The sequence below is a fragment of the Pristis pectinata genome, chromosome 14, assembly GCF_009764475.1.
Source record: "Pristis pectinata isolate sPriPec2 chromosome 14, sPriPec2.1.pri, whole genome shotgun sequence".
In the NCBI taxonomy this organism is placed as follows: domain Eukaryota; kingdom Metazoa; phylum Chordata; class Chondrichthyes; order Rhinopristiformes; family Pristidae; genus Pristis; species Pristis pectinata.
In genome coordinates, this window is record NC_067418.1 from 11,911,548 (window position 1) to 11,983,636 (window position 72,089).

Here is a 72,089-nt window from a genome sequence, read left to right on the forward strand (position 1 = left end):
TTCTGTAACTTACTTTCAAAGCTCATACCTGGATGGTATCCATGGTAGCCTGATGGTCAAACTCCTGTGGATCCAGGGACTCAAGCACATAATTATAGCTGCAGTCCAAGTGCAGTGCTGCCAACTATCAGAGGTAACAGTTGTTGAGATCAGGGTTTAAACCAAAGTTCCCTCTGCCTTCTTAGGGGATTCAGAAAACGGGGAAAAAAAATTACACCTGGTGAACTGAAGATGCTAAACAACCAATAGTCAACCCATCCTATTGATCAAATCTCTTAGAGGTGGCTCTACTGCAGTAATTGTGATGCTTGAGTAATAGCATGGATGAATTAGTTCTTTATTAATAATACTAGAGGATTATGCTGGTGTTTTACAAAATTAGATGCTGCACCATTCAGTACATAGCATGGAATGGGTAGTATTGTGCGTTATATGTAAGACATATGGGTAGACTTATTCCGCAAACTTCAATAGACCAGAGCCTGGTTATTGTAAGGAAATTGTTTCATTTCCTGATTACTCCAAAGCCTTCCACTCTCTGTGAGGCACAAGCAAGGAATGTATGGCCATCAGTTGCCCGCCTTTTTTTAATTGTTAGTTACAGGACTGGGTGTCACTGGTTTAGGATGGCTTTTTGTTCATCTCTAACCATCTGGGATTTCATAACTATCTGCTAATTTCATGGCCACCACTGATGCCAGTTCTTCATTCAGATTTATTTAATTACTTAAATTTAAATCCCACGTTGATGGGATTTGAACTCATGTCGTTGGATCTACAGCCCTGGCCTCTGAATATTAGTCCAATAATTTAACCACAATGCTATTGTATCCAGTAGCACTCATGAAGCTTGACATCTGCAGACTGCCTGCTTTGCACTGTATCCACCATCCTAGATATTCAGTCCCTACACCATAAGTCGACCACAATGCACTGCAATAACTTGCCAAGGCTTTTGAACAACACCTCCTAAATATCTACCATCTTGATGAAGAAAGACAGTTGACACTTGGAAGCACCTCCAGGTTCCCCTCTAAATTGCTTACCATCCTGATTTAGAGGTATATCGTTGTTCCTTGATCACTGGGTCTAAATCCTGGACATTCCCTCCCAACAGCACGTGGAAGTTACTTCACCAGAAATACTGCTGTGGTTCAAGAAGGCAGCACACTGTTATATTTTCAAGGATAGTCAGGGACAAAAATTAATGCAATATTGCTATTGATGTCCACCACCCACAAATAAATAAACAAGTGCTTAAAGGGCTAAAGAAATTAGTTTACTTTGATCCACAAAATCGTTGCCTTTGGGAGTATATTTAATATCAATTGCATACTTCTTTTACAAGTTTTACCTGCCATACTTTGGTTCAATTCATATTGAACATTGGTTATGTCGAATGCTGCTTACAACATGGCAACAAACAATGTGCTGGAAGAACTCAGCCGGTCGAGCAGCATCTGTGGGAGGAAAGAAATTACCGACGTTTCGGGTCGAAACCCTGCATCAGGACTGACCCAAAATATCAACAATTTCTTTCCCCCCACAGATGCTGCTCGACCCGCTGAGTTCCTCCAGCAGATTGTTTTCTGCTCCAGATTCCAGTATCTGTAGTCCCTTGTGTCTCCTTATAAGGTGGCAGTTTTGAATTCATGTTGGTTTACTTGGACACTCTCTCCCTGACTTCACCATTGCTTGTTTCCTGACACTTCCACAGGATTTGATCCACAGTTTCCTTTAAGCCAGAAGTTCACTTTTTTTTTGGCTCAATGTTTGCAATCTGCTGCTACCACAAAGAGTTTTCAAAGCCAACTGGTCCTCAAAGTGAGTTTATCCAGTAAATAGCAGGCCCATACAAAAGGGAGCATCCCTGATTTGATCCTCGGAATGCGCTGACTTTGTTTATTGCCTTTCATTGTAATCCTGCACCAACCCCCTGAGGTTTCTGTGTTACTCCAGCCCTGGCCTCATCAGCATCACCAATTTTAACTGCTCCATCGCTGTGGAGCAGTTCCTTCAGCTGCCCAGGTTCCAAGCTCTGGGATTCCCTCTACAATCCTTAAGTCAAAGAATGATGGATATGAATTAAATAAATTTGAATTTAAAATACCGCTGTTTATAATAGTGACTGTGAAATAATTGGAACGTCATTAACCATATATCGTCAGCTCTGCTCCCTGCACCCATCAACCCAGTTTCCTAATATCTTTTGGTGAAGGAAATCTGCCATCCTTACCTGGTCTGGCCCATACTGACCCCAAACATATCAATATGGCTGATTTAGGCACGGTAGTAATGCTTTACAGCGCCAGCGACCCGGGTTCAATTCCAGCCGCTGTCTGTAAGGAGTTTGTACATTCTCTCCATGTCGGCGTGGGTTTCCTCCGGGTGCTCTGGTTTCCTCCCACATTCCAAAGACGTACAGGTTAGGAAGTTGTGGGCATGCTATGTTGGTGCCGGAAGTGTGGCAACACTTCCGGGCTGCCTCCAGAACACTCTACACAAAAGATGTATTTCACTGTGTGTTTCGATGTACATGTGACTAATAAAGAAATCTTATCTTATCTCTTATCAAAATCTCCCACTTTGACAAGGCTTTGAGCATCTGTCCTAATATCTCCTCTTATGGCTGTGTCAACTTCGGTTTGCTAATGCTCCTATGAACTGTCATGGGGATGATGCTATGTTTAGGGCTAAATATAAAAATGTTATAATTGTTGGTTATATGATACTCTGGGTTGGAGAGAGGAAAATTCAGCCTTGCTTTCTGCTGCATGGATTGTATTTGGAACCATGGAACAAGAGAAGGATCTGGCTTGAATGCAGATCTTACAGTGGTAAAGACCTGGAACAAGTGTTAGACCACTTGTCCTTTTTCTTATTTATTGGCCCATAGGATGTAGATATTGCTGGCAAGTCTACCTTTAATTGCCTGCAGAACTGACGCGGTAGTTAAGAGTCAACCACATTGATGGGCGTAGAGTCAATATAAGACAAACTAAGTGAAGGTGGCAGATTTCCTTCCCTGAAGAACATTAGTGAGCCAGAAAGGTTTTTATAACTAACTGGTGGTTTGGTGATTTTTATTCCAGATTTACTTAATCTATTGGCATCCTTCTTTGGCACTATGTCTATTTTTGTCTGATAATACTTCTTTGGGTTCCTGTTGAAAGACTATCCAAACACATTGCAAACCTCGCTGCAAACAACTTTGTTTCCCAGTTCTACTGAAGGGTCTGGGACCTGAAATATTAACTCTGTTTCTCCTTTCAGTGATGCAACATTTTCCATTGAGATTTTAAGGCACCCTCATCATAAATGGATTGAGGAAATGAAAAGTCCTCATAGCACTGTGGAATTATACCTTGGCAAAGAATCTGGAAAGATGGAAAGTGGGAAACTATTTGTCCAGTGCATTTCTGAAAATTGTTGATTATTTTAAAATGTAAAATGATTTGCCAGGATCTGACTAGCAAGAAAAATAATCTTCACGGTGCTGACACATCCAGTTCCCAAGTATATTTTACTAGTTTTAATTTGCACATGGCTGTGCCTTGTTGGCATTGGTGGAGAGTGAGCCAAAGAGCTCCAAGTAGTACAATTGGAGTTAAAGTACGTACAGAAGCTACTCCAAATACAAAACATGTATATCAAGGAAAGACTGCTGAATACTTGCCTGTGCTCTTCCCTCAATAATAGCTGACCTGCATTGAAAAATTATAATCTATCTAGTGCTTGGGTTGAAACTATGCATGGATACTGACACCATCTAATGAGAGACCTTGCAGCAGTTAAAAACATTGCTTGAAAGTGTTCTGTCCTTGTATCTGAGGTGGTATCATTTACAAATAGGCTCATCTTTAATTCAAAGATAACAAATCAATTACAACCCAATTGCCCCTTGTTGAGTTGGCGTTGGAGCAGGCAGCTGCTTTCCCTGGCAAAATTGGCAATTTCTTCACTCCAGTGGAAAAAAAATCAGGATCAGAGGCAGCAAAATGACTCTTTGCAGTGTGGTTACTGAAAGCCATTTATCACAATGCCAGCACTGCTCCTGAGCTCCTGCAAGCTTAAACTGCTCAACAGGTTGGAATGGTGGGGTTCCTGACTTCAGCAGTTTCCTGTGTATTTGTGTGCTTGCTGTTTTACCAACATGACGTTTTTCTTACACATCCCATCCCCAATTTTCCACTTCTGGCTACTGTACCTTTAATCATGGTTTAGAACATGAACTCTTTAATTCCCTCCCTAAAGTTCTACAGATTCCCTCTTGGTAGTGTAGCGGTTAGTGTGACGCTATTACAGCGCCAGCGACCCGGGTTCAATTCCCGCCGTCTGTAAGGAGTTTGTACGTTCTCCCCATGACTGCATGGGTTTCCTCTGGGTACTCCAGTTTCCTCCCACCTTCCAAAAAGACATACAGTTTGGGAGTTGTGGGCATGCTATGTTGGCGCCAGAAGAGCGGCGACACTTGCGGGCTGCCCCCCAGCACGTTCTCAGTGACGCAAAAAGATGCCTTTCACTGTGTGATTCGATGTACATGTGACTAATAAATAAATACCTAATCTCTCTCTCTCTCTCTCTCTTTTATCTTTTAAGATGCTCCTTAAAACTTTCTGAATTGCTTCCTCCCTGAAGGTTAGAATGTTATGTCCTGGAATATTATAGATTTCCACATCAGGAGATGTAACAGACACAGTCACAAAGAAACGATAATACTCTTTTGAAAAAGTAAATCATTTTAGATTTATTTAAAATTATTGATCTTTCTGTTATTCTTACATTGCATCACTGAAACCACTTCAAAAGGACTTCATGGGTTGTGAAGTACTTTGGGATGTTTGATCTTTAATATAAATTACTATTTAGATTGCAAGTGCTTCTTTTATCAAATTGAGCCTGGAAGCTGCAGTATATGGTGTAATTCTCACTGTTCAATGAGTTTTAACCTGCATGAACTTTTACTCAGGTTGTCCGGTCTGTGAGCTTCTAGTGCTACCAGGATATAGGGATAACGTTAAATTCTCGGGGGTAAAGGAGGCTTGTTTCTAAAATTATGGATACAGAAAGGTCCAAGAACAGAAGAACATCAGAAACCAAAGCAAGAGTAGGTCATAGAGTCGCTGGAGAATGCCTGGCCAATCAATAAGTTCATAACTCACCTTGGCTTCAGCTCCACTGTCCTCCTGGTTCCCCCTAATCCTTGACTCCCCTTCGGATTTACCTCAACATTCAAAACACTTAATGATTTGGCACCCACAAATTTCTGGGGTGAGATAATTCCAAAGTGTCTCAGCCTCCTAAGAGAAGGAATTCTTCCTTGTCTCAATCCCAAATAAGTGACCACTCAATCTAAAGATGTTCACTAGTTTTAGATTTACCTCCTGGGGAAACATCCTTACAATGTCTATCCTGCAATCCCCTCAGAACCTGACATGTTTTGACAGAATCACCTCTTCTTCTTCCAGACTCCACATTGGCTCTGTCCCTTATTATGACATTCCTAAACCATGCACCCCCTCATCCTTGATACACTTCACAAGAGAATTCTCAACTGATCCACATTCACATTGATTTTCAACACTGTGATACCTCATTTTCAATCTTGCCATGATTCTATGTCCAAAGAAAATTTTTTGGGGGTTTGGCTGACGTTCAGCTGTAAAACCCATCCACCCAACATGAAATACTAACTCCAACCCAAATGAAAGATTAGGCAAGTGATCCAATTCCAATTAAAATGAATGCAAACTCATGAAAACTGAAAGTTTCCAGCTTTCAAAACAATAAAGCAATAGCGTACTTTATAGAGAAGTCATCCAGGATATGATTAAGTCTTTTATGTGCTCAGGTATTTTACAAAATGGGTACCCCAAGAGGTTACATTGTAAAATTCTCATTTATGTTTTCAAATCCATGTTGGAACTCCCTTCTCCCGATGTCCCAACTCCTCCAGCCCGATAACCATGGATGGAGATTTATGACATGGAAGGAGACCATTGCTCCCATCATGTTTCATGCTAGTCAAAAATGGGCTTTAGGTTAATCCCACTGCGTCATAACCTGTCTGGTTATGGCTCTTCAACTGCTCGTACTGGTTTAAATGTGATGATAGGGTTCTGCTTCACCCATTTATTCAGTTCTGGACTCCCACTAATTGCTGAGTTTTTTCGGCACTCCTGTCTCATACTTCTACCAATTGTCTTAAATCTGTTCCCATAATCACATAACCGCTTTGCTCAGAGAAGTAAGATCTGTTTACTCTACCTATGCCTCTCACAATTTTATGCACCTCTATTAAATTTTCCCTCAGTCTCCTTTGTTCCAAAGACAACCCCAGCCTAGAAAACCTCCCCCCACAACTGAAATTTTCCAAACTTACCAACGTTCTCATAATTTTCCCCTGTGCCCTCACTGGTGTCACCCCATGATGTTATCTGCTTCCTCAGATAGAAATAAAAAACATGACGCTCTTCTGCAGAACAGTATTGTCCTGCCAATGTTCTTCACTCCATGAATATCATACAAATAAAGTAGAATTCATGGCTTTGGTAATTGGTTTATTATTGTCACATGTACAGTGAAAATCTTTGATTACCATGCCATCCATACAGATAATTTCAAAACATAAGTACATCAGAATAGTACAATGTAGGGAAGTGCAGGATTACAAAGTGAACGCAGAATATAGTGTTACAGTTACAGAAAAAGTGCAGTGTAGGTAGACAATGAGGTGCAAGAGCCACAACTAGGTAGACTGAGAGATCAAGAGTTCATCTTCGTTGTACAAGAGGTCTGTTGAAGGGTCTTATAACGTTATGTTATTGTTTACAGAAGTTTATTGCCTTCCATTCTTTTGGCACTACAAGAAGTGATTATATATTGAAAATTATTTCATTATTGAAAGGAAGGTTGTCAAAGGATACAGCAGGATATAGATCAATCAGAAACTTGGATGGAGAAAAAGCAGATGGAGTTTAATGCAGACAAGTGTAAGGTGGTGTGCTCTGGAAGGTCAAATACAAGAGGAAAGTACATAGTAAATGGCAGGACCCTTCAGACCTTTGATGTACAGAGGGATCTTGGGGTGCAAGTCCGTAGCATCCTGAAAGTGGCAACACAAGTAGATGGGGTGGTAAAGAAGGTGGAAAGCATACTTTTCTTTGTCGGTCATTGAGTACAGAAGTAGGGAAGTCATGTTGCAGCTGTACGAAGCTTTGATTAGGCCACATTTGGAGTATTGTGTGCGGTTCTGGTCACCACATTACAAGAATGCTGTGGAGGCACGTGAGAGTGTGCAGAAGAGACTCACAAGGTAGTGTAGCGGTTAGTGTAACGCTATTACAGTGCCAGAGATCCGAGTTCAATTCCTGCCGCTGTCTGTAAGGAGTTTGTACGTTCTCCCTGTGCCTGCATGGGTTTCCTCCGGGTGCTCCGGTTTCCTCCCACATTCCAAAGACGTACGGATTAGGAAGTTGTGGGCATGCTATGTTGGTGCTGGAAGAGTGGCGACACTTGCGGGCTGCCCCCAGAACACTCTACACAAAAGATGCACTTCACTGTGTGTTTTGATGTACATGTGACTAACAAAGAAATCTTATCATTAGCTGTAGGGAGGGGTTGGGCAAACATAGATTGTTTTCCCTGGAGTGCTGGAGGCTGAGGGGTGACTTGATAGAAGTATATAAAATGATGAGAGACACAGATAGGGTAGATAGTCAGATTCTTTCTCGCAGGGTGGAAATGTCAAATACTAGAGGGCATAGCTTTAAGGTGAGAGGGGGAAAGTTTAAAGGAGATGTGCAAGGCAAGTGTTTTGCACAGAGAGTAGTAGAAGTCTGGGATGTGCTGGCAGGGGAGGTGGTGGAATAAGGGACAATTTAAGAAGCATTTAGACAGGCAGGGAATATCCGGATAAGAGCCTTGGGCAAGCAGATGGGATCAGCTTGGCATCATGGTTGGCACAGACATGGTGGGCCGAAGGGCCTGTTCCTGTGCTGTACCTGCTCCTATGTTCTATGGCTGTAAAGTACTTTGGAGGCTTACAAAGTTGTGCAAGCTTCTTTATATATGAAAGTATTTCTCCTATCTCCTTTCTTGATGAATTTCTCTTAAAGAGCCAGTCCAAATGAAGTGGATGAAGTGGTGTTTTGCATTGCTGAAATATATCTCTACTGGTAAATGGAAGCCATTTGACAATCACATTACATTCATGCATTCAGAGAGTGGAAATGCTGGGTTTTGAATTATGTAATGTTTGTGACATCCTGCTAACTTTTTCTCATTCTATTATCTAGAACATTAACACAGATCCCAGGAAATGTATACACCTGTTACAGATACTGAATGAAGGAATCTGTCCCGGCACCCAGAACATAACAAGAAGCCTATTGATTCTCGCACAAATGGGGGGAAGGATTGGATGATCATTCATTGCTTTGGCTCTCATCCCACTCCCATCATCCTTTCATGGTGTGTAGCATGGGTTAACCATTTGGCTACTATCAATTGAATTTTGTATTAATGTAGGAAAGTGGAAATTGCTACAGGAAACCTGTCTCACAGTCAATGAGCTCTCCTGGCAACTGTGACATATGGTCTCTCTTTAGTGCCTTGTTCTGAAATTTATTACCATTCCCAATTCAGGGAAACCATTATTATATCTTTTGAATGTGAGTACTGTTGTGACCAGAGATGTTAAAAGTCTTTACATTAAGTCTCTTCCCCCATGGGCTTGGTTGGTAAGTACGTACCTAGTGTGGAACTGAACCATTACAAACAAGATTGGGGGAAGGGCTAATCCAAAGCTTTGTGCCCAAATACTTCTGAATTACTTTCAGATGGAGGCAACTGCAATCCCAAGAAGGGGATATTTTAAGAATTACACAGGGGCTTCACAACGTCTGTCAGGGGGTCTGAATGGAACATCCTTCCCCTTGAAGATTATGAAACAAGTCCCACTACTGACACTTGAGGATAAATAGTCTAGACTGATGTGCCAGTGCTGGACTGATAGAAGTGCCATCTTTTAGATGAGTCTTTAAATCAAGAGTCTGTCCACCCACTCCAGTAGATATAAAAGATTCCATGGCACCATTTCAAAGAAAATGTGGTGGAATATTCTCTCCAGTGTTTTGGCTACTATTTATTCCTCAGCCAAAACAATTGATCTAATCATTACCTCAATGCAGGTTGGTGTGTATAATAAATGTGGCCTAACCTCAGTTGGATCTGAAAGTAAATCCTGCAGCATAAACGGCACAGAGTGAGCAGCGAGTTGAGTTGCCTCCTCATGGTTCCAGTGACCTGGGTTCCATCCTGACCTTGTTCCATCCTGTCTGTGTGGAGTCCACTCGTTCTCCCTGTGACTGTGCGGGTATCCTTTACTGCTCCTGTTTCCTCCTACATCCCAAATGCATGTGGTTTACGAGGTTAATTGGCTGCTCGAAATTGCCCATGGCGTGTAGGTCAGAGGTAAGATAAGATAAGATATCTTTATTAGTCACATGTACATCGAAACACACAGTGAAGTGCACTTTTTTGCGTAGCGTGTTCTGGGGGCAGCCCGCAAGTGTCGCCACACTTCCGGCACCAACATAGCGTGCCCACAACTTCCTAACCCGTACATCTTTGGAATGTGGGAGGAAACTAGAGCACCCGCAGGAAACCCACTCAGACACGGGGAGAACGTACAAACTCCCAACAGACGGTGGCTAGAATTGAACCAGGGTCACTGGCGCTGTAAAGCGTTACGCTAACCGCTACACTACCGTGCCTGCGTGTAGAATCTGGTGAGTGTGGGAATGTGAGGAGAGTAAAAAGAAATGGGATTAGTGTAAATGGGTTAGAACACAGAACATAGAACATTACAGCACAGTACAGGCCCTTCTGCCCACAATGTTGTGCTGACATTTTATCCTGCTCTAAGATCTATCTAACCCTTCCCTCCCACATAGCCCCCCATTTCTCTTTCATTGTTGATGATGGGTTGATGATGGTGGGGGTGAGGTCACTGAGCCAAAGGGCCTGATTCTGTGTCCAATGATTCCATGACTCTGACTAAATGCTGGGAAATCTCAGCGAGCTCCTACTCCGCCACAGGGAATCCAGTGGTTGAGCACAGCCAGCAAATGGCAGCACGTCGAGGAATTCCATGTTGCTCTGGAGCCCTGAGTCTTCACATCACTTATGCTGAGAAATGCTGGCAGTTCTCTGCAGAACTACTGGCAAAACTCAGCAAAATCTACGCCAACAGATTTCCTACAGTAGATATATAATTGTAGATACAAAAACACTGCACGTAAGTTCGCCAAAGTCGATGCTTTAAGAAACAGAGGAAGAAAAGAAAATTAGAAAAAGGGCTCAGCAGATTTATATGCTGCCCACTTGAGTTAAATTGGGTTAGGCAATAAGACTGCCACAATTGCTTAGTTCTAAATCCTTCCCTCTCCAGCATGCAGCCAGCGACCATCACACTTATACTATGAGTGGACTAAAGGTAGAGCTATCATGTAGTTAAGGGAACTCTGTACTCCAATACATTACTGAAAGAAAAGTCATTTTCCATCCTGCATGAACTCCTGCTTATTAAATATGGCTTTCACAGTGTTTGACAATCAGTATGAGACCTTCCCAAATGCTTCCTTTTGTTGTGAGGTGCCATGGCATTGCTGTTTTAATAATATGGTTTGTTTATACAATTATACATGAATGATTCAAAATTCCAGGAACAAATCCATGACAACAACTCCGAATGACCTTTCAGTGGAGGCTTCCTCTGACAGATCTGATTGTACCTCCTCTAGCTTATTTTAACTTGAAAAGAATGTATTAAAACTAATACAATAAGGTAACATTGCACTGGCTTTTGCAGTTGCCATTCAAGACTTTTCACTTGATCCTTTTATTTTCACATTTCACAGCTTATCTGGGAATTGTTTGTCTGTAAACACCTTTGTCGCTGGTAACATACCCCTTGTAAAATCTAAGCAGTAACATTTAAACAGCAATTAACAAGGCAGTGAACATTTATAAATGCTTAGTCAACCTTTGTTCTTCGTTTTCACTGTAGAGGGCCATTCAGATCCTTGAGCTTGTCTGTCACTCGGTTAAGACCACGGCTAAACTGTACAATGAAGGCAAAAGAGACTGAAGATATTGGAATCTAGAGTAAAAAATGAGAACACTGGAAGAACTCAGCAGTGGAGTAGTACAGCCGGTCAAGCAGCATCTGTGGAGGCAAAATGTATAAGTCAATGTTTCGGGTTAAGACCCTGCATCAGGGCTGAGAGGGAAGAGGAAAGATTGCCAGTGTACCGTCCCATAGCTATTGTGGGTTGTATGGCCCTAAATACCCTTGCCTAATGAATACCAAACAATTCTAGACTTGCATCAGAGGTATTCTTATCCCACGGTTATAAGACTGTTGAATGGTTCCCTTATACGATGAGATGGACTCTTGACCTCGCAATCTACCTTGTTAGACCTTGCACCTTATTGTCTACCTGCACTGCACTTCCCTGAAGCTGTGACACTTTACTCTGTATTCTGTTATTGTTTTTACCCTGTACTACCTCAGTGCACTGTGTAATGAATTGACCTGTATGATTGGTATGCAAAACAAGTTTTTCACTGTACCTCGGTACGTGGCAATAATAAACCAATACCAATACCAATTCTGGGAGAAGAATAGTCCCCTGTTTCCATTATCTTTTCTGTGAAGAATTTCTTCCTGACCATAGCCCTAAAAGAACCGAAGTCTAATTTTGAATTACTTTCCCACCAATGGAAATTGTTTCTTACTCTCAAACTGATGAAGCTGATGAAGCTTCTTGCAATGTCTAAAAATTAACAATCACCTGAAATAACCCATAATGCAGAAGGGATTAAGGTTAAAGAGGAAGTCATAAAACTAGAGTTGGGTCAAGGATGTTGACCAAAAGGGACAGGGAGATAATTGGTGAGGAGCCACTGGTCTAAAAAGGGGAATAATCATGGATGTATTGAAGATTGTTCATGGGAAGGCTTAATTCCATGAGAAATGACATTTCATTGGCCTTAAGAGTTTAATACTTTCCTTTCATTTATCTTCCACTTATGCTGCCAAGGATGCACCTACCTTTGCATCAATGTAGAAATGTTTAGTGGAGACACAAGAGACAGCAGATTCTGGAATCTGGAGCAAGAAACAAGATGCTGGAGGAACTCAGCAGGTCAGGAGATGGATAGTCGACATTTTGGGACAAGACCCTTCATCTTGACTCACTGCACAAACAGCAAAGTGACAAGGACTAGATCATCTGTTTTTTGATCAGAGGTAACAGCCGGCCAGGACACTGGGGAGAACTCACCAGCCCAGCTTCAAAATAGTGTATTTTCCAACCGAGGGAGCACATAGAACATAGAACAGCACAGCACAGGAACAGGCCCTTCGGCCCACAATGTCTGCACTGAACACGATGCTGAATAAAAGATAAGATTTAGTTATCTTTATTAGTCACATGTACATTGAAACACACAGTGAAATGCATCTTTTTGTGCAGAGTGTTCTGGGGGCAGCCCACAAGTGTCGCCACACTTCCCGCACCAACGTAGCACGCCCACAACTTCCTAACCCGTACGTCTTTGGAACGTGGGAGGAAACCGGAGCACCTGCAGGAAACCCACGCAATCAAGGGGAGAATGCACAAACTCCTTACAGACAGTGGAGGGAATTGAACCCGGGTCGATGGTGCTGTAATAGCATTACACTAACCACTGCACTACCATGCCTGAGAAAATTCAAGATCACCAGCGTGGAGATGCCAGTCTTCTCTTCTGCCTGTACATGATCCATGTTCCTCCATTCCCTGCATACTTGTGTGTCTGTCTATAGGTTGTGGCTATCATCCAAAAGACAACATCTCCAACAGTGCAGCACTTCCTCAACACAGGCCTGGTGTATATGATTAGGTTTTTGTGCTCAAGTATCTGGAATGGGATTTGAACTATGAAACTTCAGAGTCAGAGATAAATTTGGTGCCCTTGGAGCTGTAATACTTACCAGTGATCCTTTGGCTTGGTAAAGAATTCACTGAGAAAAATTAATGAAAGGTTGTCTGTGGAGAGGATGTTTCCTTTTGTGGGAGAGTCTGGAACAAGGGATCACTGTTTAAAAATAAATGATCACAAGCTTAAGGCAGAGGTATGGTGAGAATTTTTCTCAGAGGGTCATGAGACTTTGCAACTGTCTTCTTGAAATGGTGTTGGAAGAAGGCACTGAATATTCCTAAACAGAGGTAGATCGACTCTTGGTAAGCAGGGGTGTGAAAGGGCAAGCAGAGATGCAAAGCTGAGTTTGCAAACAGGTCAGTAATGATCTCATTAAATTGTAAAGCAGGCTCAGGGGACTGGGTGATCTACTCCTGCTCCTAATTTGTCTGTTGGTATGTACACATGTAAGTCTGCTTTGACTAAACAGGCAGTGACTGTAAGATTGAAAAGAAGCACTGAGACAAGTACTTGGAATCCTGCGACTAACTTAAGAGTGGGAGTTGGATGGACAAGGACAGAAAACACATTTCACCTTGAGCCAGTCTGATTAAAAAGGCAACAGGAAGGTATGAACACAGTAATCAGGGCTTGCCAATTATGGGCTCATTGGACAACCATTTCTTTTCTCTCCATTCAGTTTAAACAGATGGGCATATCATGTGCTAGCAAGCGCAAAGGCAGGGAAGCCCAAATGGAAAATGGCAGGTCTTCTGAGGGTGTTGTGGCAATGGTGAACCGTAGGATGCTCACAATGTCAGAAAACGTCCAACTTCAAAAGAGACATCAATATAACCAAGAAGAGTCTATAGGGCACTCAGGAAAGCAGACCAGAGAGGAAGTTATGTAACTCACAGAGTCATACAGAACGGAAATTTCCTTTGGCTCACTGAAACAATGCCAACCATCAACCACGCATTTACACTGATCCTACCCTTATTCTCCCCACATTCCACTTTCTACTACTCACATGCTCCCTAGAGGCAATTTACAGCAGCTAATGAACCAACTAACCTGCACATCTTTGGGGTGTGGGAGGAATCTGGGACAAACAGATGACACAGACTACACAGTCACAGGGAGAACATGCATACTCTACACACAGATTGCACCCAAGGTCAGGATTGAACCTGGGTCACTGGAGCTATGAGGTCGTAACTTTACTCGTTGTGCCATTGTATTTTCCCACCAGCTACACTTGGAAGATTAAGGAGGCTAAACTAATCTGGTTGGATTATTTGGGAGCTGGATGGGCAAAACTAACACTATCTGATGAGATAATTAACCTAACTGAGCTGGATCTGACCCACCACCCAAACTTGCTGCCTGCTGTCCATGCCAACACTTACCTGGGCACTAGACAGACCCAGCATACCTAGCATCAATCTGGCAACTCACAGCAATGGCCTCAGCAGTCAGTACCTTTAACAGAACACAAGGCTGGGCAGTGGAGTGGAGGGTGAACTTCAACTTCTGTCAAAAACGATGAAACTATTTTTGAATAATATTTGGATCCATCTGATACTCAGATCTATTTAAAAAAAACTAAAATTTCCATAAATAATTTAAATCAAAAGATTATAAAAGTAGTTAATTAAAACACATTAAATCATTTACTATCAATATAAATGTTAAGCTAAAGCAAAATGATTTACAAAACCACTTACCTTACCCATTCTACAGGCTAAAAATTCCCTCCTTAAAGAACATATTCTCCATGCTGGATCTGATTGGACTCTATGTGGAGGTCAGCCATGGATATGCTGGCATTTTCGGGTCTTTGGAACAGGTGAAATATGTTTACAGTCAATGAAGCAGCACATTCATTGTTAAATTATTGGGAATTCTGCAACCTTTGACTTGGCTATGGCAATATGGAAGGAATGGACATTATGGAGAGCTCTGAGGTAACAGCAAATGCAGAACAATCAAAGTTGATATGATCAGAAATTCAGTATTTGTGAGGAGCTAGGTATTTAAATTTACCAAGGTCAAACTCAAGTATGTAAAATAAGGGCTGTACCAAACTGTTGGAGAGTTGGAGATGGGGAGAAGATACCTCGATAACAACATTTCAATTGAGCAGAGAAGGAATATCCTAAAAAGAACAATGCTAAGATAAGATAAGATGTCTTTATTAGTCACATGTACATTGAAACACACAGTGAAATGCATCTTTTGCGTAGAGTGTCCTGGGGGCAGCCCGCAAGTGTCACCACGCTTCCAGTGCCAACATAGCATGCCCACAACTTCCTAACCCGTACGTCTTTGGAATGTGGGAGGAAACCGGAGCACCTGGAGGAAACCCACGCAGACACGGGGAGAATGTACAAACTCCTTACAGACAGCGGCTGGAATTGAACCCGGGTCACTGGCACTGTAATAGCATTATGCTAACCGTTACACTATCATGGAGCAATGCAGACAACTGCAACCCTAGAAGGAATGATCTGCTGAGGATTCTACTCAAAGAAGTAAAATAAGGAAGGAAAACTGAATTTTGCATGTCCAACAGGGGAGCCAGTAGTGAGGAACGTTGAGATGGATTTGAGAACATTCGGATCCATGTGATAAATGGCGAGAAGGGCAATAGAAAACCTGGAAATAATAGCTGTAGATGCTTAACCTAGCAATGAATCACCTGAAGCAGTCCCTCGATGTTGAGGTCAGCTGCTTGAACTCCAGTTCAGTGTGTTCCGAGGTGGGCAAAGAGTCCAATGTGGGATCTGCAGATTCTGCCATCAGTGGGGCAGGTGGTGCTTCATGGGCAGACATTGTCGGTTGAAGGGCCAGTTCCTGTGCTGCACTGTTCTATGTTCTGTGCTAGTTGTCTCTCACCTACCAGCTACCCCTCCCACTCCTGCAGAAGAGGCCCCAACATACCAACCTGATGCAATAGGAGCAGGTGTCAACTTCTGAAGTGCAGAAAGTGGAGGATAACAATAAGAAACATAAGAACACAAGAAATATTAGGAGGAATAGAGGTTCAAGGGAGACATCAGAGGGAGGTTTTTCACCCAGAGAGTGGTTGGTGCATGGAATGCGCTGCCTGGGGTGGTGGTGGAGGCTGATATGTTGATCAAGTTCAAGAGATTGTTAGGTAAGCATATGGAGGAATTTAAGATATGTGGGAGGAAGGGGTTAGATAGTCTTAGGAGTGGTTTGAAGGTCGGCACAACATGGTGGGCCGAAGGGCCTGTATTATGCTGTATTGTCCTATGATACTATGGTTCTAATAGCCCATTCAACCCCTTGAGTCTACTCTGATCACATGTTTAAGGTACTCCATTATGGTAAATACATGGATGAATGGGATAAGGTTTGAGGAAACTCTAAGTGACACCTCCATCACTTCCACTTATGATGCCCATGAATTGTTCCTGGCCTTCACCCTGTCACCCTTCACTGGGAAAAGGGTTTGCAGGTAGTTTCAGCCTTCTCTCACTGACTTCTGGAACAGTTTGAATCTGATGCTTTACTGCAAACTTTCCCATTGATAATTTAAAATAGGGGTTTCCTGATCTCATTAATTCCAGAACAACCTCGACAATCCATGCAGAATGCACTCTCCAGTTCACTATTGTGTATTTTCTTTTTTTATTTCTTTTCCAATCCATGTACCTGTCCAACTGTCTTTCTTCAAATGACAGTTGGACAGGTAGATAGATAAGAAAGTTTTCAAAGGTTATGGGCCAAACACTGGCAAATGGGACTAGCTTGGATGTGGCATCTTGGTCAGCATGGACCGGTTGGGATGAAGGGCCTGTTTCCATGCTGTATAAATCTTTTGTAAGGCTCTGATTAACTTCACCTCATCTCTTCTGTGAAAGACACAGCATTGTTTAAGAGGATATTTTTCTCACACCCCTTTCCTCTCCTTGTGAACACAAGGAGGATAACTCAATCCTCTCAACGTATAACAGCGGATCAACTATCATATAGCTATCTTGGGAACTTACTGTGTACATATTGGTTGTTGTGTTTCTAATATAAAGGTGACTAGCCTTCAAAAGTGCTTCATTGCTTGTAAAACGCTTTGCTCCCTGCTAATGTGAAAAGCACTATATGACTGCAAGCTATTCCTTCTACCTTCCCACAATTCCATCACTAATATAAAGTAATTCTTTATCTCTATGGTTGGAAATGAAATTTTCAAAATCCCAGGGACTTTTAAAACTAAACCTGGTGCACTTGGCAATAAAATTATTGTACATGTGGCTAATGCAGAGTTGCACTGTGTTTGCTGCAATAAGTCAAGGATCCTCGGAAAACTTTCCTCCCCTACATTCCAAACAGTGACGGATACAGAAAATCAATTGAACAGGAAGCATAGAAGTTCAGATGGAGGGAAAATAATTATTTAATTAGCATGAAATTGGAGTGTTCACAGCAACCATTGCCTGATTTAATCACAACATGCATCTAATCAGAATTCTCTTTACGAATACACTGAGACTCTATTAATCTTTCTGTTGACAAAGTGTTTAATCCCAACTATATAAATGCAAACCAATTTTTGCCCTTGGAAGTTGCTTGCACCAAAAATAAATTAAAGACAAAATCAGCAAAACAGCACATCAAATGAGAATGAGGCCTAAATGAAATCATTTTTCTGGAGTTTGAGGGGTCATTTAAATTTATAGTTTGTAGGATCTGTTGAAATTGCACTGTCTTCACTTCCACTGTAATACAAAGTAAAATTTAAAGTGGGACCAATGTTGTTTCTTGTAGCACAGCTATTAAAGTAATCAAAATATAGGAAATGCTGTGAAATTGTTTTTTAAATATTGGTAAATCTTTGCTTGTCTGACATCTTGAAACAATTTGGGATCATCCACCATGTATCATTGACCCAGCACCACATTAAATTTCCATTAAAACTTTACTACGTACAAAATACCTAGCATTACGATTAACTGATTTCTTCCAGATTATTTCCATGTGATTGAGCTGTTGGCCTTTTTTTCTGTTGAAAGAAATTTTGCAAAGTACAACAGAGTATTAGGTTGTAGGGTGTGTGGTTGAGAGCGAGTGGGATGATGTCTGAGCTTTCAAATATCCATCAGTGACTGACTGGAATCAGGAACTCTGTTGTCAATATCCTTCTTGTATCTTAGGCTTCCTGCCCCTGCAAAGAGAGGGACTCAGAAACCTGTTGCCCTACTTATTTTGATCGACTAGACATTTCCTCAGACACAGCGAGAGTAGCAGATGCCACTAAGTGAATTGCACAGAGAATAATTGACACACGTGAGTCATTACAAAACACTTACCTAATCAACAGATGCAGATTACGTCATGAGTTAGTAAATTCAATCAATTTCTGAATGTTATTTGAACCCTGAGATTCGATTACTGCCTTAAAATCAGTGAGAGATAAGAAGCTACTGCATAAAATTGTAATGTTTATTGTAATCACTAAGTGTCCCCTGTTATAAAATGCGGCAAATGGAAACCTTACTCTGGTATGCTTCTGAAACTGGGATTAAACTACATTGTTTGGCATTTGTAATACCCTACTCTCACTTCCCAACCAGGCTAGGAACTAAGTAGTGAGCCGCTGGCATCAGAACACATTGTGGCATAAATGCTACAAAAGTATTCCTTTCCCTGCCATGGTATTGTCCATTGTGATCAGCCTATGAAAAAATATTGCACAGAAGAACTAGAATTTCACATTTTTAATACGTTCCAAAATATCTATTGCCCAGTGGATTATTTTTGAAACGGGAACACAAATATCTAATTTTCACACTGCAAGATCCCAGAAACAGGAAATTATATTTTTCTAGAGCAACAACAAGATAATGGAGGAATGCAATGGGTCAGGCAGCATCTGTGGAGGGAAATGGACAGTTGACATTTTGGGTTGAGAGCCTTCATCTGGACAGGATGCTAATCCACTCTAGATGAGGTGGCTATATCTGGATCCATCCATCCAGATGAAGGGTCTTGACCCAAAACATCCACTGTCCATTTCCATCCATAATGCTGCCTGACCCACTGAGTTCCTCCAGTATCTTGTTTGTTGCTCCAGATTCCAGCATCTGTCATGTCTTGTGTCTCTTGTGTCAATTATAGTTTTCTATTCCTTTTGCTTAATACTGTGTGATACCATGTATGTTGACAATGATTGGTTGACTATTTAGGTATAACTATTGTCAAGTCAGATTCAGAATCAGAACCAGGATTATTATCACTAACATATGTCATGAAATTCGTTGTTTTGCAGCAGCACTACAGTGCAAGACATAAAGACTTAAAAATTTCTATCAGTTACAAAAATAAATAGTGCAAAAGAGGAATAATGAGGTAGTGTTCATGGGTGCAAGGACCATTCAGAAATCTGATGGTGGAGGGGAAGAAGCTGTTCCTGAAACACTGAGCGTGGGTCTTCAGGCTCCTGTACCTCCTCCCTGATGGTAGTAAGGTGAAGAGGGCATGTCCTGGGTGGTGAGGGTCCTTAGTGATGGTATCTATAGTATTCTGAATAACACTTGAAACAGTAAAATAAAACTGCAAATGCTCAAAGTATGACTGTGACCAACTGTACTTCTCATCTCTTCAAAGCTTGCCTTATCTAGATTAAAAAATAGCTTTGATTTGTGACTCACCCTTCCTTCTTCTCAACCACATAGAGTCACAGAGCTACAAAGCATGGAAACAGGACCTTCACCCCACTGAGTATGCGATGGCCATCAAACAAACTCATGTGTCCTAATGCCATTTCATTTTGTATTTTATTTTCAAGTGACTACTTATGCACTAATCTTTCTTTACTGCCAGCGTGGTTTATTGGTGGTTTTACAATGAATATGGTCAACAACTTGTGGTAACTTATACCACAAATAGGATTATTTGATAATGTTGCCAGATCACATGGTAGCAAGCTTAGTTGGTGGTGACAGTATTTTCAGGGGCAACAAATTGCAAGCTTCATGTCTCTGAGGCAAGAATGCTGTCGTCAAGCTGATGATCCACGTCTTAACAACAAAGTTCGGATCAAAAGTCCATTTTGCATTCTGTACAGCTTTAACTTTTAACCAACAGCATTAACCTCGATTCCCTGGTCACTGATGCATGTTGTTTCGTGATCTTGCTGTGTGCACGTTGACTGCTGTGTTTCCTATGTAGCAACAGATCAAAAACATTTCATTACCTGGGAAGTTCTTTTGGGCTTCCTGTGGTTGTGAAGGATGCTACAGAAATGTAACTCCTTTCTGTACCATCTCCTGACCATTATCACCAGTACAAATCAGCTGACCCATCTTGGACTACTGGTTACAAGATATCAATGCTTAATACAAAAAAACAGCAGAAGGAACAATCCATGACCAAGTGCTGCAGACAAGCACATATAATTCAGAAGCCAAAAAAAACTTTCAGCAATGACTGGTCCAGTCAATTATCAATCAGTGTTGTTGAGGGACCATACATATCATTGAAAAGTTTTGTGTTAAGATTACAACTAACACAGTTATATTGGCGCACCTAGACAACCACAAGACATGCGTTACGCTACTGTTTATTGATTACAGTTCAGCATTCAACACCATCATTACCTCAGTACTAATAACCAAAACCTGGGCCTCTGTATCTCCCTCTGCAACTCGATTCTCGACTCCCTTACAGGGAGACCGCAGTCAGTAATAATATCTCCTCCTCGTTGACCATCAACAAAGGCGCACCTCAAGGATGCGTGCTTAGCCCACTGCTCTACTCTCTCTACACTCATGACTGTGTGGCTAAGCACAGCTCAAACATAATCTATAAATTCACAGATGACACCACTGTGGTTGGCAGAATCTCAGATGGCGATGAGGAGGCGTACAGGAGTGAGGTAGATCAGCTGGTTGAGTGGTGTCACAACAGCAACCTTGCAATCAACATCAGCAAGACCAAGGAACTGACTGTGTATTTCAGGAAGGGGAAGTCGGGGGAACACACACCCGTCCTCATTAAGGAGTCAGCAGTGGAAAAAGTGAGCAGCTTCAAGTTCCTGGACATCAACATCTCAGAGGATCTATCCTGGGCCCAACACATTGCTGCAATCACGAAGAAGGCACGCCAGTGGCTCTACTTCATTAGGAGTTTGAGAAGATTTGGTATGTCACAAGATCACAAGATCACAAGACAAGGGAGCAGAAGCAGGCCATTCGGCCCATCGAGAAGGATGAGAGGGGACCTCGTAGCGACATTTAAAATGTTGACAGGTAAGGATAGAGTAGATGTGGCTAGGCTGTTTCCCTTGGTGGGCGAGTCCAGGACCAGAGGGCACAATCTTAGAATTAGAGGGTACAGTTTCAAGACAGAGATGAGGAGGAATTTCTTTACCCAGAGGGTGGTGAAATTGTGGAACTCCTTGCCATGCACAGCAATGGAGGCCAGATCAGTGGGGGTGTTCAAGGAGGAGATAGACAGATATCTAAATAGTCAGGGTATCAAGGGATATGGGGATAAGGCTGGAAAATGGGATTAGAATAGTTTTTTTCTTTTTTTTTTCTTTTTCTTTTCTTTTCTTTTTTTCTTTTTCTTTTCTTTTTCTTTTTTTCCAGACCCTTACAAATTTCTGTAGATGTACGGTGGAGAGCATTCTGACTGGTTGCATCACAGCCTGGTATGGAGGCTCCAATGCGCAGGACTGCAAGATGTTGCAGAGGATTGTAGACTCAGCCAGCTCCATCACGGGCACACAATGCTCCCCATCATCGAGGACATCTTCAAGAGGCAGCAACCATCATTAAGGACCCTCACCATCCGGGACATGCCCTCTTCATGTTACTACCATCCAGGAGGAGGTACAGGAGCCAGAAAACCCACACCCAACGTTTCAGCTTTTTCCCCTCCGCCATCAGATTTCTGAACAATCCATGAATCCATGAACACTACCTCGTTATTCCTTTTTGTTCTGCACCATTTATTTATTTTTGTAATTTATAGATTTTATGTCTTGCATTGTACTATTGCCACAAAACAACAAATGTCACATCATATATCAGTGATAATAAATCTGATTCTGATTTATTCCTCAACATTATACCTGTTCAACATTCTTCTCTTGATGGATTTAGAGAGATAATAGCAAAACTTATCAAACTTGCCTTTCCAGTAAATTCCTTCCAGGACATAAAATAATGTTTAATAGATTTGTATATATTTCTATGGTTAAAATTCCAATTGGTTCAGATTGATGGGTAATTTTGTTAATTTTAGGTTCTAAATCAATCTCAATTTATTGAAATGTCTAATGGGATTTGGTCTTTGTTAACTATGGTTCAGTGGAAACATTCATCACTGACTCAGAATGTTTTGGGTTTAACTCTTGAGCTTTGACCATGTAATTAAAGCAGCATTGGGTGAGTGCTGTACTATCTGAAGTGTTCTTGTTTTATATGGGATGTAGAACTGAAGACCTGTCAGACTGTTCTGTTGAATATTACTCCCTCAACCAGCAGCACTAGATTATCTGTTTATCACTCTGTTGGTGTCTCTGAGACATTACTGTGTGCAAAGTAGTGGCGCAGGACCTTTTCTATTTACTGAGAAGACCATGGTTTACTTCTCATTCAAAAAGCAGCACTTCCTTGCTACTGCTTGGCCTAGATTATATGCTCATGTTTTCGCAGAGAGACTTGAATTCATAACCTTTCCCTGTTAATACAGTGAGGTTGGATCATCCTGAGGTCATGAATGAAACAATGTAGATATTATCTGTCTAATTATCTATCCAAGTTTCTTTCTATCGTTTTCTTTCTTTCTTTCCTTCTTTCTTTCTTTCTCTATCTCCCTCTCTCTGTCTTTCTTTCTCTCTCTCGTTCTTTCTCTCTTTCTTGTCAATTATGGACCATAGGTTAACTCACTTCCCCTGTAGCTTGTGGTTCAAGTGGTCAAGGTTTTTTGGACTTCACCACGCTTTCAAATGCTGAAATTGCTTATGAAGCACTATCGGCAAACTCAAAAATTTTAGGAACGGATAGGTAATGCAATATAAACAACTTGGTTGTATGTGCACACTGACTACCATGCAAAGGGTTAATCATGGGTGTTTTGTGTGTTTCTAAATGTGTGTGTGTTTAATCTCTACAGTTTTATTTCCGACAAATGTAAAACTTCACGAGAAAAAAGATGGTCTTGTATTCTGAGTTAACAGGAAAAATCTGTTTACTGAAAAAAAAGTCATTTGATAACTCGTCAAGATATCACTTGCAGCACAAGGCAATCTATTGACAGTTGCATGAAAATCTTAATGCAATGCTTCTCAAATGCCTTCCAAGAATATCAGTCTAATTGTGTCAAAGGGCAGATCGTTGCCTCGGGTAACAGGTCATTTCCTGTGTTTGGGGAGAAGGCTGGATAATCTGTGGTCTACCTGTTGACCAAGAAATACCACCGTGCAGACCCGCCAATGCTCAGGTAACCTTTAAAGAATTTGAAAAAAGGCCCAAGAAAAATCGGTCCAGAAATTAAAGAAAATGTAATGATCTGAGAACAAAACCTGATCCTTATTTAAATTTATGACTCTGGCACACCATCTGTGGGAAAACTACCTGTGTTAAAGAACAGGTAATTTCCAAGTTGGCTTTAATCTTAGAGTGGAATTTAATGTTTGAAGCACAGCTTATTCTCTATTCCAAGCAATGAGAAACCTGATTATGTATGTGAGAGAAAGATTTACATTAACCCCATTATGATATTTAGGTTAAGGTAACTTCTTGTTGTCAGGCAAACTGCAGTCACGCTTCACTTAGCTGTTTCCTTGTGGTCATTGTAAAAATATAGCAACGTTTAAAACCGTAGAATTAGTTCTTAATGTACAGCAATACCAGACTTCTTGCAGCTCCCAGCTAAAGTTAGCTCATTCACGTTATTGTGCTCAAAATTAACATCAAAAACCACTTTTATATACAGAAGGTCTTTGACTAACTTCTCTTTCCTTTCTCCTGTGTTCTCTGCTGCTTCTCCAGTGGTCAACCTCTGGCAACTTGCCCAAGTGCTGACTCTTCCACACATTGACTGGGTCAGCTAATAGTTAATGGGGGATAGGGTGGGCCACTCCCCTCTCTGGGAAAAACATGGATTTTCTGAGCAGTGTTGAATATTTAATTAATTTTATTGTTTAATAGACATGGTTGAAGAATTTTTCTGTAACTCCAAATGAACTATTGGTTCATAAGATCACAAGATATAGGAGCAGAATTAGGCCATTCGGACCATTGAGTTTGCCCTGCCATTCAATCATGGCTGATTTTTTTTTCTCAACCCCATTCTCCCGCTTTATCCAAACAACCCTTAACCCCCTTACCAGTCAAGAATCTATCATTCTCTGCCTTAAATGCACACAATGGCTTGGCCTCCGCAGCACTCTGTGGCAATGAATTCCACAGATTCACCACCCTCTGGCTGAAGAAATTCCTCCTCATATCAGTTCTAAAGGGGCATCCCTTTATACTGAAGCAGTGCCCTCAGATCCTACACTCTCCTACTACTGTAAACATCTTCTCCACGTCCAATCTATCCAGGCCTTCCAGTATCCAGCAGATTTCAAAAGGGATTCCACCCCCACCCCCACCCCCACCCCCCCCATTCTTTTGAACTCCATCGAGTACGGGCCCAGAGCTGTCAAATGCTCCTCATACATTAAGTGGTTGTTACCATTGTTCCCTCCAGAAAGTGTCTGATGTTCTCTCCCACCTGTTGCATATTGAGTCCTCTTCAGAATTGTGCAGCTTATGTGTATTCTGCCTGCCTTTGTGTGCTTGAACTATAGGGAATTTCCCAACATGCTCAAGCAGCACACCGTTATCTTCTGCTTGTCCAAAATAGTTCTGTCTGTATTCATGTGGAAGCATGAACCATATGCCCTTTCTGTCCTGATACGTGGATATTTGCTGAAGGACTTATCTCTAACCCATCATTCTTATGCACAAGTTCTTTTGAATGACAATTAACGTCTAATAATAATAAATAACAGCATCCTTTCCAGCATTTGATTATTCCTTTCTGAAAACCTGAGCATAAAAGTCAACACTGACCCTCGAGAGCAATACTAAAGAGGTGTTGCACTGTCAAGGTGCAGTGTCTCGGATGAGGTTTGAAACCAAGGCTCCATTGAGTCTGTCCTGAAGATGTAAAAGATGCAGTGGAACCTTTCAGAAGAAGAGTAAGGGAGTTGTTCCTGGTCTCCTAGATAATGGTTTTAATTTTCAACCAGCATCATAAAGAAAAAATTATTTAGTCATAATTGCATTGCTGTTAGCAGGAGCTTGCTGTGCACAATTTGGCTACTGTGTTTTGTACATTACTATAATGACTACACTTCTGAACAATTTCATTAGCTGTACAGGGCTTTCGCATATTGCTGTAGGCTTGCAAGTCTTCCTTTATCGCAGGTGCCATTGGAATATGTCTGATGAGTTGCTGATGCCAATCAGACACTTGTTGTCCTGAGCTCTTCGAAGTTCAGCTGCCAGGGATGAAGAGCCAGATCATAGGAAGAAGGCAAACAGGAGCGGGAGGGGAGTGCAACTGGGAAGCTGGTTATGGTACTGATCTCTGCCGCTGTACCTGCCTACACAGTATGGTAAATTAAAGTAAACATACCTACCATTTCTCAGATGGCCTCCAGTACTCCATTGTAGGGTCATGACTCGACCACAATGAAACCATCCCTAATTGGGCAAGACAGGTTAACCATGAATGTCAAGTTCCAGTCCAAGGCTAAGTGAGTCTAGACTAGGGTTTATTTTGGATTTGTTTTGATCCTGTTCAAATTTACTGTTCAGCAACCTCTGACATGTTTCCCTTTTTTGCTTTGCTCTACCTTCTGTGCACTTTACCATCCAGGGGTCTTTAGACCTAGAACATAGAAGTTAGAATGGTACAGCACAGGAACAGGCCCTTTCCCCTATGATGTCTTTACTGAACATGATGCCAAATTAAAGTAAACCTCTTCTGCCTGCATATGATCTATACCCCTCCATTCCCTGCATATTCATGTGTCTATCTAAAAGCCTCTTAAACGCTACTATCATAAGTGCTTCTACAACTACCCCTGGCAGCATGTTCCAGGCACCCACCACACTCTATGTAAAAAAATAACTTGCCCCACACGTCTCCCTTAAACTTACCTCTCTCACCTTAATTGCATGTCCTCTAGTATCAGACATTTCGACCCTGAGAAAAAGATTCTGACTGTCTACCCTATCTATGCCTCTCATAATTTTATAACCTTCTATCAGGTCTCCCCTCAGCCTCCGACACTCCAGAGAAAACAACCCAAGTTTGTCCAACCTCTCCTTATAGTTCATGCCCTCTAATCCAGGCAGCATCCTGGTAAACCCCTTCTGTACCCTTTCCAGAGCTTCCACATCCTTCTTGTAATGGGGCGACCAGAATGGCACATAATAAAACAACCTTGAGAATTTGAATAATTTGACAGTCCTCCTCTTTTACTTTGAGGAAACATGTCTATCCCGAAACCCATGAATCATCTTTGTCTATGCCTCCCATTCCCCTGAACCTGTTGTGCCTACAAATAGCTGTTCTCAAGCCACTTTTGCCAAATTATTTCTCAGTTTGATAAAATTAATTTCGCTCTAACTTGGCATTTTTACTCCTATTTTGCCTTTGTCCTTCTCCATAACAATGCCAAATCTAAGTACAAGACATTGGATTTAATGGACCTTTTCTTTATATTTGGTCTACCAGAAAGGATTTGGTTTTAAAAGGGAATGTGAAGAATTAATATCTGACAAAGTTTGCTATTTAATACTGTTTAATGGGTGGTGTTACTAATATATCTAAGTCATGTAGCTAGATTTCCAGCTTCAGTTGCTTATTTAAGACACTACTTAAAATCAACCTTTTAGACTAATGCTTTAGTCACTTGTTCTAATGGACCAGACTGTGATGGATTTGGTTTACTGCCCAATATCATTCCCCATATTCCTCACTGTGTCTATTGCCCAAGTAGTGTCTCCATCTCAATTGGCTTCCATACTCTGTATTCCAGCAGCAAGATTCAGATAATGACTGGGCCATGGGCAGCAGATTGTAGTAACAACATCCTGAAATGTCCCTGACGGGTGACAAATGAAGCGGTAAGGTTTTGCCTTCTGTCAAATCTGACATTGACTTTAATAGTTTGTGAAGTGCAAAGGAATTTATAAGCTACTACAAATGAAGTAATTAATTAAAATGGGGGGAAAATTAACATATTAGAAAGTTAATGAAAACTCATAACACCTAGAAATAATTAAAAACATTAAACTAAAGCAAAATGATTTTCAGAAAGAAACTAACCTTTTCTTTTGCTAACTCTGGTCCATACAATTCCCACTGGAATCAATGAGGTCTTGGACCCTGCACTAGGTCTGATCCAGCACTGGATCTTGGTGGAGATTCCCTGGAATAACACAGGGAATCCCAGGAAAATTAGGTTCCACCATTGGATTCCATAGGAAGTCCAATGGTGGAGTAAATAGATTGAATCAACTCCAATATTTCCTCACAGGAGTCAGTATCAGATCTTGTCCGATTATGCTCTTGCTTGGTACCTTTAACAATGTTAACATGACCATACAAAACTGTAATTCTGATGTTATTGCTTGTTGGTCATCTGACTAATGATAGTAATGCTTAACAGTTTCCAAGTTCTCTCTGGTCAATTAGCCAGGTCTTTCTTGGAAAGGCTGAGAGAGTTTTGACTGGGCCATTGCTAGAAAGCAGGAGTCCTTCAAGCTATTAGTGGTCTGAAAATTGATGGTAGTGAAATTTTGAATTCTTGGTATTTACCACAAGTGGACTGAATGTGTTAACAGCCAAGGGATCTGAAACCTCCTCCCGTCCTTCAAAAACAAAGTGAAGATAATTTGTTTTACTAATCTTAACTCAAAGCACAATGAAAGGGCGAAAAGAGTTCTGGGTTAATTTGTTGAAAAACAAATACACATTAATGGAGGAATCACTCCACTCACATCATCATCTGCAGCTAGTGACCTACAAGCTGGCTGAGTTCATTTATACTGTCTGAAGCCTAGTACTATTTGAGAACCTATTCAACTCAACTGTCACCTAGCTCTGAGTGTGACACCCTCTTCAGACAGTCTACTTGACCAAGATGTGTCTCCTGGCACACTTTGCAACAAGGGATAGGAATCATAGAATCATAAAATTATATTGGTAATGGAGAAGGCCATTCAGCCCACTGAGTCTATGCCAACAATCCCATCAGTCACGTTCCCCAGTCTTTCTTCATACCCCTACAACTTATTCTCTAGCATGTGTCTAACTACTTCTGTCTTGAAGGCTATGGTTGATTCCGTCTTCACCTGTCTGGCGATGACTAGCCTACTGAAATCTTCTTGCATCTATTACTACTCCCTTTACTATTCACAACATTACCAAGTTTTGTGTTATTCACAAACATGGAAACTTTACCATTTTCATCCATGCTTAGATCATTACTCTGTATCCCCATACTGAGCAACATGCACTATCCCAAGTACAACAATTTGCCACCACTTTCTGCTTTCTGCCTTTAAGCCAATTCCTATCCATGCTGCTGGTAAACCTCTTATTCCATGGGTCTCAATTTTTCTATCCAGTCTTTAGTGTGGGACTTGTTTTCTGAAAATCCATATCAATGATATCTATTATGTTCCCTACATCAACATACATAATTACTTCATCAAAAATTCAAACAGATTAGTGAAGCATGACTTAACAAATCTGTGCTGGCTCTTGTTTATTAACTCAAACTTCTTTGCTTAACTTCAGTGGAAGTGAAGAACAAATTCCTCCTCACTAAACCAACACATTTATTAGCTCCTCACTATTTACAACACTACCAGGCTTTGTACCACTCTACCATATTTTACCATATATGTCCATGCCTATATTGGTTTGAGTTCACACACCAACACGGAACCCTGATGATTTAAAGCAGACCAGCCAAGAACTTTGTGGTGTTGGTCTTCCCGCTGGCAGTTTTGTACCACCTGTTCGTATAGCTGTGGTAAAATAGGTAGATGTTTGATATTGTTGAGAATTGCACTCCCACCAACATTGAAACAGCCTGATCAAAATAAACTCAGCAAATCAGAAGGTTGTTACTTGGCTTGATGCAGATGATTTCAATAAAGTAAATCATAAAGGTTAGGATGCTGGTAAGGATCAGATCGAGAATCACTTCAGGGACATTGTCCTATATGGTGGGGGATTGCTAACTGGGAAAAGAATTTCTTCCTGATCTGCACTGCAACATGTGATCAAAACATTCCAGAATCTCTGTTCTGTGCCTTGCAATAGCTACCCATGAAATACCAAAAGAAATAATATTTTTTAATATTCTTTTGCCGGATGTGGACATCACGTGTGAGACCAGAATTTATTGCCTGACCTAAAATGACCCAGCAAAGGTGGTGGTGAGTTGGCTTCTTGACAACTGAGTGACCTGTAAAAAGAAATTAAAAATCCACCACAGAATTGTGGGTCTGGAATCGCATGTTGACAAGACGAGGTAAGGTTGGCAGATTTCCCTTCATAAAGGACATGAGTGTAACAGATGGGTTTTTATGATAAATCCGATGGTTGTATGATCATTACTATAGCTTTTTTAAAAGACTAATTATTCCAGATTTATTAAGTAACAATTTAAATTCCCCAGCTGCTGTTGTGGTATTTGAATTCATTTTTGCTGAGCATTACCTCAAATGTCAGGACTACTATTCCTGTAAAGTAACTATTACTCCACATATCCTATTAAATGCCTGGTTAGTAGGGAGTAAGACTGCTGGAGGAGGCACTGGTGATGTTCAAAGGTAACAAAATTGATTTATTGTTCTTCCCTGCAACCAGAGGTTTATGAAATTTTAATTTTGGAATATGTAAAATTAAAGTACCACATCAGGAACAGAAGAATTTGCATTTATATAGCACCTTGCAGTGCCCAAAGATATCCCAATCCACTTTACAGCCAATGAAGTACTTTCGATACAAGGTAGTTTGCATGAGCAAGAGGCTCCAGACAGCAATGTGGTAATCTGTTTCAGCGATGTTGTTTGAGGGATAAATATTTGCCCAGACTCTGGGGTTGGCCTCCCTGCCCTTCTCCAAAGTGGTGCCCTGTGCCTTGCGGAAGCAGACCAGTGATGTAATACGGGTCAGTGTCACTGACTGCTCACAGGATTAAAATCAGCCCCTTTGTACACTACGTCCTATGTAAATTCACGGCAGCAGCAAAATTTATGGCGCAGAAAGAAGCCATTCAGTTCTTCATTCCCCTGCTGGCCCATACAGCAGAAAAAAGTCTTTCAGTGAAGACTTGTGAGTTTCATTATTGTTGGTGAGGAAACAAACTGCGATCTAAAGGCAATTCTGAATTGCAACAATTGCTGTGGGAAAGTGTTAATTCTGATCGTAAGGTCAGTGAGGTAAACACATAATGTTGTTAATGATGTTTAGTCAGAAAGCATCATGACGCGGGTCTGGGAATAAAAGAGGAACCAATTTTCTTTCAGAGGCTCAGCTTTATGTGTCTTTTTGCTCTGAAGCGTAAATCTCAACCCACCACCAGCACACACCCATCCTACCGCTTTTCAACAATTGTTTCACCCTTTTGAAAAAGTTGCTTCAGTTTGCAGTGTTCCTAATAATTCTTCTTAAAGGTGACAAGATAACCTTTGATGAATTCATCTTGAGTTTATAAAATTGTGAAGTTTAGGGTGGAATAGAAAATGAACCTTACACTAACAAAAATATGATTGTCCTAAGAGATCCTGTTTGATACATTTTAAACAGATTACAACGCTACTTATAGTTTCAACTCTGCAGCAGGTCTGATTGCTCATTTGTAAAGGGTCGCTATTATTCTTAGCAAAACTGCTCTCAAGCCCAGTCTATCCCCGATCTTTTGATGTTCTGAATCCTCTTCATATCCCCAGATAAAAAGTCAGTGATTAAGACAGAGTTCCTGATGGGAAGCATGCTCAGGGTGCTCATGGTTTCTTTAACTCGGAGGTTTTCTCAGTGAATCAAACTTTTCTCTCCTCAGAGGGCTCCACAAAAGCTCCATGAAAAGATGGATAGAGCAATTGTCCTGTTTAGTGATCCGCAAAGGGAATCGAGTCCCTTGTGAAGGGGCCAACGCAAAGTCTGACCTGACACTGTGGGAGGAACACAATGAAAGGGCAAGAGAACTAACGAGAGGAAAATACGGACAATAGGCACTGCAGCCAACGCACAACTCCTGCCATGCAGACTATGGTGGAGCAACATTAACTGCTTCAGACATATCAAGAGTAAGCGAGGCATAAAGAACTTGACGTTTCCTCCTTGGCAGTGTGGTCTGTCAACTTAAAAGACTAACCAAAGCTTTAAGATGCTGAGAAAAGGGTCAGGGTGACACACTGCTTCACTGAAGAGTCAGAATTCGTTATATATAAAAAAAATGCAAGTCCGAATCAGTTTTAGTTCAAAGCAAAAATGTGCCATTGTTCCTTCAAATTGGGTTTGTAAGGGAACGGGTTGTTAGAATCTTTAGGCATAGTATGTTGCATTTGTTGGCAGCCTACTTTAAGTCTCCTCCCCCTTCCCCTTGCTATAACTGAAATGAATGGGTGGTAGAAGAACACCCACAGCCTGGAGGCACACATATGAAAACTTACTGAGTGCATATGTGGAGCCGAACCGTGGCTGTAGACGCGACCAGCAGACCGTCGGTCATGGAACGATGGAGTCTAAAGGGACAACTGCAGGGAAGTCAATGGATCTGACCAGGACACTAATCCAAGTGTTTATTATAACACAGCCTGAAACTAATATGAGTATGCTAATTGATAACAAGCCTAAAAGAGTGCATTGATGGGTTAGAAGCGATACCAGCAACCTACATTTATGTACTGTTATTAGCATAAGAAAACATAGGCAGACGAAATTTAACACTGAACTATAGAAGATATTAGGACAAATGATCAAAAGCTTTGTCAAAGAGGTGGGTTTTAATTAATGTCTTAAGTGAGTCAGGAATTCCAATACCTGATGAGGTAGCTTAAGGTACGAATGCCAATGATTAAGGAAGGAAGTGGGAGGTAGGCAATGGTACAGATTTCGAGGAACAGAGAGATCATGTGGAACTGGAGGGTGTTACGAGAGAGAATCCATGGGGCAATTTTAAAGCCAGATGCCCATGCACTGAGAAAGGCTGGAGATCTTTGAGCATAAGGGTAATCAGTGATCGTAACAGTGCATGTTAGGATGCAGGCAGTCATGCTTTGGATGGCCTTGGATTCATGGCGGTAAGAAGATATTTGACCTTGGATACAACATAAGCATAGACCAGTGTTTCAGCAGTGGATGAGGTGTGACAGCGCTGGAGACAGTTAAGATCGCAGAGGTGGCAGCAGATGGTCTTTTGATAAAGAAGATATGGTGCCAGGAGCTCAGCTCAGAATCAAACAGGTCACTGAGGTTGTGAGCAGTTTAATTACAGTTATCACATTTGCCCTTCAAGGCATGTGGCTCGAGGTTGCAACAAATTTACACGGGAATATCACAACTTCAAATTCTAACATCACCATTTTATATTATTTCAACAAGAATTTCAACAAGGTTTTCAAGTAATTGAAAATTTCAAGACTGCAGAATAAGCATTTTAGTGAAACAGGAGGTACTAGTCTGTCATGTTAGCAATATCTCATCTCGTACAAGTTTTTAAATACCCTTTTCATGCAAGTCTGGGTGAAGGAAAGGAGGGGAGGGCTGATTATTTCCTTCTAAACATTTGCCAGTGCTAGCCCTCCAAGCCATTGGCTGTTGTGGCCCAGAGGGAAACACCTCTGGGTTCTTTCCTTCTGCTGGCAGAGTATTCGATTTTCAGTGCATTTTCCATCTTTGGGGGACTTCGCACGCCTGGTAGCAGAACTGTGTCCTATCGTTCCATGATGCCTATGAATCCAGTTTAAGATTGGTATTGGTATTGGAATTGGTTTATTATTGTCACTTGTACCAAGGTACAGTGAAAAACTTGTCTTGCACACCGATCGTACAGGTCAATTCATTACACAGTGCAGTTACATTGGGTTAGTACAGAGTGCATTGAGGTAGTACAGGTAAAAACAATAACAGTACAGAATAAAGTGTCACAGCTACAGAGAAAATGCAGTGCAATAACATGCAAGGTCACAACAAGGTAGATTGTGAGGTCAGAGTCCATCTCATCCTATAAGGGGATTGTTCAATAGTCTTATCACAGTCGGGTAGAAGCTGTCCTTAAGTCTGGTGGTATGTGCCCTCAGGCTCCTTTATCTTCTACCTGATGGAAGGGAAGAGAAGAGAGAATGAGCCGGGTGGGTGGGGTTTTTGATTATGCTGGCTGCTTCGCCAAGACAGGGAGAGGTAAAGACAGAGTCCAAGGAGGGGAGGCTGGTTTCCGTGACAGGCTGGGCTGTGTCCACAACTCTCTGCAGTTTCTTGCAGTCCTGGGCAAAGCATCCAGATAGGATGCTTTCTAGCATTTCTCAGCTATTTATGGGATCCGCAAATCATTATAACAGTGACCTGGTCACATCACCTGTAAGGTTATGTGGGCCAGGTCGCGAATGGGATTGTTCCTGAATCCCACAAACAAGCAGGAAATGGTTTCTACCACCAAATTACTGGCACATATCAAACCAATGGACCACGTACTGTTAATTTTGAGAACTTTACAGATGGATGGTTTTACTCTCTGAAGATATTTTGGGCTCCATATCTGAGGAAGGATGTGCTGGCACTGGAGAGGGTCCAGAGGAGGTTCACAACAATGATCCCAGGAATGAAAGGTTTAATGTATGAGGAGTATTTGACAGCTCTTGGCCTGTACTCAGTGGAGTTCAGAAGGATGAGGGGGGGGATCTGGTTGAAACCTACTGTATACAGAAAGGCCTGGATAGAGGATGTTTCCATTGGTAAGAGAGTCCAGGATCTGAGGGCACAGCCTCAGTATAAAGGGATGTCCCTTTAAAACTGAGATGAGGAAGAATTTCTTTAGCCAGAGGGTGGTGAATCTGTGGAAATCTTTGCCACAGAGAGCTGTGGAGGCCAAGTCATTTGGTCTATTTAAGGCAGAGATTAATAGGTTCCTGATTGGTAAGGGGGGGTGGTTAAGGGTTATGGGGAGAAGGCAAAAGAATGGGGTTGAAAATAAAAACCAGCTATGATTGAATGGTGAAGCAGACTCGATGGGCCAAATGGTCTAATTCTGCTCTTATATCTTCTGGTCTTGTGGTTTTAAGCATGGGTCTTGGTTTCAGGAGAGGAGAAATCCATGTGTGCTATTGCCACAGTGTGTAACCAGGTCCCATGTAGTTCTGGGTCAGAGATGCACCGTTGCTAGGTCACAGGTAGCTCCACACATTGTTATTCTTGGTGGATCTCATTTCCCTGTCTGGGTTTCACTTTCACAGCATAAGGCTATGTTGAGATCTGAAGCAAAGTTTAAGGAGAAAATGTTATGGCTTTGTAATTTAATTTTCTGATCAGACATAAACAGACCAGATCACATTTCTTTCATTCTGTCAACAAAGCCAATTCAATAATGAACCATACAAATATGGAGAATCCCCAAGTTATTTCTCGCACTTTAGTTTTGCCGAATTATAATTGGGTGTATAGTAGAGGTGTGATAATTGGCTCCTGTTTTAGAAATGCTGGAAATAGATTCAACAAAGACAAATCAACTCAGCCCAACTATTCAGTCACAATGTGGATCCCAGCCTAAGGACAGAATCAAACTTGATTGTGACCTCCTTCCCCCTACCCCAACAAGAAATAACTGTTCTGCCCTTACCCATTAAGGGTCAATTTTGCAAACTCATGCTTTCAGTGCCTGCTTATGAATGCCTGGTGAGAATTTGGAAGATCAATGAAATCCATAGGATTATCCACCTAAGTAATTGGACATGAAATCTTACATTGTCTGTGGAACTCTCCATCCATTGTCCAACCAACATCTTTGGCACGCAATGTCCCCTCACCAGCAGTGCAAATTTGTTAAATTCTCTCAAGCACTCTCTGAAGTTAAACAATTAAGTAAATACTAGTAGATCACAATGATTCACCACTCTAAAACCTGCCTGAGTGATTTGATAGATGAAAGGAAAGGTGGCAACTGAGGAGAAAACTAAGGTCTACTCTCACCGCTTGAGCCAACAGCTCGATGTTTAATCTAAGATTAGTCATGTAATCAGGACAGAAATCTGATCTCAACCCCTCTCAAAGGCAACAGTACAAATCTAGCCCTGTAAAAATCAGACTGCATCACAGTCAAACTGCACCAGTGGTGATACATGGTGATGATTGCCATTTTAACAAGGTTCAAAGCTTGTAATCCTCTTCCTGCTCCTTAGTTCATTCTCCTGTGACTGTTCTGTTTTGTGGTCTATTGTTACACCTTTTAGTGAACATTACCTTGCCAATTCCATCTGGAACCCTTCTGCCTCTCTCAACCTAGAAGGCTCCCTCAATATCTTTTCATGTTCCTTGGTGTCAAATTTTATGTGATCATGCTCCTGGGAATTAACTTGGGAGATTTTATTTCAATACTGGAGCTATTAGGTGTACACTATAGCTCAGAAAGCATAATTCAAGCCTCCGACTCAAAATATTGTGAATTCAAGTCCATCTTCAAATGCCTGTGTATAAATATAGGTTGATGTCTAACTGCCTGTACTAAGGTGCAGTTATACTTTTGAAGGTGTGGAAACTTGCCTTAAAGCACATACCACCAGGTTCAAGGACAGCTTCTATCCTGCTGTTATAAAACTATTCAACATACCCTTTGTATGATAAGTTGGACTCTTGATGTCACAATCTATCTTGTCATACCCTTGCACTTTATTGTCTGCCTGCACTGCACTTTCTCTGTAACTATAACACTATTTTCTGCATTCTGTTATTTTTTTTCCTTGTACTCTCAAAGTACTGATGTGATGAACTGATCTGTATGGATGGCATACAAAACAAAGTTTTTCACTGTACCTCTGTACATGTGACAATAATAAACCAATTTACTATATTAAATTCCCTTTTGCCCCTTTCATTGAACATAAAACATCCTATGGCACCATTTTGACAAATATTTATACCTCAATTAATCTCACTAAATACACATTACCTGGTCATTAACACATCGTTGTTGAGGAATCTTGCTTTGCATAGATTGGCTGCTGAGTTTCATATACTGCCGCAGTAACTATATAAAATTTCCTCAATATTCATGGTAACACTATTGGCTCTTTGGCAAACATGTCATTGATTTGCTAAGGTATTTTTCAGTGTGGTGAATAACATTCCACTCTTTGTGCAAAGGAATACACTACAGCAAAATTCCTGCTAATTCACCCAGTAGTTTCTATCTACAAAATTTTGCTTAAAAAATGCTTTCATAAATCAAGGAATGGCTGTTCATCAGAAGAGTACTCCAAAACACATACTATTCCCTGAGTTTTGTTTTATTTGTATATTTTTGTGATCTGGGTGCTGGTGACAGGCCAGTATTAATTGTACATCTTTAATTGCCCTTGAGAATGTGATAGTGAAAAACATTCTTGAACCATTGCAGAGTTTCTTGTGAACGTACTCCTCCAATGTATTGGAAAGAAGTTGCAGGATTTAGACTCAGTGATGATGAAGGATGGGTGATATGCTTCCAAGTCAAGATGGTGTGTAACCCGGAGGGAAGCATGCAGGCGATGGTGTTCCCATGTGTCTGAAGTCCTTGTCCTTCTTCATGGTACAAGTCATGGGTTCAAGAGGTACTGTCGGAATTGGATAGATGAGTAACAGGGTGCCCCTGAGTTTGCAAAGTGTGTCACATAAATGTAAATCTTACTTCCTTGCAAACTCTACACGATTAATGATAATCGCTGATGAGGCTGACCATGTCTTCTATCAGCACCAGAGCACCCTTGAGGAGCAAACAGAAGAGAACAATCAGAAGTAACAGCCCAGGCTGTCCTCTATGCACTTGTCTGAGATGCTATAGCAAGTTGGAGCCCTAAAACTCTCACTAAGTTCAATTTAACACAAACCAATGAATTTGAATGCTGCACACACTCCCTTGCTCAACTGGTCCCTGCATCAAATGACTATCTCCAGCAGATGAAGGAGCAAGTGATTCAGCAACAATTGTAGTCACATAGCATGATTAAGTATTTATAATGTGCCTTTCGGCTTCTCATCAGCACACCCCAAAGCACTTTGCAGCCATGTGTTTGAAATGCACTGAATGCTGAGGTGTAGGAAACACAGCTAAACTGTGCACTGCAAGCTCTGATGATCAAAATGAAACTCAGTATCACAATTTATCATTGTGAACCATCTAAGGCACTTCACAAGAGCGATCACCATACAAAATTCGAATCCAAGCTGCAAAGGCAGATATCAGGGCTGAGAACTTTAAAGAGAACACAGGGAACAGAGAGAGAATTTTAAAGGAGTGTCTTAAAGAGATAGAAAGGTTTAGAGGGGGAATTTGAGAACTCAGGGCCTTGGGAGATGAATGCATGGCTGCCAAAATTGAAGCTATGAAAATCAGGGATACATAGGAGGCCAGCATTTTGTGAGGTATCACAGGAGTCTAAAAGCTGCTTCAAAGTACATACAGTAATGACCAGACCATTGAACCAAGGAGACCCTGGCTTGATTATTTAGCCATGAATGGAAAAAGTCAGTGTAATTATGGATCTTGTTCAACCATTTTCCATTTTAGCCTGAGCCACATCTGAGGGAAAAATATATTATTGTCACAAAATTTACAGCAGGCACACATTTCAACTCATTATTTCCATTAGATTTCAGGTTTGTTACTGATTTATAATTGGACTGCCATATTTCAGGTGACCACAGGCATTGCCTATTTAACAGATCTGTTGACATCAAGGAGAAGACAGAGGAGCAACCTGTGATTTAACAGAAGGAGACCAGTTGTAAATCCATTCACTGTCAAATACTACAAAAGTACTTCATTGAAATAAGTTGTGACCTTAAATTCAAAAAGCGAGAGACTAATGTGCCTGTTTAATTGTATATGTATTTCCTGTTATAAGTGCAGCAGGTATTTTGCTAAGCTCTCTTCTGCAAGATTGCAGTAATATTGATTCAGAAGCCACATTGTTTATACCTGTAGCAGATTGTTTGGTGTTATAAACTCCATTTTGCTGGGGCTAGTTAGGTGATGAAGGCATAGAGTGAAGGGAAGCCACTTCAAAAGACTACCATAACTGCACTGAAGTTGCTTTTGTTTATGATGCTGTTGTTACTGGCAATTTGCAATGCAAGAACATCAGCTTGTCATTAAATGGCACCTTCCCCAGAGTAACACATTATAAGGTGCATGAGAGTGTTATAAAGCACATTTTGACACCAACCTACAGTAAAACTCCAATAATCCAATACTCAATTGTTTAGATATCCTGATAATTTAGTATCTGGCTCAGCAGGTTCAGTTTCTCACTTTCTTTTAAACACATTAGGGCCCTATTATCCAATGTCTCTTTAAACTCACCAGGAGCCTGTTCCCAGTGATCCCTTGAAACACATGGGAACCCTGTTTTCCATGCTTCCTTTGAACAACCAATTTCTTCTTTCCCATGCTCTTTGAACACACTGAGGCCGTTTCCCATGTTCTGTTTAAAAGCACTGGGGCCCTGTTTCTCACACTCCCTTAAACTCACCACACCCCTCTTTCCCAGACTCCCTTTAAGCACACTGGGACCCTGTATCCAGCACTCCCATTAAACACACCAGGGCTCTGCTATCAGCACTCCCTTTAAACTGACTAAGTTCCCATTTCCAGTGCTCCTTTTGAATTTACCGGGGCCGTGTTTCCAGATCTCCCTTGAAACACATCAAGTTCCAATGCTCCCTTTCAACTCAAAGAAAATTTTCAACTCACTAGAAAATTTATTATACTGCTGCATAACATGTAAAAAACATGGAACAAAAGAGTTTATTTGGTAATTGGTTTATTATTGTCACATGTACTGAGATACAGTGAAAAGTTTTTGTTATCATGTCATCCAGACAGATATTTCCATACATACAGTAAGTACATCAAGGTAGTACAAAAGAAAAAACAGAATACAGAATATAGTGTCAGTTACAGAGAAAGTGTAGTGCAGGTAGACAAATAAAGTGCAATGGTAAATTGGTTTATTATTGTCACATGTACTGAGGTACAGTGAAAAACTTTGTTTTGTATGCCATCCATACAGATCATTTCATCACATCAGTACATCGAGGTAGTACAAAGGAAAAGCAATAACGGAGTGCAGAATATAGTGTTACAGTTACAGAGAAAGTGCAGTGCAGGCAGACAATAAGGTGCAAGGCCATGACAAGGTGGATCGTATAAGAGGTCTGTTTAATAGTCTTATAACAGCAGGATAAAAGCTGTCCTTGAGCCTGGTGATATGTGTTCCCAAGGTTTTTGTGTATTCTGGTCAATAGTCTGGAAGATCTGCTAGCCTGGTACCACCAAGGTCCCAAGGGTACCAGTTTATTGGATTTTTACTGTACACACAAGTACAGCTGTCCAAAGTTTGGTCAGAGAGATGGATCACAGAGATCATTCTAAAGGACGAGGGAGATACAGAGAAGTTCAGGGAAGGAATGCCACATGTTTGGCCTGAGGCAGACAAAGCCCTCACCAATAAAAAAAAGTCAGGGTGTGCAAGAAGCTAGAATTGGAGAAACTTGGTGAAGCTTTAGCACTGGGTGACATGCAGGTTAAACAGCATGCAATCGACAGAGTCAAGTGATCTCACAACCAACAAATCAGATCAAAGCTCTGCAGTCCTACCACATCCAGTTGTGAATGTTGGTGGCTAATGGGATGAGGGAGCTCTGAGTAGATGCTGATCCTCAACAACGACAGGCCTATCATGTGAGGGCTAAAGACAAGGCTGATGTACTCCCAACCATGTTCATCCAGGAGTGCTGAGTGGACCACCATTGCAGAAGCCAATCTTTAGCCATTTCTGTTCATTCCAGAGAATATAGCTGAGAGCACTGGATACAGCAAACAGATTGTTGCATACAACATCACAGATGTGGTACTGAAGACCTGTGCTCCAGAACTAGCTGTACCTCAAGATAAGACAAGATAAAATAAGAGAAGATATCTTTATTAGTCACATGTACATCGAAACACACAGTGAAATACGTCTTTTGCATAGAGTATTCTGGAGGCAGCACGCAAGTGTCGCCACACTTCTGGCGCCAACATAGCATGCCCACAACTTCCTAACCCATATGTCTAAACCGGAGCACCTGGAGGAAACCCACACAGACACAGGGAAAATGTACAAATTCTTTACAGACTTAACTTTGGTCGCTGGCGCTGGAATAGCGTTACGCTAACTGCTCTACTACCGTGCCAAGCCAAACTGTTCAGGTGCAGTCACGACACTAGTATCTACCTGACAATGTGGAAAGTTGACCAGGTATGACCTGTTCACAAAAAGCAGGACAAATCCAATCTGGCTTATGCACTGCCCCATGAGTCCAGTCAAACATCAGCAAAGTGATGGAAACCCTCGTCAACAGGGCTATCTATTGGTATTACCCTCACCAATAACGGCTCACTGATGGCGGGCTTGGGTTCCTCCAGGATCACTTTGCTCCAGACTTCATTGCAGCCTTGGTACAAACATGGACCAAAAGGCCGAATTTTGGATGCAAGATGATTATGATTGATCTGAACACTGATGAAACACTTGACCGAGTGTGACACAAAAAAGCCCTGGTAAAAATGAGCATCAAGGGGAAAACAGTCCAATAACTGGAGCCATACTTTACACGTAGGAAGGTGGTTGTGGTTGTAGGAGGTCAATCATCTCATCCCCAGGGCATCAATGTAGGGTTTTCAGGGCAGTGTCTGAAGAGCAACTATCTCTAGCTGTTACATCAGTGACCTTCCTTCCATCATAAGTTCAGAAGTGGGGATGTTCGCTGATGATTGCACAATGTCTCATTCCATTTGTAACTCCTCAGCAAATGAAGTAGTCTTTCATGCAGCAAGCCCCTAAACAACATTCAGGAATGGGCTAATACTTGTCAAGTTATATCTGCAATAACCATCTCTATAGAACCAAAATCTAACCGCTTACCCTTGAAATTAAATGTCCTAAGGTTCCCAATCATCAACATCTTGGATGTCACGATTAACTAGAAGCTCAACAGTACCAGCCCCATAGAGTCATAGAGTTATACAGCATGGAAATACACCCCTTCAGTCCAACTTGTCCTTGCCGACCAAGACATCTGTCTGAGCTATCCCATATACCTGCGTTTGGCCCATATGCCCCTAAAACTTTTTTACCCATGTACCTGTCTAAATGTCTTTTGAACATTGTAATTGTACCTGACTCTACCTCTGGCAGCTCGTTCCATGTATCCACCACTCTCTGTGTGAAAAAATTTCCCTCAGACCCCTTTTAAATCTTTTCCCTCTCACAAATCTACTGTATGTCTTCTAGTTTTAGGCTCCCCTACCCTGGGGAAAATGAATGCTGTGTCTACAAGAGCAGGTCAGAGGCTGGGTATTCTACAGTGACTCATTTTCTGACACCCCGAGTCCTTTCCACCATCTACAAGGCACAAATCAGGAGTGTTATGGAATACTTCATTCCCTTCACCAACCATCCGTATACAGTGACTGTGGTGTACCACCAATAAAACGCTCTGCAGAGACTTTTTAAAATGTTATTTATGGGACGTAAGCTTCAGTAGCAAGACCGAGATTTATTACCCATCTTTAATTGTGGTGATCTGTTGCAGACCTTCTGGTGAAGGTATTTCTAATGGAGTGGGAGTTCCAGGATTTAGATTCAGGGATGAAGGTATGGCAATATATTTCCAAGTCAGGATGACATGTGCCTTGGTGGGGAACCTGTTGTTAGGTTCTTGCTGCCCTTGTCCTTCTTTGGTGGTGGAAATTATGGGTTTGAGAGGTGTTGCTGGACAAATACAGTGTCAGAAGATTCATTTTTTCTTTACTGTACCTGGGTACCAAGCATTCCCAGGGCATAACAATGAGATAAACTTGCCCTATTGTCTCTATATAAAGATATTTGACAAAATATGTGTTTATGAATGGCACACAGAAACAACTTTCTGTCACATAGGGGTAGCCGGAACAATGCAAGTGATTCTATCAATCTTTATTGTTAAGGGAATGTACTTGCCAGACTTTTCTACTTCATAGCAAAATTCCCTTTATAATGTCTTAGGGAATTTTGTTCTGCACCTCTCACAATTGGACTGTAGAAGATACCAGCTGCTCAAAATTAACATCAGAAATTTGCAAGTAAACAACTCAAGTTAGATTGTGTGCAAGCTAGATAAAGTTCACCATAAAAAATCTGTAAGTTCTGAACAGTGATGAGACAGATTAAAGGTCAGTGAAAAGCCTCATTCTTTAAATTACAAAGCAGGACCCAGGTATGACAAGTATGTTTTCATGTTAGTATCTTATATCCAAGAGGTGTGTTACACTTTGCACAGAACCTAGTATGAACAATGCCAAACATTTTTCAAATACTTATCTGTGGCATACAATGACAGAGGCTGTTGCAAGTGCAGGATCAGAATCAGAACCAGGTTTATTATCACTGACATATGTCATGAAATTTGTTGTTTTCCAACAGCAGTACAGTGCAAGACATAAAGACATAAATCTCGAGTTCTCGATATTCTCAGGAGGGAGGGTGAGCAGCCAGATGTCGTGGTCCACGTAGGGACCAATGACATGCATAGGAAAGAGGAGGAGGTCCTGCAAAGAGAGTTTAGAGAATTAGGTGCAAAGTTGAAGGACAGGGCCTCCAAGGTTGCAATCTCAGGATTGCTACCCGTGCCATGAGCTAGTGAGGCTAGAAATAGGAGGATCATGCAGCTAAATACGTGGCTAAGGAATTGGTGCAAGAGGGAGGGCTTCATGTTTCTAGACAATTGGGCTTTGTTCCAGGGAAGGTGGGACCTGTTCCGATGGGACGGTTTGCACCTGAACTGGAGGGGGACTAACATTCTTGCGGGTAGGTTTGCTAGTGCTGCTCTGGGGGGTTTAAATTAGATTTGCAGGGGGATGGGAACCAGAGTGTTAGAGCAGATAATGAGGTGGAGGAGGAAAAAGGTCATGCGAGGACTGCAGGTATCGACAGAAATCAAAGGTTTGTACTTGATAGAAATGTTCTCAGGTGCATCTATTTCAATGCATGAAGTATTGTGGTAAAGCAGGTGAGCTTAGGGCGTGGATTGGCACGTGGGATTACCATTAGTGAGACTTGGATGCAGGAAGGGCAGGACTGGCAGCTTAATGTTCCGGGGTTGCGTTGTTTCAGACGTGATAGAGGGGGAGGGATGAAAGGGGGAGGAGTGGCATTACTAGTCAGGGAAAATATCACAGCTGTGCGTAAGTCAGGACAGCCCGGAGGGCTCGTCTACTGAGGCCATATGGGTGGAGCTGAGGAATAGGAAAGGTGTGGCCACACTAATAGGGTTGTATTATAGACCGCCCAATAGTCAGAGAGAATTGGAGGAACAAATCTGTAGTGATATAGCAGACCAATGTAAGAAACAGAAAGTTGTAATAGTAGGGGATTTTAACTTTCCACATATTGACTGGGACTCCCACACTGTAAAAGGGCTGGATGGCTTGGAATTTGTCAAATGTGTTCAGGAAAGTTTTCTTAATCAATATATAGAGGTACCAATGAGAGAGAATGCAATACTTGATCTCCTATTAGGGAACCAGACAGGTCAGGTGACAGAAGTATGAGTAGGTGAGCATTTTGGGTCCAGTGACCATAATGTCATTAGTTTCAAGTTAATTATGGATAAGGACAGGTCTGGTCCTCGGGTTGAGGTTCTAAATTGGAGAAAGGCCGATTTTGTGGAAATGAGAAAGGATCTAGGAAGAGTGGATTGGGATAAGTTGTTTTCTGGCAAGGATGTGCTCAGTAAGTGGAAGGCCTTCAAAGGCGAAATTTTGAGAATGCAGAGTTTGCATGCTCCTGCCAGGATTAAAGGCAAAGTTAACAAGCATAGGGAACCTTGGTTTTCAAGGGATATTGGCGATCTGGTTAAGAAAAAGAGAGAGGTATATAGCAGGTATAGGCAACTAGGAACAAATTAGGTACTTGAAGAGCATAGAAAAAGTAAGAAAATACTAAAAAAAGGAAATCAGGAAGGCAAAAAGAAGACATGAGGTTGCTTTGGCAGATAATGTGAAGGTAAACCCAAAGGGTTTCTACAAGTATATGAAGAGTAAAAGGATAGTAAGGGACAAAATTGATCCCCTAGAAGATCAGAGTGGTCGTCTATGTGTGGAGCCTCAGGAGATGGGGGAGATCTTAAACAGTTTTTTTGCATCAGTATTTACTCAGGAAACTAGCATAGTGGATATGGAAGGAAGGGAAACAGGCAATAGTGTCATGGAACATATAGAGATTAAAGAGGAGGAGGTGCTTGCTGCTTTACAGCGAATAAAGGTAGATAAATCCCCCGGGCCTGCTCAGACATTGAGATAGACTAGTGTAGAAATTGCAGGGGCCCTGGCAGATATATTTAAAATGTCCTTAGCCACGAGTGCGGTGCTGGAGGACTGGAGGGTAGCTCATGTAGTTCTGTTGTTTAAAAAAGGATCTAAAATAAACCAGGTAATTACAGGCCAGTGAGCCTGACATCAGTAGTGGGTAAATTATTGGAAGGTGTTCTGAGAGATCGGATATACAAGTATTTGGACAGCCAAGGGCTGATTAGGGATAGTCAGCATGGCTTTGTGCATGGTAGATCATGTTTAACGAATCTTGTAGAGTTTTTCGAGGAGGTTACCAAGAAAGTAGATGAAGGAAAGGCTGTAGATGTTGTCTGCATGGACTTTAGTAAGGCCTTTGACAAGGTCCCACATGGGAGGTTAGTTCAGAAGGTTCAGACACGAGGTATCCATGAAAAGGTTGTAAACTGGATTCGAAATTGGCTGTGTGGGAGAAGACAGAGAGTGGTAGTGGATGATTGTTTCTTAGACTGGAGGCCTGTGACTAGTGGTGTGCCTCAGGGATCTGTACTGGGGCCATTGTTGTTTGTTGTCTATATCAATGGGCTGCCATCTGATGTAGTAAATGCAGGCTAACTCTTGAGTTTTAAGAATAAATTGGATAGGTACATGGATGGGAGAGGTCTGGAGGGTTATGGACTGGGTGCAGGTAAATGGGACTAGGGGAATACCATTTCGGCACAGACTAGGAGGGCCGAATGGCCTGTTTTCTGTGCTGTAGTGTTCAATGGTTCTATAAAGATTACTGTAAGTTACAAAAATGAATAAATAGTGCAAAAGAGGAATAATAAGGTAGTGTTCACAGGTTCATGGATCATTCAGAAATCTGATTGCTGAGGGGAAGAAGCTGCTCCTGAAACATTGAGTGTGGGTCTTCAGGCTCCTGTACCTCCTCCCTGATGGTAATAACATGAAGAAGGCATGTCCCGGGTGGTGAGGGTCCTTAATGATGGATGCTGCCTTCTTGAGGCACCGCCTCTTGAAGATGTCCTCGATGGCGGGGAAGGTTGTGCCCGTGATGGAGCTGGCTGAGTCTACAACCTTTTGCAGCCTCTTTCGATCTTGCACGTTGGAGCCTCCATACCAGGCGGTGATGCAACCAGTCAGAATGTTCTCTACCATACATCTGTAGAAATTTGCAAGAGTCTTTGGTGACAGACCAAATCTCCTCAAAATGAAGTAGAGCAGTCCACGTGAGCACACATTGAATTAAGTTGGAGAGTAAAGCACTGTCCACAACATATTTTCACTCTAACTATTAAAGTAGCTGGAATAATATAAGTTATTCCAGCTACACTTTTTTTTCTAATAAGTGTAGCTGGAATAACTTTGCATCGATATGACTGGAATACATCTTAACCCTAATTTTACTGCAACAATGTGGTCTAAACTCATATTAGCTCTCATCTCATTGCAGCAGTATGGCCAGAATTTAAAGTAACCCTAAACTTCTGAATCAGAGTGTCTGGAATAAATCCTAACACTACCTTGCTGCGTGAATCTCATCAGAATATAGCTTAATCTTGACGTGTCTGCTTCAATGTGGCCAGAATAAATCAAAACCCTAATTTACAGCATGAAAGCGATTGGCATACATCTTAATGGTTAACCTTATCGCATCGATCGGCTCTAATGATTCCTAACGCTAAAATTATTGTGTCAATGTGGCTGGAATGCATTTTAATCTGAACCCGATTCCACCAATGTGGCCTGAATAAATCTTAAATCTAACTTTCCTAACCATAGTGTCCAATAACCTTCTTAAACTGATTTAATTGCAATAGTGTCACTAAAATAAGTTTTAAACCTCTTACTAAATTAATGTCACTGGAGTAAGTTTTAACTCTAACCTTACGACATTAATATAGTTGGCACGTATCTTAATCCTGATTTTACTGTATCAGATTGGCTGGAATTTATGTTAACCCTGTTATCAATATGACTGATAAAGATCTTAAACCTAACCATCCTGCACCCGAGTAGACTGGAATATATATAAACCCTGATATTACTGCATCAATCTGCCAGAATATATCCAAACTCTAACCTTACTGGATCAGTACAGCTGGGGAAATGTTAGAGAAACAAAGGACTGCTTTGCCCACCCTGTGCCCACCCCGCCTCCCCTCTTTTGTCCACCTATCACTGCTCTGCTTTTCCCTCCTATATATTGGGCTTCCCCTTTTCCTATCTTCAGTCCTGAAGAAGGGTCCTGACCTGAGAAGTTGACCACCTGTGTTTCTCCACGGATGCTGCCTGGCCTGCTGAGTTCCTCCAGCATCAAAGTGTTTTTCATGGGAGGAATCTTAACCTGATCCTTACTACATCAAAAGCACTGAAAAATATCAGCGTGACAAAAGTAAATTGTAATCCCAACCCTATTCCATCAATTCAACCAGAAGAAATCTTAGCTCCAACCTTAATATGTTTGTGGCAAGAATATAGCCTAACTGTAATCTTACCATAATATCCGCCTATACTTCTCGCTGCCTCGGTGAAGCAGCCAGTATAATCAAAGACCCCACCCAACCCAGACATTCTCTCTTCTCCCCTCTCCCATCGAGTAGAAGATACAAAAGCCTGAAAGCATATACCACCAGGCTCAAGAACAGCTTCTATCCCACTGTTGTAAGATTATTGAACAGTTCCCTAGTACAATAAAATGGACTCTTGACCTCACAATCTACCTCGTTATGACCTTGCACCTTATTGTCTACCTGCACTGCACTTTCTCTGTAGCTGTGATGTTTTGCATTCTGTTATTGTTTTCCTTTGTACTACCTCAATGCACTGATGTGATGAAATGATCTGTCTGGATGGCATGCAAAACAAAGTTTTTCACTGTACCTTGGCACATGTAACAATAATAAACCAGTTTAGCAATTTATCAATTCACCAATTTACTCAGTTAATGTAGCTACAATAAACTTTTACCTGAACCTTACTGTATCAATACAAACAGACTGTATCTTAAACTCAACATTCCTAGATCAATGTGATCTAATTATCTCATTACCCCAATCTTGCTGCATCTAAAAGCAAATTTGAACCTTAAACTTAATGCATCAACATAACAATTCCCATTCTTCACATCAACCATCCTCTGAGACCTCTGACCAACGTTCCTTTTTTTATTACATTTTGAGTTTGCTCTGAGTATGAACAGGGCTGCCCATTGAATCAAAGATTCTTAAATGCCTTTTGATTGAGGAATTAAGCCTGTGGACACGCAACCTGTCCCATCAGTATCCCAGAACAGATTCAGCTAATACTCCTTGAGCTTCTGCTTTGGCTATGAGCCGTGCGTAATTACATTCAGATGACAGGAGTTTTAGGTAGCAAGTGTCTTACTCAATTTTCCACTGTTTATCACTTAAGATCTTGCACAACCCAAAATGATGGGGCATTGTGTTAGAACAAAATATATATTTACATTAAAGATTATTTCATGATTTACTTAAAATGGAGATGTTGTGTCTTGATAAATGATGCTTTATCTGTTGTCAAAAATTACACATTTTTTTGTCAGTCTAGTCTATTGCATGTGACACAATAAATTACTGAAAAAGTCTTTTAAAAAGCTAGTTATTGGTTACATTAGTGTACACATGCCAGCCTCCTAGTACATTAAAGAGCAGTTTTTGTAGGATACCTGTAGGTTTGTTTATGCACAATAATAAGTTACCTTCTTAGAGTCTCGAAATGGCCACACTTAGCAGGAGGTCACTTGGGCGGGATTGGCTTCCACTTCAATGCTTTTTAGCAAATGATTGTGGGTAATTGGTTTGCGCCTAATGCAATTTGCACTTGTAGTTCCTTGATTTTTTATGCATTGATTTAGCAAAACTGCAAATAACACAAGAGGCTGAAATTCTCAGCTCAAATCTGGGAAGCTGTCCCAGCAGAGTTTCAACTAAATGTCGCGCACAATTTCAAAACCACTGCAGCTATAGTCAGTGCTTTTGATGCTTTTGTACTCTGTACGTTGTTATTGGCAAGCCGGGTCTCTGAAGTTCCAGACAAAGGGTCTCAACCCTAAGGGCAGGCACAGTAGCTTAGTAGTTAGGATAATGATTTACAGCGCCAGTGACCCGGGTTCAAATCCGGCCACTGTCTGTAAGGAGTTTGTACGTTCTCCCCGTGTCTGTGTGGGTTTCCTCCGTGTGCTCCAGTTTCCTCCCACATTCCAAAGACATACGAAGTTGTGGGCATGCTATGTTGGCGCTGGAAGCATGGCGACATTTGTGGGCTGCCTCCCCCAAATCACTACACAAAAAGATGTATTTCACTGTGACTAATAAAGAAATCTTACCTTATCTTATCAACCCAAAAGGTCAACTGTCCATTTCCCTCCATAGATACTGCCTGACCCTCTGAGTTCCTCCAGCATCTTGTGTGTTGCTCCAGATTCCAGCATCTACAGTCTCTTGTGTCTCTGTATTTCCATGTCTGAACCTGATACCAATATTGCAAATCCATAAAGAAACAGAACAATGGTTCTGCCAGGGGATAGGAGAGATAATTATGGAAGCAGGTCACTTTCCTTGTTCTTGTTGTATCCACACAGACAAGTGCAAAATGATAACCATATTTCCTACACTACAGCAGCGATTATTCCTCAAGTATACTTCATTGGGTACAGAGCACCTTTGGATTTCATTATGTTGACAAAGGTGGCTTGTAAGTCATATAGCACAGAAGCAGGCCCGTCATTCCACCACGTCCATGCCAACCATCAAGTACCCATCCCTTCTAATCCCACTTACTAGCACTTCCTTTGTCGCATCATGCCCAGGTGACTGAAGTGCTCATCCAGCATTCAAGTGCTCTTTCAGCACTTCTTCCTTTCAGTAACAACAATTAACTGTACTTGAATACCTCCTTTTATCATAGCAAAACATCCCAAGACATTTTAAATTTTCCAATGTTAAACAGTAGCACATAAACAGATGTTAATATGTAACCAAATATTTGGCATGGGGTAGATTTTATGGATACTCTCATAGAGAGGTGGAGGAATTTGGTGGGGTGAGGTGTGGGAGGGGATTTCCTCAACATGGGGATTTGATAGCTGCCAGTGACAGAGAAACTAAGAGCTGGGAAGCTTAACAGGCTGGAATAGGAGGAGCGGAGATATCTCGGATTGTTGTAGCTTTGAAGGAGATTACAGCCACGGTGGGGCAGGAAGGATAGGGTAAGAAGCCATAGAAGGAGTTGAGGGAAAGGGTAAAAGTTTTACCATCAAGGCCTTATTTTTCCTTTTCCAAAGGAAGTTTATTCAGTGACCTCATTATTACAATACTACAATATTATTTTACAATACTGCAGTATTACAATACTACAGTATTACAATATTATTACATTATTACAATACTACAGTATTCCACGATTCACACTATTTACGATCAATAGTTTCAAATTACGACACAGTCACCTCTATCCAGAACGTATTCGTGCCCCTGTGGCGCCCACTGGAAAGCCCCCAAGGTACCCGAACATCAAGGTCTTTGTATCAAGGAGCCAATGTAGGTCAGCAAGCACAAGGAGTTGGGTGGAATGGACAACGCAAGCCAGAGCAGAGATTCGCATGTTCCCAAGTTTACTGGGGGCTGAATATGAGAGGCCTCCATCTATAATCCTACAGTGAAAAATCTAATCTAATCAAAATAAGGGCAGCTAGTTAAATCGGAAACTTAAAATAAAAAAGGCGGAGATGCTGGAAATCTGAAATAAAAATAGAAATTGGTGGAAACATTCAGCAGGTAAGACAGCTTCAGTGGAAAGAGAAACAGGGTTAATGTTTCAGATTGAAACTCTTTGTCAGAACTGGGAGAGAGAAAACAAGTTAGTTTTAAGCTCAGTAAACATTGGGATCACCATGGCAACTGTGACTTCATCCAATCGGAGATATTCGCTTTGTCTTATCCATCCCTCCCCACACTCTCTATAACTTAAAAGTAACCTGTTTTCTCACTGTCCCAGCTTTGATGAAGGGTCTTTGCCTCGAAACGTTAACTCTTTTTCTCTTTCCACAGAAGCTGCCTGACCTGCTGAGAATTTCCAGTGTCTTCTGTTTTTAAACTGAGGCTCCTCTTGGGTGAAGTAAAACTTATGTTCTTGAGTTCTTTCCTACATTAAAGATCCAAATCTTCACAGTTGTCATTGCCACAAATGGGGCATAAAAGAGAAGGAGGTTTGTCTTTTTATTTCCATCATTTGGGGTATATTATGGGCTCAGGATTAAAATCCAAAATGAAAAGCAAAAGGATTGCAAATGCTGGAAATCTGTATCAATGGAAGCAATGCACATCAGGCTAGTAACTGTTTTTGGCAATTGCTTAACATAGGTCGCTAGGGCACATTTTTTGATGTCCAAAAATAAAATATTGCAGTTGCCAGAAACCTGAAATAAATCAGAAAATGTTGGCAATACACAGTCGGCTGGGAAGCAACTGCAGAGAACATAAGAACATAAGAAAAGAGGACCAGTATTAGGTCACTAGGCGGCACGGTAGTGTAGCGGTTAGCGTAATGCTATTGCAGCACCAGTGACCCGAGTTCACTTCCCGCCGCTGTCTGTAAGAAGTTTGTACGTTCTCCCCGTGTCTGCGTGGGTTTCCTCCGGGTGCTCCGGTTTCCTCCCACATTCCAAAGACGTACGGGTTAGGAGCTGTGGGCATGTTATGTTGGTGCCGGAAGTGTGACGACACTTGCGGGCTGCCACCCCCGAGCACATTCTCAGTAATGCAAAAAGATGCATTTCACTGTGTGTTCCAGTGTACATGTGACTGATAAATAAATATCTTATCTTATCATCTAGCCTGGCATGATATTCAATATACTCCAGGCCTCACTTCCATTTCTGTACCTGTTCCCTATTACTTCTTTAAAGACCCTCAGTTATCTAGCCTCCACAACCCTGCAGGGCAGAGAATTCTACAAGTTTACCACCCTCAGCAAGAAGATGTTCCTACTCACCTCAGCTTTGATCCTCGAGCCTTGTAACCATATCCCCTCATGCAAGACTCTCCTACTAGTGGAAACATCTCAGCGATCACCCTGTCATGTCCTGTCATCATCATTTCTCTAAACTCCAAAGAATATAGACCTAATTTCTTCAGCCACTCATGATTAGGCAGTCCTCTCATTCCAGGAATTAGTCCAGTGTATCTCTTTCAGACTTTCGTAAATAAGGGGACCCAAAACTGTGCACAGTACTCCAGGTGTGGCCTCACCTGTACACTATAGAATCATTATAATACATCTATTTCTAAACTCCGACCTTGTTACAGTATACCATTTGCCTTTCTCGCTATTTGCTGTACCTAAAAAGATGCTGAAGGAACTCAGTGGATCAGGCAGCATCTGTGGAGGGAAATGGACAGTTGACGTTTCAGGTCAAGACCCTTCATCTGGACTGAGAGATAAAGGGGAACTAGATCTTGACCCGAAACATCGACTGTCCTTTTCCCTCCACAGAAGCTGCATGACCCATTGAGTTCCTCCAGCAGATTGTTTGTTGCTCCAGGTTCCAGCATCTGCGGACTATTGTGTCTTCATTTGCTGTAGTTGCCTGCTAAATTTTTGTGATGGAGAGAAAAACAGGATGACCTTTCATTGGTGATAACATACTCTGTGTTATATTTCTGCACATTATATCCCAAATATGTGTGTTTTGTATACCTTGAATCTGGAACAATGATTGTTTATCGCAAAAGCCTGAGACTGCAAGAAACTGCGGAGTTGTCGACACAGCTCAGCACATCACGGAAACCAGCCTCCCTTCCATGGGCTCTGTCTACACTTCTCACTGTCTCGATAAAGCAGCCAACATAATCAAAGACCACACCCACCCCTGACATTCTCTCTTCTCCCCTCTCCCATCAGGCAAAAGATACAAAAGCTTGAGAACACGTACCACCAGGCTCAAGGACAGCTTCTATTCCACTATTATAAGACTCTTGAACAAACCTCTTGTACAATAAAGATGAATTACTGACCTCTGAATCTACCTCATCATGGCCCATGCTCCTTATTTGTCTACCTGCACTGCACTTTCTCTGTAACCGTAATGCTTTATTCTGCATTCTGTTATTGCTTTTCCTTTTGTACTACCTCGATGTATGGAATGATCTGTCTGGTTGGCAGGCAAAACAAAGTTTTTCACTGTATCTTGGTACATGTGACAATAATAAACCAGTTACCAATTACCAGTTACCTCTTCAAAAAATTCAGTCAAATTCAGACAGTATCTCCCCCAAACAAAACCATACTGACTTTGTTTAATCCCTGCCATTCCAAGTGTAGATTAATCCTGCCCTTCAGGAGTTTTTCCAACAACTTCTCTCCACCAACACCAGGGTCTCGGTAATTAGGAGACACAAGAGACTGCAGATATCTTGCGCAATAAAGACGAACTCTTGACCTCAAAATCTACCTCGTCATGGCCTTGCAACTTACTGTCTGCCTGCACTACACTTTCTCTGTATCTGTAAAACTTTGTTCTGCATTCAGTTTTTGCTTTCCTCTTTCTACTTTGCGAGGGGGATGGGAAGCAGAGGGGTAGGTCAGAGGAAGAAGTGGATGTGGTAGAGTCAGATCTAACAGGTGGAGAGGCTTTGAGGAAGGAGAAGCAGAGTACAGGGTATAAAAGTAGAAAGGTGGATGGGCTAAAGTGCATTTACTTAAATGCAAGAAGCATCAGGAATAAGGGTGATGAACTGAGATCTTGGATAAGTACATGGGACTATGACATTGTGGCTCTTGCAGAGGCTTGGCTGTCACCAGGGCAGGAACGGATATTGAATATTCCTGGATTTCAGTGTTTTAAAAGGGATAAGGAGGGGGGGGGGGAAGAAGAGGGGGAGGGCTGGCGTTACTGGTCAGGGATAGTATTACAGCAGCAGGAAGGGTGGATACTGTAGAAGGATCCTCTGTAGAGTCAGTAGGGGTGGAAGTTAGGAAGAAGAAAGGAGCAGTTACTCTACTGGGAGTATTCTATAGGCCCCCTGGTAGCAGTAGGGATACTGAGGAGCAGATTGGGAGGCAGATTTTAGAAAGGCAAGAATAACAGGGTTGTTATCATGGGAGACTTCAACTTCCCAAATATTGATTGGCACCTGCTTAGTGCCAAAGATTTAGACAGGGCAGAGTTTGTTAAGTGTGTCCAGGACGCATTCCTGTCACAGTATGTTGACAGGCCGACTAGAGGGAATGCCATATTAGATCTAGTATTAGGTAATGAACCAGGTCAGGTGACAGATCCCTCGGTGGGTGAGCATTTGGGGGACAGTGACCACCACTCCCTAACCTTTAGCATTGTCATGGACAAGGATAGGAGAAAAGAAGATGGGAAGACATTTAATTGGGAACGGCAAATTATGAGGCTATAAGGCTAGAACTTGAGAGTGTAAATTGGGATGACATTTTTGAAGGGAAATGTACTGTGGAGATGTGGTCGATGTTCAGGGATCTCTTGCAGGATGTTAGGGATAAGTTTGTCCCGGTGAGGCAGAGAAAGAATGGCAGGGTGAATGAGCCATGGGTGACAAGAGAGGTGGAACAACTAGTTAGGAAGAAGAAGGCAGCATACATAGGGTGTAAGCAGCAAGGATCAGATAGGGCTCATGAGGAATATAGGGAAGCAAGGAAGGAACTTAAGAAGGGGCTGAGGAGAACAAGAAGGGGACATGAAAAGGGTTTGGCAAATAGGGTTAAGGAGAACCCCAAGGCTTTTATCACGTACGTGAAGAGCAGAAGGATGACGAGAGTAAAGGTAGGACCAATTAGAGACAAAGGTGGGAAGATGTGCCCGGAAGCTGTGGAAGTGGCTGAGGTTCTTAATGAATACTTCTCTTCAGTATTCACCAAAGAGAGGGGCTTTGATGATGCTGAGGACAGTGTTGGTAAGGTTAATGTTCTAGAGCATGCAGATATCAAGAGAGAAGATGTGTCGGAGCTGTTTGAAAATATTAGGACAGAATGTTGTTGGAAGTATGATTTATTAATATGGTATTCTAATATTTTGAATTCATTGGCAGTAAGTAACGCATAATTTTTTGAAAAACAGTCTCACATCTAAAGCAGGAGAGCTCCTGAATAAAAGAACAATTTGGATTTCAGAAGAATGTGTGTTATAATTTTCCATAATGCAAAGTATGCCTTCACTTTTGTTTCTGAATGAACACTTTACCTTATTAGATTGCTGAAGGAAGAAGGAATCCTCCTTGTGCCCATATGTTTACCCAAGCCTTATCACCAACTCCTCTTGTAAAAGAATGCTGCCCCTCCTTTTTCTCAGAAACGATATCAAACAAGATTGATATTTGAATTTCATTAAAAAGCCATCAACACTATTCAGTGGAATGGAAACATGATCCTGAGAATGCACCAATTGTTATCATACCTTACCCATGAGAATAGAAAATGATTACTTTGAGGTGAGAAAGAAATGTGGGCTATGAGCTTGAGTGCTGTTTCCTCTTTGCATTCTACAATTGGCTTCTGACAATGCACACTGATGCCGGCTATACACCAGGAGAACATGTGGTGAATGTTTTTATTCTAATTTAGGCTTAGAATTAATTGTTGAATATTTTTTTAAAAACTTACATTTATGACCAAGAAAGATTTCGTTGAGCCCGTCTGTTCAATGCCAGGCCCCAGCAGAGCAATCCCATTAACCCCGTTCATTCTCTTCTCACCTCCAAATACCCCTGCAACTTATTTTGCCCTCACACATCCATCAACGCCCCTTTGATTCTTTCTGGCACTTACCTATGATAGGGAGTAATGTACAGGAGCCAATTAACCCGCTGCCACATCTTGAGGATGTGGGAGGAAACCGGAGCGCCCAGCAGAGGGAGAATGTGCAAACTCCACACTGACAGCACTCAAGGTCAAATCCTGGTCACTGAAGATGTGAAGCAGCATCATTTTCTGCCTCCAGCTTCTGCCCATAGCCCAGCAACTTCTTTCCTTTCACATACTTATCCAGCTCCCTTTTCAATGTTATATAGACTCTGTCACTGCTTTTCCCCAGCAGTGCATTCCAGACCTGAATCAGACCCCAACGACTCATTGTGTCGAGAAACTTGTCCTCTTGTCACATTGAGTTCTTTCACCTCCATTCTATTTCTCCTGGTCCTTCATCCTTCTCCCTGTTTCCCTCCATTCATACTTATTATGACTTTAACTACTTCTGTCAGATTCCCTAGCAACCTCCTTTGTTTTAAGACTGACAGTTCCATCTTCTCCGTATAACAAATCTGTTACCCCTGGAATTATTTCAGTGAATCTCTCTCTGATGTCTTTACATTCCTCTTAAAGTGTGATGCCTTGAACTGGCAACAATACTCTATTCATGGTTGAACTACTGCTTTGTAAAAGTCCATCACCATTTCTTTCTCTTATGCTCTGAGGCAATATTTCCAAAGTCTGGGATACTGCATGTTTTTTTAACCATTTTTTTTATGTAAGATATCTTTATTAGTCACATGTACATTGAAACACACAGTGAAATGCATCTTTTGCATAGTGTTCTGGGGGCAGCCTGCAAGTGTTGCCACGCTTCCAGCGCCAACATAGCATGCCCACAACTTCATAACCTGTACGTCTTCGGAATGTGGGAGGAAACTGAAGCACCCGGAGGAAACCCACGCAGGCACAGGGAGAAAGTACAAACTCCTTACAGACGGTGTTCTCAACCTGCCCTGCCTCTTTCAACAAACTATGCACACTTACTCCCAGATCTTTCTACTCAGCTACCTCTTTTAGAATTGCACAGTCCAGTTTATATTGCCTCTTCAATTCTTCCAACCAAAATGTAACACTATCCATTTCTCAGTATTAAACTTCATCTGCCATCTATCTGCCCATTATATCAGCCTGTCAATTTCTCCTTTGACATCCATTACTTTTTGCCTCACAATTGTCCATGTCTCCAAGTTTTGTGCCATTTGTGCAGCATATACCAGGGTCCAAGTCATTAATATACTGTATATTAGGAAAGGCAGTGGTCCTGGCATATTTTCTTTCCTGCCCGATTATATAATCTTTCACAATGACTCTCTGTTTCCTGAACAACTTTCAGTCCATGCTGCTACATTACAATTTATCCCATGACCTTTAACCATGATAGCAAGCCTTTTATGTGGCACTATTAATTGACTGTTGGAAGCTCATATATAGCACACAACATTTCCCACAACAAGCCTCTCTGTTACTTCAAGTCAGTGACATGACTTGCCTGTAACAAATCCATGCAAGCTTTCCTGAATCAATTCTTGCTATCATGACTTCTCTTTCTGTCCCCATTTATTATTTCTGGAACTTTACTCACAACTGAGGTTACGCTGAGAGGTCTGTAATTACAGGGTTTATCCCTACACCCTCTATCCAACTACTTAGTTTTATTTGCAGTTTTCTAGTCCTTGGGCACCATTCGATCTACAGATGATTGTGGTCAGTGCCTCTGCAGTTTTCTCCCTTAATTTCTTCAACAACCCAGGAACAATCCTATCCAAATCTACTCTTATCAATTTTTACCCCATCTAGAATCTTAATTATGTCTTCCTTTGCTGAGACTCCATCAGCATCCTCCTTGGCAAAAGATTGATGTAAAGCACTCATTTACTATCTCAACCATGCTCTCTGTTTTCATGACTACTATCTCACTTCTCTTACAACCATTCTCCTGTTCGCATGCCTGTAGAATATTTTTGGATCTCCTTTTGCATTTGCTGCCAATCTTTTCTTATGCTCTCCCCTTGTCTTTCTTGCACTCTAGCCCCCATCCTTCTTCCGAATTTCCTGTAATCAGCTTGTTTCTCACCTGTGTTAACAATCTGGTATTTGTAAGATGCTTTTGTTGCCTGCTCTATTTTATCTTTTATCTTTGGCTTTAAGCCTAGTTTTCTATTGCCTGAACTTTAAGGCCTGGACTCCCCTCCCCAGACCTGCCCGCCTCTCTCCCTCTCTTTAAGACACTTCTTAAAGCTTACGTCTTTAATGAAGTTGTTGTTCAACTTTCTAATCTGACATATTAGACCATAAGACTATAAGACAAAGGAGCAGGAGTCGGCCATTCGGCCCATCGAGTCTGCTCCGCCATTCTCCCATTTAGCCCCACTCCCCCACCTTCTCACCATAACCTTTGGTGCCCTGGCTACTCAGATACCTATCAATCTCTGCCTTAAGTACACCCAATGATTTTCCTCCACAGCCGCCCGTGGCAACAAATTCCACAGATTCACCACCCTCTGGCTAAAGAAATTTCTCCGCATCTCTGTTCTGAATGGGCACCCTTTGATCCTGAAGTTGTGCCCTCTTGTACTAGACTCCACTACCATGGGAAACAACTTTGCCACACCTACTCTGTCCAGGCCTTTTAACGTTCGAAATGTTTCTATGAGGTCCCCCCCTCATTCTTCTGAACTCCAAGGAGTACAGCCCAAGGGCCGTCAAACATTCCTCATATGTTAACCCTCTCATTCCTGGAATCATTCTAGTGAATCTTCTCTGAACCCTCTCCAACATCAGCACATCCTTTCTTAAACAGGGAGCCCAAAACTGCACACAGTACTCCAGGTGAGGTCTTAACAATGCCTTATAGAGCCTCAACATCACATCCCTGCTCTTACATTCTATTCTATTATATTCGTGACTCCAAAAATAAAAGAAAGTAAGAAAGCAAACTGCTGCAAATCTTAGTAATCTGAAAGAAAAGAGAAATGCTCAGCAGGTCAGATAGCATATGGGTAAAAGAGACAGAGCTAGTATTTCAGCACAATGATGTTTTGCGTGCGCCCAGTTAATTCTGACGAAAGATCGTCAACCTGAAATGTTAAATTTTTTTCTATCTCCACAGCTGCTGCCTGACCTGCTGAGTATTTCCAGCATTTTCTGTTTTTACAGGTGACTTTCAAATCTCTTAGAACACCTCAAAGTAGTTTGAAATGTTGTCACTCTTGCAATGTAGAAAACGTGCAAACAATTTGCATACATCACACCTGCAAATAGCAATGTAATAATGCCAAGATAATGTAGTTTTCAGAGATGTTGATTGAGGGATAAGCATCAGCCAGCACACTAATCTGCTATGAAGTAGTACGAAGGGATAATTCATATCCAGCTGACAAAACAGGTTAGGTTTTGGATTAATATTGGTTTTAAAAGATGGTACCTCCAATAGTGCTATTGTCCAACACTGCACTACAGTATCATCCTGGCTTTTTATGTTCAATTCTCTGAAGAAGTTCTTAAATTCAGAGCCTTCAGACTTAGAAGATGGAGTACTAGTGCATCCACAACTGATTCACAGCAACACAATGGACTCTTGACTCCCGCAGTCTCCTTTGTTCCAAAGAAAACAACCCCAGCCTACACAGTCTCTTCTCCTAACTCGAATTCTCCAGCTCTGGTAACCTCCTGATAATTCCCGAGTTCACCGTCCGTAGTTATATCACGTACTTCCTGGAGTGTGGTAGCCTAACTGGGTTTTTATACAGTTCTGGTATGATCTCTCTGCCCTTGTATTCTACGCCTTACCCAATGAATCAAGTATCTCATACCCTTTTAAACATGTGATATCTCTGTCCTGTTACCTTCAGGGTTCTAGGGTCATGTGCTCCAAGATTCCACTGCACACCCACACTTTTTAGCATCTTACCATTTATCATGTATTCTATTACCCTGTTCCTGTTTGTTCTCCCCAGATGCATTACCTCATAATTCCAGTCTGAAATTCCATATGGTACTTTTGTGTCTGTCTAACCAGTCCCTTCTTGTCTTGTCTGGTATTTCCCTCCTCACTGTCAACCACACAATCAGTTTTGGTGTCATTGGCAAATTTCTGAATCACAGCCCTTACATTTCTGTCCAAATCATTTATTAATATCATGGAAAGCAAGGGGACCAGTATTGACCCCACTACTTTCTCCAGAGACGAGTGTTAAATGTTGCCCTAATCACCAGCTCCCACTATAGAATTTTAAAAAAGTAAATTTCCAAAATACGAAGAAAATGCTGTATAGGAAAGATACAAAACAGCACAATTCTTTATTTCCACTTTAGTTTAATCAGGTTTTTCTGGCACCGATTATATCATCGATACTTTGCAACATGCACAGTTTGGTAAAATGTTGCAAACACCAACAGTGACGAGCTCAGCAGAGTGACTGGTACTGATCCCAGTTAATGACAGTGGCACTAGTGTGCGTATCAATGCATTGAACCGCTGACTAGTGAGGTTTGATCTCAATATCAAAGTTTTGGACAGTTACCTGCTTCAAGAGCATGCTCAGGTGACTGATGGCTGCCAACTGCCTTGACATCCAAGCCACCTTGAAGGCAGCAAGCCAGCAATTGGAAGTTGCTTTTGAAGAAGCTCAGCTCAGCAAAGCTCCAGAAAGTATGGGGTTTTCCCGAAATGGGCTACCTCCTGTCAACATATATGGACAGGGTCCTAGAAAAGGATGTTTACTGTCACCAGCTTTGCAGAATGTGCCAACAAACTATTTTAGAAGGAAATACGAGATCCAAGAAGGAGTTTGTGAATATGGTGCTGACTCGGTTGCAACAAACATGGGAGAGGAACAATGGTGTGGTGATGCAGCAATTGAGTGCTGCTACTTCACCTGCTGCTTCAGGGATTTGAGTTCAATCCTAACCTTCACTGCAGTCTGTGTGGACTTTGCACATTCTCCCCGCAACCAAGTAGGTTTCCGTTGGGAACTCTGGTTTCCTACTACATCCCAAAGATGTACAGATGTTACTGTAAATTAGTGTAGTTAAGTCACAAAATTGCAGGTCAATCAGTTAATCTTGGTGGGGAGGAAAGCTTTTAAAAACATTGATCCAGGACAGGTTTTAAGGTCACCTGGAGGAAATGGATTAATTAAGATAAGTCAGCATGGATTTGTTAAACCAATTTGACGTTTTTGTTTGATGAGTTGATAAGGGGATCTTATCAATGTGGTATACGTAAACTTCCAGAAGGTTGTGAGAAGGTGCCACAGATTATGCTTTTCAGCAACATTGAATCACGTGACATAAAAGGGACATCTTATAGCACTGATATGAAGTGGCTAAGTAACAGACAACTGAGGGTCATGTGAATGGTCGCTTCTCAGAGTGGAGGCAGGTGAACAGTGATATTCTCCAGGGAGTTGGTGTCGGGATCATTGCTTTATTTTTGATAACAAGAGCCTAGACTTGGCGGGGTGCAAACCACAAATTCTGAATTTGTGGATGACATTAAACTTGGCGATACTGTAAACAGCGAAGAGGATTGTTAGTTCCCAGCAGGATATAAAAGGGCTGGGGAAATAGGTAGATGAAGTTTAAGGTGGATAAACCTGAGACGATGCATCTTGATAGGAGGAATGAGGAGCAGCAATACAGAATAAAGGATACTGTTCTGATAGGGGTGGAAGAGCAGATGGACTTGCGGGTATGGGGGCACACAGATCATTTAAAATGGAGAAGGCTGGGGGGGAGATTTGATCATGAGGTGTGTGGATAGTGGGGGCAGCTCCTGTTGGTGGAATAGTCAAGGGCCAGAAATCACATGTATAAAAAAGGAAGAATGACATGAAGGAACCTATTTTTACCGAGCGTGTGGTTGGAATCCAGAATGCACTGTCTGCACATGTGGTGGAGAGGGTTTCATTGTGGCCTTCAAGAGGGATTTGCTGGGGAAAAATTTGCAGAGCCACAGAGATGGGACCAGTGGGTGGAACAAGTGACTTGCTCTGGTAGAGAGCTTGCAAGGACACCAATGGGTCAAAAACCCCTCTTCTGCTCTCTAAACCCATTCGATTATTCCAAGAAAAATTCAGAACTGGGTCTTTATACTTTTAAAGTAACGTTTAGTAACATAAAGTCCCAACCATAGATTTGGTAACTGGGTTAAATTTACAGAAGACAGAGAAATATTTAAAATGTCTAATCAGCCCAGTAGCATGTGTAGAGACAGAAGCATAATTAACACTGGGTCAGTAACATTTCGTGAGAAGGGACAAATTTACATTGTCTCTTTGATTCATATGTTTAAAACTTCCAGATGCTGAATGGTAGCTTCAAAAATAGTTCTGTGAATTTGGCAATAATTACAGGAATATCAGATGCAAATGTGACACAATATTTCTGGTGTTTTTTTTAAAATCCTGCCTTGTTTTAGTAGTTCCTTTAAGCTGTTTCCTACAGTTTATGCCTGTATCATGATGTAATGCTGTGGCAGCAGTTTCTCAGTTCTAAGTTCCACCAGATTCCATCATTATTGCAGCACATGACTTATTTTGCCAGTGTTGGGGGCTATTGCTTGAACAACAACGAAGTAAGTGCCACAATAATCACTGAAGGTTGCACATCAAATTGAAAAATGAAGGCAAAATATTTATTCATCACTCAGATATCAACTACTGCTTTGTATCCATCCTTCCAAAATAAAATTAAGAACACTAGTTTCTTATAAGTAGAACTTTGCCCAACTTAATTGCAGACTGCGGAGAGGATGTGTGATTGGAAGGATATTGTTCAGTCCATGTTGAGCAAGGGAGCCACCACAGGATACATGCATTGTCTGATTATTTCTATTGCTGTCATATAGTGGGTGTGGTACCACTGAGAGAGTTTTTATACAGTTTCCCAAATAGAAATAAGCCAATGCAGATGCTGCATTAAAGAAATTCAGTTTTTCTACCAGTGCTGGATGTATATTTCCTACTGTAAAAAATTCTTTACATTTCATGAATTCTGAATATATCCGTAACTTGATTACCATTGCTTTATTTTTCCCGTCTTTCAGCAGGGTCTATATATTAGTTCATTTCTTCATTGTCTCTAAAGCACGGGATATCCTGAGGTCATGGAGGATGCTACATAAACATAAATGCCTAGAAATTAATTCCCCATCAATAGTGCTAAACATAAGCACATTGTTCTCTGCCTCTGACATTTATTTCATTGTAATCTTTTCTGGCAAATAACCAACATAACAGTTTCAAAAGGAATTCAGTGCTCAAATGGGTTAAACCGTGCTGCACACATGCATTTCCATTCAGTACTAACAACCAATGGTAAGTTTCTGGGCAAAAGTGTTTCTATCTACATCTTTATGCATCTCTCTAGAAATAAAGTCTTAGAAGTGTTTGCCACCCTGATCTTCAGATTCTAACCCTCCCCTTAGTTGCAGACATATTTTTTATTTTTCTGTTTTACTTCACTGGCCAACTTTCCTCTGAGCTTTCCTCATTTTATTTTGAAGCTTCAGTTACTCTGCCTCACATATTGCCCCCTTCCCTTGATTCCTGTTGAGCTAAAATCAACGCAACAAACAATCTGCTGGAGGAACTCAACGGGTCGAGCAGCATCTGTTGGTGGGTAGATGGGGGGGGGGAAGGACTTGTTGATGTTTTGGGTTAAAACCCTGCATCAGGACAGCATCAAGGTTTTGAGGTTTTGACTCGAAACATTGACAATCCTTCCCCCCCCCCCCCCCCCCCCCCCCCCCCCCCCCCCCCCCCCCCCCCCCCCCCCCCCCCCCCCCCCCCCCCCCCCCCCCCCCCCCCCCCCCCCCCCCCCACCCCACAGATGCTGCTCGACCTGCTGAGTTCCTCCAGCAGATTGTTCGTGGCTCCAGACTCCAGCATCTGCAGTCTCTTGTGTCATGTGTTAATATCAGTCTTCATCATCTGACTTTAACTTTCTAGGACTGCTAAACTTGCTACAAACCCTCTTTTCACATAAGGATCTTTGGCATTTTAAAGCCCAAACTGGGTGTGAGCTGATCACTTCATAATTTATCGTAGCTTCCTCTACTGAAGTAAGATTCCATGAAGTATTTATAGGTAACCGCGATCTGCATCTCCCCGTTGCCAGTCACTTCAACTCCCCCTCCCACACTATCACTGATATGTCAGTCCTCAGCCTCCTCCACTGTCTGGAGAATTCCAAGCGCAAACTGGAGGAACAGCGCCTCATTTTCCATCTTGGAACCTTGCAGCCTAATGGCATGAATATTGAATACTCCCACTTTAGGTAATCACCACCCCCACTCCCCACACCCCCCCCCCCACCACACTTCTTCTCTTCTTCCCTTTCCTAGCCTCTTTTTCTTCCTCTCTCTTCTTACCTTTGACCCATCCCCTGGATCTGCTCTCCCCTCCTCCCCCGCACCTGACTATCACCATCTCTTACCTGCATCTACCTATCACCACCTTGTGCCCACCCCGCCTCCCCTCTTTTGTCCACCTATCACTGCTCTGCTTTTCCCTCCTACATATTGGGCTTCCCCTTTTCCTATCTTCAGTCCTGAAGAAGGGTCCTGACCCGAAACGTCGACCGCCTGCTTTTCTCCACGGATGCTGCCTGGCCTGCTGAGTTCCTCCAGCATCATCATGTTTTTCATATTTATTGTAGTGCCTGCATTATGGTCCTTGGCTTTTTCCTGTGGTTTCTCTGTTCTGCTATGGTTGTTGTGTCTAGGATGAGATAGTCAGCAAGATCTTATTTTAATTCCTCCTGAACTTACTCTTGTCTGCTAAGTTTAAAAATGATGCACCGTTTCAATTGATTAACATTGCCTGGTCTCATCTCTGTGTAGGAGACATTACATCTGTGCCAAAATAAGTTGAATGCAGTACCATCTACACAAGGACACAGGGCAGTTGATGCAATAACAATACCTTTCCTAATGTTCCAGGAAGAACTAACTGTTTTATACATACATAGAATTGTAAGGAGAGATTACTGTGAATATTCAGAGCAAAAGGGTACAGGAGCAATTTCCCTATCCACTAAACTTAAACCTTTGATACATTCATTTTAAAAATTTTACTGGTAGAACTTTTTCTAATTCAGGAAGTAAAGTCAGCAATTGCAACTGAGTACTTAAATTGCTAGACTAGTAATCTCAAGGTTGGAAATAATGGTCTAAAGTCATCGGCAGATGGTAAAAGTAAAAGTTCATGGAATCCCAGTAAAGATCAAAGTCAAAGTCGAGTTACATTATCATACGCACAAGTACATGTGTGCACAGGTGCAATGAAAAACTTATTTGCAGCAGCATCACAGGCACATAACATCGTATAAGCAGCATTTGCAAGAAAAACATAAATTAAATGCAAATTATACACAATTTTTACAGGGAAGGACACATTTAAAACAAAAACAAAGTCCACTTTAGTGCAAAGTGATCAAAGTGGCCATAGTGTTGCCAGTTGGTTCAAGAACCAAATAGTTGAAGGGAAGTAACTGTTCTTGAACCTGGTGGTGTGGGACTTCGGGCTTCTGTACCTCCTGCGCGATGGTAGCTGTGAGAAGATGGCATGGCCCTGATATTGGGGATCTTTGATGATGAATGTTGCCTTCTTGAGGCACCTGTAGATACTATCAATGGTGGGGAGGGATATGCCGTGATGTCTTTGGTAAGTTTGAAATAAATCTCAGGTGGCAATGAGGAGACATACAGGAGTGAGATAGATCTGCTGGTTGAGTCGTGTCACAACAACAACCTTTCACCCAATGTTGGTAAGACCAAGGAATTGATTATGGACTTCAGGAAGGGGTAGTCGGGAGAACACACACCAGTCTTCATTGAGGGGTCAGGGGTGGAAAGGGTGAGTAGCTTCAAGTTCCTGGGTGTCAACATCTCAGGGGATCTATCTTGGAACCAACACATTGATGCAATCACAAAGAAGGCACACGAACAGCTCTACTTCCTTAGGAATTTGAGGAGATTTGGTCCGTCACCAAAGACTCTTGCAAATTTCTACAGATGTACGGTGGAGAGCATTCTGACTGGTTGCATCATCACCTGGTATGGAGGCTCCAATGTGCAAGATCAAAAGAGGCTGCAGAGGGCTGTAGACTCAGCCAGGGCACAACCCTCCCTGCCATCGAGGACATCTTCAAGAGGCAGTGTCTCAAGAAGGCGGCATCACCTCACCACCCGCGACATGCCCTCTTTTCGTTACTACCATCAGGGAGGAGGTACAGGAGCCTGAAGACCCACACTCAATGATTCAGGAACAGCTTCTTTCCCTCCACTGTCAGATTTTTGAACAGTCCATGAATCCATGAACACTACCTCGTTATTCCTCTTTTGCACTATTTATTTATTTCTCTAACATGGCAATTCTTATGTCTTGCACTGCTGCCGTGAAACAACAAATTTCATGACATATGTCAGTGATAATAAACCTGATTCTGGTCCTGAAGTTTGATGAAAATTTAGCTCATTGCAAGAAAGTGAAGAGTAATGTTTGGCTGCAGTTTTATTGATTAAAGGGTTGTGAGTAGTGTGGCTTCAAAGGGGTCAGTGTAGAGTACCTTTTTTCTCACGTTATAATTTTAAAACTTCAAGTTAGTTGCAGATGCCATCATTAAAAAGTTTGCCGAATACACCAAAATTGGCAGTGCGGTAGGAAGGAACGTATGGATAGACTGACTAGATTGACACAAAGGTGGAAAATGTAATCCAATCTAAGATGTATGAGGTAATAAAATAAGATAAGATTTCTTTATTAGTCACGTGTACATCGAAACACACAGTGAAATGCATCTTTTGCGTAGAGTGCTCTGGGGGCAGCCCGCAAGCGTCGCCATGCTTCCGGCGCCAACATAGCATGCCCACAACTTCATAACCCGTACGTCTTTGGAATGTGGGAGGAAACCGGAGCACCCGGAGGAAACCCACGCAGATACGAGGAGGACATACAAACTCCTTACAGACAGTGGCCGGAATTGAACCTAGGTCACTGGCGCTGTAATGGCGTTATGCTAACCGCTACACTACCGTGTAATGTAATGGGGAGGGCAAACAATGCAAGGGGATATACAATAAGGAGTGGGAAACTTGGATATGTAGAGAAATGGAGGGATCTTGGAGTGCATGTCCACAGATTCCTGCAGGTGGCAAGAGATAAGGTGATTATTAGTACTGGTATTGGTTTATTATTGTCACTTGTACCGAGGTACAGTGAAAAACTTGTCTTGCATACCAATCGTACAGGTCAATTCATTACACAGTGCAGTTACATTGAGTTAGTACAGAATGCATTGAGGTAGTACAGGTAAAAACAATAACAGTACAGAGTAAAGTGTCACAGCTACAGAGAAAGTGCAGTGCAATAAAGTGCAAGGTCACAACAAGGTAGATTGTGAGGTCAGAGTCCATCTCATCGTATAAGGGAATCGTTCAATAGTCTTATGACAGTGGGATAGAAGCTGTCCTTAAGCCTAGTGGTACATGCCCTCAGACTCCTGAATCTTCTACCTGATAGAGAGGAGAGAAGACAGAATGACCCGGGTGGGTGAAGTCTTTGATTATGCTGGCTGCTTTGCCAAGGCAGCGAGAGATAAAGACAGAGTCCAAGGAGGGGAGACTGGTTTCCGTGATGCGCTGGGCTGTGTCCACAACTCTCTGTAGTTTCTTGCAGTCCTGGACAGAGCAGTTGCCGTACCAAGCCATGATGCATCCAGATAGGATGCTTTCTATGGTGCATCGATAAAAGTTGGTGAATGTCAAAAGGGACATACCAAATTTCTTTAGTCTCCTGAGGAAGTGGAGGCAATTAAGAAAGTACATGGGATACTAACCTTCAATGGCCAAGACATACAAGAGCAAGAAGTCATACTAGAACTGGATAAAATAATTGTCAGGCTTCAGTTAAAGTCCCATCTAAAGTTTTAGTCACCACTTTATAGGGAGATTGTTATTGTACTAAAGACATTGGAGAAGAGTTTTATGAGGATGTTGCCAATAATGGAGACCTATAATTATAAGAAGACGATGTCCAGACCAGGATTGTTTTATTTGGAACAATGGAAACCATAGTTATCTGAAATGGGCTTCCTTCTATATCATACTGTAACTTCCCACGATTCTATGACAGTGATTCAAACCTCCTCAGGACAGTTTAGTGATCTGGATCTGGAATGCAATATTGGCAACAGTGAACATGAATGTGCTGGATTGTGGTAAAAACCCATCTGTTTCACTAATGTCTTTGAGGGAAGCCAATCTGCCTTCCTTACTCTGCCTGGCCTATTCCAGACCCACATGAGGTGGTTGACTCTGAAATTGTCCAGTAAACCAACAATGTCCACATCCTGTGAATGAACAAAATAAATATCAGCAAGTTCTCAATCTCACATTTCCCACTCCTTAGTCTTGCAGCTAACATAAAAGAACCCTAGCTTTGATACAAATTCTATATCTCAATATAAGTAACTTATTAATACATTTCACAATCTTCAACTACAAGATAAATTTGGCTGCGAGCCACACTTTGACAGATGCAAAATCCTCTGTGATAATTAGTTCCTGTAGAAGACAAACCCAAATAAAAGTTTTCTGGCAACAAGAGATTTAGAGAAGATTGCCAGTAATTGCCATTTTCATTTTAAAATTTAACTAATTTCCTCATGTAGTATTAAAGGACCTTCTCGGAGGATTGTAAAAACATTTTGCAAAAGATTGAACTCCAGTCATTTGATGCCTTTCAGCATTGTTCATTCATTTAAATAGCTGTTGCTTCTAAGAATCAGAAAATTCTCAGTTCAAGAATTCACATTATAGTGATCATTGTTTAATTGTTCTGTTGCAGATTTCCCTCTCAAAGATGTGGTTATTTCCGCCCTGTTACAGGTAAATGTGGAAGTGTTTGGGAATGAAAGTAAACAAAATAAATTGGCACATTGGCAAATTGGTTTTCTTTGTCTCCATTATGTGTGAATGTCGATGAATATTGATGAACACAGCAACAACAATTTGCCTTTTCATGGACGAAAATCTAAAAACTGCAAATGCTGGAAATTTGACATAAAAATAGAAAATGCTTGAAACATTCAGCAAGTCAGGCAGCATCTGTGGAAAGAAAATCGTTTATCAGTGACCTGAAATATTCATTCTGTTTCTCCTTCTAGAAATGCTGCCTGACCTGCTGAGTGCTTCCAACATTTCTGTGATTTTTAAACCTTTACAAAGCACTTTTAACATGGTAAGATGCCACTAAGAGCTTCACAGAAGAATTCGCAAACATACACTTAGAGCTTGCTCATTGAGATAGGCTTTAAGAAGCATCTTAAAGGAAGAGAGAGAGAGAGAGAGAGAGAGAAGTGAAAAGGCTTATAGGGGAATTCCAAAGTTAGAGCCCAGACACCTGAAAACAGAGCAGTAGTGATGAAAATCAGAGATAAGCTGCAGAGCAGAATTGGAGGTGCACACGTATTGTAGAGGATAAATGAGTTGGAAGATGTTACGGAGATGAGGATAATTTTAAAATTACTCAACTTGAAGAAAAGACACTATGTGAGTTACGTTGTTCAAGATACTTTTGGACTTTGCAAACTTAGCACATAACGTGTATGACAAATAAAGTTCTACACCATTGACATTTGACCATTGTTTGATTTTTATTTCTGTCTTACAGTGAATCACATATGTTGTAAGAAATGAATCAAATCAGCATAAATACCAAATATTCTTGGTAAGACGACAGGGAAATATTGAACCATTGCTCAAGTTTGCAGTGGATTACCATATAAATTCTATAAATTGAAATGTGTTAAGTTAAACAACCATCTTTTAATAATACTAAGTGCTGTTGCAGAGTTATTTAGGAAATTATTTTGATCATTTAAGTTTTATATTTCTTGGCTCAACTATAGAAACCCATATCCCGAGCAGATGGAACAGAGAACTCATTTGATATCCTGGTAAAAAAGTGTTTCCCCCTAAGAAATCTCCCAGAATTAGTCATCTCTCTAAATCTATTTCTGACTAGCAACGACAACTTCCACTTACATAGTGTCTTAACTGGTTCACAGGATGATGGTCAAACAGTAGTTGGCAGCAACCTACAAAAGAAGATTGGTAATTGGTTTATTATTGTCGCATGCACCAAGATACAGTGAAAAACTTTGTTCTGCATGCCATCCAGACAGATCACTCTATAACACAAGGACATCGAGGTAGTCCAAAGGGAAAAGCAATATAGAATGTAGAATACGATATAATCTGCATGATGGAATTGAGGGCTTTGTTGCCAAGTTTGCAGATGATACAAAGATAAGTGGAGGGGCAGGTAGTGTTGAGGAAGCAGAGAGTCTGAAGAAGGAAGTGGAAGAGGCCGGTACAATAACAACACCTTTGGACAGGAAAGGTTTAGAGGGATAGGGGCCAAATTGGGACCAGCTCAGGTAGGCAACTTGGTCAGCATGGACGAGTTAGGCTGAAGGGCCTGTTTCTATGCTGTATAACTCTATGACTGTATGACTTGGACAGGTTGGGAGAATGGGCAAAGAAGTGGCAGATGGAATACAGCGTAGGGAAGTGTACGGTCATGCACTTTGGTAGAAGGACTATTTTCTAAATGGGGAGCAAATTCAGAAATCAGAGGTGCGAAGGGAATTGGGAGTCTAAGTACAGGATTCCCTAAAGGTTAGCTTGTAGGTTGAGTTGGTAGTAAGGAAGGCAAATGCAATGTAAGCATTCATTTTGAGAGGGCTAGAAATATAAAAGTAAGGATGTAATGCTGAGACTTTATAAGGCGATGATCAGACCACATTTGGAGACTTGTGAGCAGTTTTGGGCCCCATACCTAAGGAAGGATGTGCTAGCGTTGGAGAGGGTCCAGAGGAGGTTTACAAGAATGATCCTGGGAACGAAAGGGTTAATGTATCAGGAGCGTTTGGTGGTTCTGCGTCTGTACTCACTGGAGTTTAAGAAACATGAGTCTAATTCTACTCCTATGTCTTAGAGAGAAAGTGCAGTGCAAGTAGACAAATAAGGTGCAAGGGCCATGACATATTAGATTGAGAGTTCAAGAGTTCATCTATTGGGAATGGAAACAAAATCTTGTTCAGATAACATAAGGTGCAACTTAAAGGTGAAGAGAACATTGGAGAAGCAGAGAGATTTAGAAATGGAATTCTGGAATAGAATGAAGCTAATTGGTAATTGCTTTATTATTAGTAATTGGTTTATTATTGTCACATGTACCGAGGTACAGTGAATAACTTTGTTTCACATGCCATCATGAAGATTTTTTCATCATATCAGGACATCAAGGTAGTACAAGGGAAAAGTAATAAAGAATGCAGAGTATAGTGTTACAGTTACAGAGAAAGCTCAGTGCAGGCAGACAATAAGGTGGAAGGCCATGACGAGGTCGATTGTGAGGTCAAGAGTCCACTTTCTTAATAGCTGATAGCAAGATTAATATACTTTCATTGTAGGAACAGTTTTCCGAATAATTTTTGTGGAAATGTATACAACCATGGCTCTGATACTTCTTGCCACAGTGTGATCTAAGATTCAACAGGATAAATGGAATGGGGAGATGAACACATATAATGCTGTAAATCTCATGGTTAACACATTACTGCTTCCAATATATTCAACTACGAAAGAGAAGAAAATAAACCAATTATTTTTCTGATTTCTGGAGAAGTATACATCTGCTCAGGTTGTACGTAGCTTCATCTTGATAATGGACTGATAAACAATAAGAAAATACTTGTGTCCTTAAAATGTTTAAAAATACATACCCATGATAGCGCAGCACGTACTTTGTAGAGCCATAGAACACTACAGCACAGAAAACAGGCCATTTGGCCTTTCTAGTCTGTGCCGAAATTTTATTCTGCTAGTCCCATTGACCTGCACCTAGTCCATAACCCTCCAGACCTCTCCCGTCCATGTATCTACCCAATTTATTCTTAAAACTTAAGAGTGAGCCCGCATTTATCACGTCAGATGGCAGCTCGTTCCACACTCCCACCACTCTCTGAGTGAAGAAGTTCCCCCTAATGTTCCCCCTAAACCTTTCCCCTTTCACCCTAAAGCCATGTCCTCTCGTACTTATCTCTCCTAATCTAGGTGGAAAGAGCCTGCTCGCATCTGCTCTGTCTATACCTCTCATAATTTTGTAAACCTCAATCAAATCTCCCCTCATTCTTCTACGCTCCAAGGAAAAAAGAATGAGGCGTGTCTCATACTTTACAAAGAATGTAGATGTGTCAGCACATTGTATTCTGCCTCCATAGCTGAAGTCAATGCAAGTGAACTTTGAAGATGGATGAAGTAAGCTCACACTACCATCTAGCACTTTTACTCCTACTGACTGGGAATATATTTTTTGGGCACATTCTTCACCAGCCATTTGTATATCAAATATAAAATGTCTCACTTATTAAATTGGCATAGATTGTGAAATGCTACCAGCCTCTCGTGGAACTCTTGATCAAGCATACATTGTGAACTTTCAGAGGAAAGACGTTTAGAATCCATTGTGCATAAAAGATCAACGGATAATCAAAATAAGATTTTGACATGATCAAAGGGATTGAAAGAGTTGACAGAAAGAAGGTATTTCTTTGTGAGGAAAGGGTCAACAGTGATGGGTTGGAATACAAAACAAGTGAACTTAAGGTTAAAATTTGAACTTAACTCTTCAGGAATAAC